General features: G+C 40.8%; 1 protein-coding gene across 1 annotated transcript; it reads right to left on the reverse strand.

Annotated features, from left to right (window-relative positions):
- Positions 1-7,113: 7,113 nt before the first annotated feature.
- Aadat (aminoadipate aminotransferase) lies at positions 7,114-28,301 on the reverse strand. The gene is made up of 13 exons (XM_048330612.1): positions 28,157-28,301; positions 26,843-27,011; positions 23,744-23,876; positions 20,583-20,657; positions 18,581-18,790; positions 16,943-17,008; positions 15,442-15,524; positions 15,024-15,120; positions 13,261-13,322; positions 12,340-12,404; positions 11,171-11,277; positions 8,601-8,702; positions 7,114-7,459 (listed from the first exon to the last, which is right to left on the reverse strand). Exons 1-13 carry the CDS (start codon positions 28,221-28,223, stop codon positions 7,418-7,420), a joined length of 1,278 nt encoding a protein of 425 aa, XP_048186569.1. The 5' UTR covers positions 28,224-28,301; the 3' UTR covers positions 7,114-7,417.
- Between the last annotated feature and the right edge of the window lie 43,788 nt (positions 28,302-72,089).

A 72,089-nucleotide genomic window follows, 5' to 3' on the forward strand; every position in this document is an offset into this window, starting at 1 on the left:
GCAAGAGGAATGCGACCCCGGGCTGGGGTCGGTTAGTTCTGCTCTGCGCGCCCCGGGCCAGACGGTGGTCCCGGCACCCGCAGTGGCGCTTGAGAAGCAGTGGGTGGCCGAGCGCCGGAGCGGTTTGGCTTGCGCGGGCTGAGCTGAGTACACTGGGCTCTGCGCGGCCCGGGTTCGCGAGCTGCGTGCGCTGGGGCCCGCGTGGCACCAGGCGTCTTTTGCGGTATCATTTGGGCAGCCGAGTGTGGCGGGCCGAGCACGGCGTGGCGGAAGCGCGGTTCCGCCATGTGGGAAGCTGTGGCATGGCGGCGGCAGAGCGTTGGGGATGGCTGCTGCTTTGGCCAGGCTTGTATTTACAATGGCTGGGCTGGAGCCAGTGCGGCCCCAGCCCGCGGATGGATTAAAAGGCGTGGCGTGCAGTTTAGACCATGGGACGGTGTCCCAGTTGGGGTGTGTGGGCGGCAGCAGCGGCGGCAGCAGCCCCGGAGTGGCTGGACCTGCTGCAGCCCGGCGAACTGCTTTATGCCCGCCGATGGTCGTTAAGCTCAGAAATTCGGGTGAGTTGGTTGAATCCTGATTTCTCTGACTTAACACACACATGGAGCACAATGGGGCACGCCATATTGGAGGCGGGGCCCCACCCATTCCCCCCAGGTGAGGGGCGTGCCAGACTCGCCTGGGCCGGCCGATTGCGCTGCAGCTGAGAGAGGCAAGCACCCCGCTGTGCTTGCCTGCACGTTTTCTCTCTGTCAGACTTACAGCTGCAGACGGGGTTGGAGCCAGGAAAGTCAAGTTATAAACCAAAATGGAATATTAAAAGGAAAACAAAGAGTTTTGATACAGCAATAGGTAATTTGATTGAACTTCCATGTTTACCAGTTCAAAGATATAAAATCAACTGGAGTTTTTCTAGATGGATAAAAGGGTTTGCTTGTCCACTGTGATTTAAAAATTGTCATGTTGGGAGTGTGTAATTAACAGGTTTCCCTTTTGTTTTTTATTCAACCACGTGGTTCTATTATGGGCAAATTAATATCATTTGCCGCTGGAATTCCAGAAAATTTAAATGGCCAATCAAAGCAATTTTAAAGAGCGCTCAGGTATTTTTGTGTGTGTGTGTGTGCGCGCGCGCGTGTGGATGTTGGTAAGATTTAAAAGCATAACAATAGGTTTCCATCCCGGTGTTCGATGGAGATAAAGGTGCCTATAAAAATTTCCATAAGGTTCAAATATACAACATGTGGTAAAAGTACACCAGTATGTTATTTTATATTCAGTGTGTTTCCATAAGGTTCAAATATGCAGCATGTAGTAAAAGCACAATGGTATAAAATCAGCATGTTATTTTATACTCAGTGTGTTAAAAGTTAAGTGTGCATGTAGCCTTAACAACTCTTTGGCATAAATTAAGATTTTTACCTTCCCATTTTCTCTCCTGTGTTCTCATAAACTCTCAAGATCAAGAAATTGAGATTGCTTCATACAAATGTGACTATTAACCTCAACTTTCCTGACCCAGGATTAATATACTGCTTTATAGGATACAGGTGGACAGATGTTCTAGCCGCATGGACGGTCGCAGCTCCTGGATATAGGAAGATGCCACCACATTCTGTTCCCAAACTGCCTTGTTTCACTACTAATGATTCTTTGCTCTCTCTCCCATTGGAAGCTGCTCGAATGATTTATGAGCCTTGAGTAGGATGTGAATAGTTCCATCTTAACAGTTACTCCAGGTTAAATCACCATAGTTATGTTAGTGGTCACAGCTAGCCAGGTAAAATTTTGGGATTAAGAAAGTCTTTGAATTTTGTGATTAAGAAAGTCTTTTCACCCTGCTTAAACCAGGGCATCGATATACCAGAGCCAGAAGTGCTGAAAAATTTTGAACACCCTAACCAATCTATATAGAAATTTTGCAGGCAACCCAGAGCAAGATGTGAGCAAGAGAAGCCACTACAGCCTTGCCTCGAGTTCCCCATCGCATGGCATGGAACTTGCCAAATGGGGATGAGGGACGCAGCCACTTCCGAGACTGAGGATTCCACAATGCTTTAACCCTTTGCCCTTGGTTGTCATTTATCTGTGTTCTCTTTCACTTGCCAGTGGGATTCAATGGCGTGATTCAAGTTGATGGCATGTAAATCTCATGTTTTCTAAGTGTTATAGCCAAACCTTCACAAGCAGTTTTTGGTCAGTTCTCAACGGGTTACAAATGGATTATCTCTGTTGTGTTTTTTCCTTGTTGCTCAATTGGGAATAAAAAGGGCTTGTAGGACTATGACTCCCTGGATAGTTCAAAGCCAGCCTGGGCAAAAGAAAAAAATCTCTCCAAAATCCCACCTCCCAGTTAACAGCAAAGAGCCAGATTGAGAGCTCAACCACAGAGAGCGAGCAAAAGGCTGAAGCAGCACCGTAACTCAAGTGGTAGAGCACTAGCCTTGAGCGAAAGTGCTCATGGACAGTGCTCGGGCCCCGAGTTCAAACGCGGATGGAAAAATGCAATTCCAGCCACAAACGTTGAAATTCCTGGGACTTAGCCAGTCCAGGAGACGGAAAGGTGGAGTGGAGTGAGAGGAGAATGGTGCCATATTATCCTAAAGGGAGCTGCCTTGTTTCACCCTTTCAAAATGGATCAGAGCCGGGAAATCGAGAGAGATAATTCCTGTCCATTTTCTTCTTTTTTGCCAGTTGTATATAGGTGTATATATATATTTATTTATTTTGCCTCTGACTGGCTATGCCAAACCAGTTTTCTATCATTAACCACTTCTTTCAGTCGTTTCTCCTTACTCGTTCACTTTACAATTGGGTTTATGCTCCAAAAGGGAACTGTTCCTGGCTTATGCCCAGGGTGTGTTCTATGCCATTCATGCCAACCAGCTCTGAGAACTTGTCGATACTTTGCCTGACCTTTTCAAAAGTGTCTTTTGACAGAATAACATCTCTTGCTGAGATCACCAATGGGGAATTTGCCGTTCACAGTCGTCACCCTAACACAGGCCTGAACCCTGGAGGCACCAGCCTTGGAAACTTCTGGGTATGCCCAAAGACTCAGGGGGGGCTGGAGAAAACCATAGCGCTCTCTGGCCCTAGTGACCATACTCATGGTAATGATGGGGACTTTTTGCCAGCCACACCGGACTGCCAGGCTGACCAGGGGCCCTTGATTTACGTCGTCCCCTTGACAGCAGGAAGTAGCTACAGAAGACGAGACCTCCATCCATACTCCCTGCCTGGTGGCCGCCGGTGTCATAATTTTAAAAAACAAAAGGGGGAGGTATTCCCCAGGATTAATTAAGGATTCCCTAGGATTAATTAAGGATTAGTTATGCTTATGTTAATTATCCAGAAATTTTAAATCATCCCGAATCAGTGTGGAATGGAGTACAGTATATGTGTTTTTCCAGATTGGAAAATTAAACCCAGAGCACCCACTCTGGAGAAATGTTTTCTTGTTCTCTCCAGGAAAAGGAGGACCATGTTGGACTTCTGCTCTCCCATGAAAATATGGAAAGTAGGACTGCCTACGGTAGGAGGCAACCAAGCTTCCTTTCCTTGTCTGCTTTCTAGATTCCTTCTTGAGCATCTCATGGCTCATGGAAAGTAGGACTGCCTACGGTAGGAGGCAACCAAGCTTCCTTTCCTTGTTTGCTTTCTAGATTCCTTCTTGAGCATCTCATGGCTCAATGTTTTGCTGTGGCAATACTGCCTACAGCGTCACACAAAGAAACCAAAGGAATTTTGCACCATGCTTCTTCCTTTCCTCTCCCCCTGCTGCTAGACTTGGGGAGTCCCGTTGGAAAGAAAATAGGAGCTGAGGGTATTGACACTCACCCCCAATGTTTTATGATAGAAATGTTTAAAAGGGTAAATGCAAAGGTTTAACACCTTGGCTTCAATGTTTATATAAAAGAATGTTTTACTAATCACTTATGTTTGAGTTATCAGCTACTGTGAACTGCCGGGAATGCCAGAGTTTCAGCTTCTACCTCACCAACAAAAGAGGGCTGCTGTCTGCACCTTCCTGCACTTGGCAGAAACCAGCTGAGGATTCTGACTTCTGGACATAGCCAGATGGATGGACCCTTACCTACCCCTCACCCCAGTTTTGTGGAAGGGGCCCCACAGGTCTTATGTCAGCATTTGCCTTGTGCCCACACATGCCATGTGTTTACAGCATCCCCTGCTTATTGAAAAAAAACAAAAAGGGGGAGATGTTGGGGATTATTATGGCCTGGGAAAGACTGCCCTTCCACCAGCCTTGGGACAATAGAAGTCCCTCCCACCTTCTGACCTCCACCCCTTGGGAGGTGAACACGTGTGTGCCACCATGATGGGGTTGTCCCGCCCACAAAGGGAAGTTTCGTGATGTCACTTGATGAACGTGACCCCTAGCCTATGACTGACCCTTTGGCCAGCCCCCTTTCTTTCCCGCCATTACCTCTATATAAGTGCCCTTCCATATTAAAGTCTTTGAGACGCTTTTCACCACCGCAGCGTGTCCCTGATGCCTTCCTTTTCGCCTCCGCCCTCGGTAACATGTGGGGGGAACTGGGGGGAGGGGAAGCTTCAGCAACCCGTCCTCAACTTAGCGTTTGCCCATGTGAGCACGCCTTTGGCCTTCCGCTGGCGGAGGGCCAGGCTGGGTGCTCTTTCATAGAGTTTGTGGTTACCATTCTCCCCGTGGGGGGAGAAAGGGGGTGTCCAGAACCCCAACAATAGATATTTAGGATGATGATATCCTCTTGTAGGAGAGATCCCTTTATTAGTATGTAATAACCTTCTTGGTCTCTTCTCACTGTTTTTAATTTGAAGTCTATTTTATCTGATTTTATGAAACCTGGATCTTGAAACAGAAAAAATACTCAGTATACAAATGTGCTAAGGGAGGTGGGAAATATGAAATGAGTCTAGGGGGATGTAACCGGCAGAATGGGGTAAATGATGGAAGGGATGACTGGATAAGAAGCAGTGAACACTTAGGAAACACATTAAATTGTAACCTATTTGTACAACCTTTCTTGTTGTTGGTGGTGGTGGTCATGGGGCTTGAACTCAGGGCCTGTGTGCTGTCCCTGAGCTTTTTCACTCAAGGCTAGCACTACCACTTTGAGCCACAGCACCGCTTCCAGTTTTCTGGTGCTTAATTAGAGATAAGAGTCTCATGGACTTGCCTGCCTGGGCTGGGTTTGAATCATGATCCTCAGATCTCAGTCTCTTGAGTAGCTAGGTTTATAGTCACGAGCCACCAGTGCCTGTCTGTACAACTCTTTTTGAGGTTCAGACAAAATGAAATTATATTAAAATAAAATTGGATACATTTCTTGTACTGTTTGTTACCCAAACAGTACAAGAAATGTATCCAATGCCTAACGTATGAAACTGTAACCTCTCTGTACATCAGTTTGATAATAAAAATTTGAAAATAAAATAAAATAAAATTTATTAAAAATGAATATAGGGGGCAGTGAATATGGCCTAGTGGTAAAGTGCTCCTCTCGTATACATGAAGCCTTGGGTTTGATTCCTCAGCACCACATACACAGAAAAAGCTGGAAGTGGCGCTGTGGCTCAAGTGGTAGAGTGCTAGCCTTGAGCAAAAAGAAGCCAGGGACAGTGCTCAGGCCCTGAGTCCAAGCCCCAGGACTGGCAAAAAAAAAAAAAAAACCAACCCAAAACCAAATTAAAAAAATGAATATAGGGCCTGGCACCAGTGGTTCATGCCTGTACTCCTAGATACTCAGGAGGCTGAGACCTGAGGATTGAGGTTCTAAGCCAGCAGAGGCAGAAAAGTCCCTGTGAGACTATTATTTCTAATTAATCACTCAAAAACTGCAAGTGGTGCTGTGGCTCAAAGTGGTACAGTGCTAATAGCCTTAAGCAAAAAAGCTCAGAGACTACCCAGGCCCAGAGTCCAAGCCCGATGGCCGCCCCACCAAAAAAAAAAAAAGAAAAGAGAGAGAGAGAAACAACAATATAGAGTATTTATGACAGACTGCCATCATGAGCTTGTGTTATTTTAGATATGTGTATGAATAGAAAAAAATCTTCAGGGCGAATGGGCAAGTGTTGCTATTAGTTATCATTGGGGTGGGTAGTGAAAATGGCTTTTATTTTATTCCTTATGACTTTTGAATTGGTTAAGAATTTATATATGGGGGCTGGGGATATAGCCTAGTGGCAAGAGTGCCTGCCTCGGATATACGAGGCCCTAGGTTCGATTCCCCAGCTCCACATATACAGAAAAAACGGCCAGAAACGGCGCTGTGTGGCTCACGTGGCAGAGTGCTAGCCTTGAGCGGGAAGAAGCCAGGGACAGTGCTCAGGCCCTGAGTCCAAGGCCCAGGACTGGCCAAAAAAAAAAAAGAATTTATATATGAGTGTGTTACTTTCGTGATGAGAAAATAAAGATTTTTTAAAGTAAGCAAAAAAACATGAGGTTCTAATACTTCAAAGTGTCATCCACAGATTTCAGTTACATCACTGAGAAGAATATGCCTTTGTAAATTATGTAGTATTATGTAACTTGTAATATGTAATATGAAAATGAATGTAATATGTAAATAAAAGTATTTGTCTAAGCCCATAATCTCTCCTCTTTGCTTGGATGAGCAGCTCCAATACCTTTTGGTTGTTCAGAATTTCATTTTAAAGTGATTTCTGTAAAATAAAATAATGTTTCTATGGTATTCTTACTAAAAAGATTTATTTGTAATGGTGAAATGATAAATGTTTTTACAATCAACTCTCATTATGTTTCCTTAAAAATAGAAAAATTGCCAGGTGCTGGTGGCTCACACCTGTAATCCTAGCTACTCAGGAGGCTGAGATTCAAGGATTGTGGTTCAAAGCTAGCCCAGGCATGAAAGTCAATGAGATTCTTACCTCCAATAAACCACCAGAAAATGAGAAGTGTCTCTGTGGCTCAGGTTGTAGAGCACTAGCCTTGAGCAAAAGAGCTCAGGGACAGTGTCTAGGCTGTGAGTTTGAAGTTCATGATTGTTGAAAAAAAGGAAAAATTACATATTATGTACTATTTTGAACTTTTATTTTTGAAAGTAAGGTAAAATGTCAGTTTTAAAGCACATTGAAAGCTTTTCCCTTAAAAAATAAAGAACATTGACATGACATTCTATAGCAATTATATTCTTCACAGTAAAATCCAAGATTAAAATAATTTTTGCAGGTTGAATATCAATCAAAAGGTGTATATGAATTATAAATACATGCTGACAATCTGATGGAGTGGAAGGCACTTTAAAAGTTTCCCAGATAAACTATTATACATATACAGATATGGTAAGTTCAACAAAAATCAATCTGTAACTCCAACATCAATGACCAATTCTTCCAGCTAAGGCACAGATATAATTCGTGTGGAAAATCAACAAGTGCTGTGATTAGTTTGACTTTTTCATAAAGATTCTTTTATAAGTTGGGCTAATTTCTGGAAGACCTGTAATAAAAAAGAGATATGAAGTGATGAAATTAGGATGATGTCTAGGAAAAATTTGGGTCATAACTTTAGAAACTTTAGAAGCAGAGCATTAATCAGGGGTTGAGATAAGGCAATAAGAAGTCACATCTGACATCATATTTGTGGGGGAAGATGCCACCCATGGCTACTAAATATGTGGCTATGGACACATCAGATTTCACATGATGGTAGTTTTCTTTTTTATCCACAGCACAAATAATTCTGTGTTTTCATCTAGTCTCTTACTTGCAAATCTGTTCTATACAATTTTAATGTTCCAAGTCTATCCATATATGAGAGGAGAGAGAAATTTTGAAAATCATATTTAATAACACAAGAACGCAAGTAAAAAATAAAAAGAAACCACTAGAAAAAAAAGTCCATCTCCCAGATTAAGTGTCAGGTTTTCTGAAGGTTAATGGCACTGTTCAAATGATAGTTTTGGAGTTCCTGATGCATAGTCTTTCCTTGTGGGTTTTTTTTGGCCCCTTATTATTTTGGTGAAAACTAGACTGTAATTTATTTTTAAAAATTTGCCTCATTCTGATGCTTTTTCTTCAGAGATAGAGAACGAGGCTATCATGAACTCATACTTCCTGTTCATGTTCACTTCATGAAGAAAAGTATTTTTTCCCTGCAACAGTTTGGTACCCACCAATACTGTTCAATAAGTTTTGCAAAGCTATTTAGAAAGACAACAGACTTTTCATTTTTATTCTTTCTTTATTTTTTGATGGTCTTGGGGCTTGAACTCAGAGCATGAGCTCTGTCCCTGAGCCTCTATGTTCTCAAGACTAGTGCCACTTCTAGACTTTTCTGTTTCTGTGGTATTGAGGAATGGAACCTAGGGCTTTGTGCATGCTAGGCAAGCACTCTACCATTAAGCCACATTTCCAGACTCAACAACAGACTTTGAAAACTCTAGCTTAGTCTCACTTGTCTACAGAAGTCTAGTAGTAAACTGGGGATGTATAATGGGAGTTCTTGACTGCTCCACCAATATCTGGCTTTCAGAAGCCCAAGAAAACATTGAGTAATGTTCTAAAATGCAGAGTGAGCACACAGCACACAACATCAGAATTGAGAGCAAGTGTTGTTCTGAAGAGAACATAATACTCACTATGTCCATCTGTTCTGGAGAAACTAAAGAGAAGCATGCTCGGAAGTAAGGGCTAGGAGCTGAGCTGTCTATATAGAAAGCACTTCCGGTAATCAGTAAGATCTATGAGAGGATGAGGAAAGACAATGGTATTACTGCTAAGGGAAAAACAACAACAAAAAAGAAAACATGGGCAAATTCAAAATCAGAGTGCCTGATATTACAGTGGAGAAGGACATTGAGTTGAAAGGCAGTTAAAGAAATTGCCAAGGAAAAACAAAGTAATTGATATAAAAATACAGAATTAAATGCATAGAAACAGAAAAATGTTTACTATAAATATAGCTGTGCTATTTCTTTTCGATATATAAAACATGCCAGAAGTAGTAGAGCACTTGCCTAGCAAGCACAAGGCCATGGGTTCAATCCATAATACAAGAAAGAAAGAAAGGAAAGGAAGGAAGGAAGGAAGGAAGGAAGGAAGGAAGGAAGGAAGGAAGGAAGGGGAAAGGAAGAAAGAATGAAAGCAATGAATGAAGGAGAAAGAAAGAAGGAAAAAGAGAGCAAGAAAGAAAAAAGGAAAAGAAAAGTAAGTTCAGAAGGAAGTAAGAAAGAGAGAAGGAAGGAAAGGAAAAGAAGAGTAAGGAAGGAAGGAAGAAAGGAAGGAAGGAAAGAAGGAAAGAAAGGAAGGAAACAAGAATAACAGTGAAATTAAATTTTAATTTGAGTTGTAAAAAGGACAGTTTATTAAAAAAGAAATGATAATATACACAGATAAATGCCTAACACATCTAGAATGCAATATAAATTCAGACAATAAGATATACCATTTCAAGCTTATCAAATTTGAAAGTATTAAGCTGAGACCTGAAAGATATTTTAGAGAGAATATAGACAATATAGATGTTCTGAGATGGGAAGAAAATGATACCGAAAGAGGTTAACTTTTTAAAAATACATAAAATGAGGGAATAAATAACTAAGCATGTTAAGAAGGTGTGAGAACACTAGCTGTTCTTCCTGATGACCACCGTGTTAGGTATACTTCAACCACTGGACAGTCCATGTTCTCTTCTCTGCATATACAGACATACTTTATTCCCTAGCTTCATCCTTCTTCCTTCCCTTCTTTCCTTCCTCCCTTTCTCTCCTTCCTTTCTTCCTTCCTTCCTTCCTTCCTTCCTTCCTTCCTTCCTTCCTTCCTTCCTTCCTTCCTTCCATCCTTTCATCTTTCCCTCCCTCCATCCAGTGCCAAAGTAGTGAAAGCTACTTCTGGGCCTGGCCCATGGAATTGTTCCTGTGTATTATCTACCATGTCCTCTCCATTTCATAGGTGCCTTGGCATCTATGGAGAAACTGAGGCACAGTAGGATGGAAGGACCCAATGTCTCTGAGTCACTGGTGGGGCACAGGTGCCTGCAGATCATGGTTTTGATATTTTCCTATTTTTAAAATCAGCAAAAGGTAGTTGTGCCAAGGGACTTCATTGTGCTATTTCCAAACATGCATATGATGGACTTCGATCAAATTCACCCCTTTGATTCCTTTTTCTTATTTTCCCTCCCATGACTGAATTTTATGTGAGTCAGAAATAAACAGTTGTGTCACAAACGAAATCTAAGTAGATTTATGATCAAGTATAGGAGGAGGGGAAAAATCCTACATGAGCTAATTTTCAGTGAAGAAAACCCCAACAAAATACAAACTTTCTATGTGGTTTTAGCCTTGTAAAATAACTGCATAGTCAATACTAGAACATTATACAAACTTATCTAGAAAAACTAACACAGATGGTCCATGAAATCTGGTAGTGAAATGATGGCTATTTAAAAACTTTTCATTATGCTTTTATGCATTTTCCAAATGTCTTCCTGTGAGTATACTTTCATAACGAAGATAAAATCTATTTCAAATGCTAAGCTCTAATGTTTACTGAGTAATTACTACACTCTAGGTATTTGTCTAAGTGATCTATACATGCAACTAATTTGATCAACATAGTGGCCAAACTTTTTCAAATAAAGCACAGGATTGGAGGGCATAAATTACACAAAGCCACATGCCAAACATAAGGTGAAGGTAGACTAAAACTTAAGGAATGTGGCTCCAAGACTTCCTTAGTCACAAATTTCATCATTTGTTGAGATAAATAATAATATTTCCATCAACTTAGACCACCGGAGTAGCTACAAAACTCAAAAATTTCTTACAGTTTTAATGAGAAAGCATAACCAACATTCAAACATTCTGAGTTGTGAGATGGGCAATAAAACGATCTTTTTATTTATTTTAATTTTTGCCAGTCCTAGGAGTTGAACTCAGGGCCTAGGCACTGTCTCTGAGCTGAGTTTCTTTTGCTCCAAGGCTAGCACTCTATCACTTGAGCCACAGTGCCACTTTTGGCTTTTTCTATTTATGTGGTACTAAGGAATTGAACCCAGAGCTTCATGCATGCTAGGCAAGCACTCTTACCACTAAGCCCCATTCCAAGCCCTGATCTTTTTATTTTTATTAAAATAAAAATTACTTTAAGGGAAAAAGAATAACTTTTCCTTAGATCTCCTCTTCCCACCCAGCTCTTGGTTTTTTACCTCTTTCTCCAAGGCTTTTTTGCCAATCAACTGCTTTACATCAGGAATGCCTTTAATTTTAATCCATAAAAACATACCAGCTTTAGGAACATGCCATTCTGCCAAGCCTATGAACAAAATGGATAATAAATATCTTTTGAAGGTAATTCTAGTGCCATTGAACACATTGTTCCAAGATGTAGATGTGGTGATGATAAACTAGCACTTTCCCAAAAGTTCCTTCAGTGACAGCACTTTTTAAAATAAGGTTTTTTTTTTTTTTTTTTTTTTTTTTTGCCAGTCCTGGGGCTTGGACTCTTGGCCTGAGCACTGTCCCTGGCTTCTTTTTGCTCAAGGCTAGCACTCTGCCACTTGAGCCACAGCGCCACTTCTGGCCATTTTCTGTATTTGTGGTGCTGGGGAATCGAACCCAGGGCCTCATGTATATGAGGCAGGCACTCTTGCCACTAGGCCATATCCCCAGCCCCAAAATAAGGTTTTAATATGCCCTGAAAATGGATGCTGGGAAATGGATGCTCTGAGTTTATTTTTGGCATCAGTGTGGGGATAAGAGGGAGAAAAGAACTCCATATTTACAACTATGGCCAATCTGCACAGAGGACAAGAGAGCATGTCTTTTGTTTTTGTTTTCCTTTTCTGGAGAGGATTTTGCTATTTAGCCAGGCTGGTCTGAAATTCCCCATGCTCCGGCCTTCAACTCTTATGGATGGGATGACAGTCCGGCGTCACCATGCTGACAGGGCTCTTCTTTCACATATGTAGACCCAGACCTAAAATGAATGTTTCAATCGGAAGACCATGCTCTTTGGAATCTTCATGGGTTTCCAGGAATAGGATCATTAATGTCACAGTTTAGGACACAAATGGGTTCATTTTTAAAATGAGAATATAATCAGCTACGTAAATCAATCCAAATAGTGGTTGATTGCTAGACTCCCTGTTTCTTGTGAAGTCATGTGCGTATGGCATGGGCTCATATAGATGGTAGAGAGGGGGAACTGTGCCAGGGGTGGTGGGATGTTGCTTATGTGATCATTTGTAGGGCACCTTGGCAAGAGTACTTCTGGGAAACTGTTTCTTTGTTACCAGGGCTGCTAACAATATGTAGTGCTGGTCACCCACTAACACAGACAGATTGTTCATTGTAAAGACAGATGTCTGCCACTCACCACTTAACCACTTGTCTGCAGCTCTCACTATTGCATCCCTCTGGCTCCTGTAAAACTCAATGGTTCTGGAAGAGGGAAACAAGGACAAGCACATGGTTAGAAACCACAAAGTCTCATCGGTCCAGGCAACAAGATGTGGTCCAGGCAACAAGTGTTTGTTTCCTATCTTGATGAAATGTTGAAGGATGGATAAGAGAATAGAGTGTATTTCTGTGACTTGTCTAGTTATATATATATATATATTTTTTTTTGTTTGTTTGTTTTTTGTTGTTCTTTGGGCTTGAAGTCTGGCCTGGGTGCTGTTCCTGAGCTCTAAGCAACAATCTTTGTTGTTTACTTGTCACAAAATGCCATTTCAGAGTATGAGAATATTCAAGGAAAAGAAGATATTGTTGCTATGATAAGTCATGGGTCTGTGAGTGACAGTACATTTTATTTTTCTTTCTCTTAGTTTTAAATGGCTGAGGAATTAACCACACTTAGACAATTAAATGAATTCATAACTCACAACATTCTATGGACTAGGAGAATTGTGTTCTTATCCATCTTCACCTGAGCCAATTCCTATGTCATGTCTTCCTGACAATTATTTGATTCTTAAACAAAATATTTATATGTATGAAGAGTCTATCTACATCAGTGGCTCCTAACATGTTGATAATTTCAGCTTACCATAGCTGTGGGTAGGTATTGCTTTCTGGCCATACCATGACTGCTCCTTTCTTAGGTAAAGAGCTACTAATACAAATAGACTTTTCATTTCTAATAGATTGTTCCTATTGCTTGCTACTAAAACAAATAGACTTTTCATTTCTAATAGACTATTCCTATTGCTATAATAACAATAATAATGCACCATCAATATTCGGGGTTCTCTATACTTTGTTTTGCTAATAGACATTATAACAAATGACTCCATACCTGTGGACATGAGCCCAGAAACCTTCTTCTCCCCATTGATGTAGAAGCTGTGATACCATGAGCTAAAAGAGAAAATAGTTACAATGCCTTGGTTCATTCCTAAAAGTGTGTGCTTGTCAAAAGCAAACCAAAATCTGCAAGCCACTACAAAAAGACATACACTGAACTGTCATTGCAACAGTCAATGATTTATAATTAATGATAATAATCAGGACAACAACAGTACTAAAAAATAACAAATGTTCATATAGTACTTGTTATATGCTAGGCTCTATCTTAATATGTTACTAGATTGGGCTGTTTGACTCTTCATAATAACCTAAATATTAGGCAGGTTATTTCTGTTTTACTGATACACTGGTTAATCTTCCCACTGTAAAATAAAACTTGTCACAGAGCTTGGATTCCATAAAAACAGTCACAACCTCCTCCATGATAGTGGTTATTAGACTCTAGTACCTCTGTATATTAAAAATAAGTCTTTCTGTGTCTTTTTTTGTCTCTTTTTTGGTGATGTTGGAAACTAAGTCCAGGATGAGGTTATTGCTAAGTAGACATTCTACCACAGAACTATATAAAGTCCCTTTGCATATTTAGACGTTTCCTGTTTCAAATGGAAGCTCTAAATGTCACAGATACAGAACTTTTTGTTGATAACCTGTAGAAAGTATGAGAAGAGCCTCGAACTTGCTAAAACTTAGGGCTATCCATGCTATCAACAATATCAAACAAGTATCTGGAAAGATACACGCTTTTCTATTCATTTTGAGTTCATCCATAGACATTCTATCCTGGAAGATCTGATTCTCAAGACTGTAACCCTTTCTCAAAGCATGTGAAGAAATGTATATAGTCTTCCAAATTGATGTTACTTTATTTTAGTTAGAATGCATCCTAGTTAGTGTCTGTTGAAGCAGCTGGCACACATGTGCAATGCTGGGAAGGGACATGCACCACACACGTTTTGGATTCCTTGCTCTCAGGACAGGTTTCAAGTCCATGAAGTTCAATTCAGTTTTGTCCAGTTCCTGGAAAGTATTTTTTTTTTTTGGTGCCAGTCCTGGGGCTTGGACTCAGGGCCTGAGCACTGTCTCTGGCTTCTGTTTGTTCAAGGCTAGCACTCTCTCTCTTAAGCCATAGCACCACTTCCAGCAGTTCCTGTGTATGTGGTGCTGAGGAATCGAACCCAGAGCTTCATGCATGCTAGGCAAGCACTTTACCACTAAGCCATATTCCCAGCCCCATGCAAAGTATTTTTATTATTTATTTTGTTTTAGGGCTTTTCTTAGGAATAGGATATGAATAAGATACTATGGTTCTCAAATAGTTTGTGTTATGCTGTGTGGTAACAGGTTAATTCAATGCTCTTTTTTTGTTTGCCTTTTTTTAATTTAAATTTTTTTTTCAGTTGTGGGGATTGAAGTCAGAGCCAGGGAGCTGTTCCTGAGCTTTTTTTTTTTTTTTTTTTGCTAAAACCAGTGCTCTATTACTTTGAGCCACAGCCCCACTTCTGTTCTTTAGTTGGTTAATTGGAAATAAGAGTTTCATGGACTTTCCTGCCTGGGCTGGTTTCCAACTGTGATCCTTAGATCTCAGTCTCCTGAGTAGCTAGGATTATAGGTATGAGCCACTGGGATGGAGATTCGACATTGTGATGTTTTCCTCTGTGTCACTCTAACTTAATCTTACTTGCCAATCTCTACCTTATATTCTTGCCTGATTAAAAAACAACAACAAAACCCAGTTTCCTAAATGATGCTTACCTGTGCGAAAGTGCAGGTATTCATCACTGAAACTTGAGAGTGCAGAACAATTCTCTCTATCAAGGGTTTTGGGCCAGTTAAAAACCCTATTCTCAACCTAAACAAAAAAGAAAAGGCTTAATACCAATCGATAGTAACATTGAATACATCTCCCTTAATTGATTTCATTAGGAAGAGCAGTGGTAGCTGGGGACAGGTGGATCCTGACAGAGCCTTCTAATATATGTATATTTATAATGTTCCAAATCTCAACTATTCCTACTAGATTAATGGCCAAGCATTTCTGACTGCTGGAGGTAAAGGAAAAAGTCTTAATGTTAGATTATAAGGCAAGCAGATTACAAGCCTGTTAAATGAGCAGAGCTATTTGGAGGGTCCAATTCTGAGGCTAGCTTCAAGTTGGCTATGTGGGCCTTACCCTGAGGAGAGGACTTTGGAAAAAGAGTCAGCTCTGATGACACGCCCATCAACATCCATGGATAGAAACGTTGGTGCCCAGGGCTTGAAATGAGAAGAAAGTTACACTTGCTTGGCAAGCTCTCTGAGTTGTTGTAGTTATTTGTACAAAGTAGAGACAGCATGGGTTTAGAATACAGTGGCACAGACGTGTAGTACCTTTGTCTTGAACCTTTAGCATGTAATAAGAAAGTAGTATGCATGTGCTTTTCTAACCATCTGCTTCTTTGCAGTGTTTTCCTGTCAAAGACGAGAGCTTCCATATTTACTCAAGAAGCTGCTACTCTGAATTTAGAGAAACCTCAAGCCTCCTTGCCAGGGTTTGAAAACCAGGATTAATATACATTTAGAGGAAGGACCCAAGAAGACTAGTTGGGACAAAATCAAAATAAAGAAAACCAACAGCATTCAAGATTGTTTAGACAGAGAATGAAAATCCTTAGAACCACCTAGAAAGATAAAAACAGATGAGAACAAAGATGAGAAACTTAGTCTATAGGAAACACTGACTTCCAGATTTTCTTCAGTAGTGTGTGTGTGGGGTCTGTGTCAAGTTCAAGGTGGGAAAGTAGACATATGATGCTTTGACAAACCATAGAGAAATCCAGAAATATTGTTTCTAATCAGTCATGGTGGTATAGACCATGCTATCCTGGCATTCAGGGGTTCAATGACAGCCTGTCCTATATAGGAACAACATGGCTCAAAAAATTAGAAGTTTTGTTTCTTCATTTAAAAGGAAAGAAAGGAAGTAGATAAATCCATATATACATTTTTTCCCCTGCATCTCTGAGGGCAGGCAAATGGTTGGATTTTGAGGAATCAGGCATTGGTAGTCTGTGATCCAACTATTTCCACCTAGAAAAACAAATTAGGAAAAGCAACATCTCCATACAGCAAGGATAAAAAGAAAAGAAACATCACTCTGTAAGTAAGATTCAGGGCATCAGTGGCAAATATTACCAATACGTAGCCATTACACCTACTTCTGCATCCATTACAGATACCACTAGTTGTACTCAGCCCTGTTTTTCCTTTAGCTTGGATCACAGCTTCCCAATCTTTTTCAGACATTGTTCTGGTCAGCTACTATCATGAGATTGAAGTTAATGGCTAAGATAAAAACACTGCACATTTCTCAGGTGATGCCTGCTTTTTTCTACTTGAATAAAACACATGGTACAGTACAAACAGCTACTATTTTGAAGATAACTGATTTCTAGAAAGAGCATGAGTATACTAAAAGTGAACAGTGCTTTTTGAGGAATATTCAGTGATAGAAGAATTCCATGATAAAAATGGAAAAGACTGAAAAAAATGAAGTGATGGCAAATTAATATAAGTGTATACTACTATAGCACAAAATTAAATAGCTCTATCTTGGTAGTTAGGCTAATCTCAAGAGCAGTGATAACTGAAAACTTGATCTTCTAATGGTGAAATAACTTCATGTCATCCCTTACCTTGTTAAACTGGATAAAATAGTAAGGATCATCTTCTATTATGAGGAAATCGTATTTTCTGGCGAGCTAAAAGGTTCAAGTAAAACTGTTAAGTATCTAAAATTAACACCATTCAGAATAACAACTGTTAGAACTCATTTATTAGTTCATCCAAGAATCTACTGAGAGAGGATGATTTATTCTTGACAAGATTTAGAATGGAAGGGGTAGGTTAAGGCAGGATTGTAGATTGAAGACATTAGTGAAAGCAAATATTACCCTGCAGTGAACAAAATGCCAGTTACGTTTCAGGGCAAAGGATTGACCCTGGTGGTCCTAGCCAGTGGGTTGCACATGGATTAAGTGGGGAGAAGCCTGGAAAACAGAACTGACTGTGTCACACAGTTTTGCAAAGTCTATAAAGGAATTTGCACCAGGTGGGGAGGAGACTGTAAACAGCAGAATGATGAGGCCGGCTTTACTTGTTACATTTACCACATTTACCATGCAGCATGGACCAGGCCTGTCTCCCAGGTAATAAATGGCTAGTGAAAGGCCAAGAGTGGAATACAGCCATGTTGCCACTGTCTGGAAAGGGCAGGCAGTGACTTAGAGGGTTAGACCAGCTAGGAATGGTGGTGGAGAAAAAGGTGTTGGATAAACTTTCAGTGAGCTCTACAGGATGGACTGGCAGGATGGGTAGGGAGCCATATGAGGGTAACTGTTCCTGGACACATTGTAGACATGGAGGGTGTGGGATGGTTTTGCATTAGGAGTTTGGGATGGGCTAGGGAAAAGCAGTTCTGTTTTGCCCAGGTTAAATTAGAAATACTATTAGACATCTATGTGGAGATGTATTACATAGAAAATTGCATATAGAAGTCTGGAGGGAAGAACTGTGGCCCTAGCACATAAGGAATATGACTTATAACTGTGGAACTGGTTGGATACTGGTGGCTCATGCCTATAATCTTAGCTACTCAGGATGCTGAGATCTAAGGATTACAGTCTGAAGCCAGCTCGAGCAGCAAAGTCCATGACACTTTTCTCCAATAAGCTACTTAGAAAAAGCTGGAAGTGGCTGTGTGGCTCAAGTGGTAGAGCACTAGTCTTGAGCAAAATAAACTTAGGAACAGTGCCCAGGGGTTTAAGCTCCAACCAAACCAAATCAAAAAACCCAAAGCTGGAAAAAAAGCAATAACTTATACAGAACTGCATAAACCTGTCTCAGCGGAGCATGTGAAGGAACTAGTTGATATCTTACTTTTGATTATACCACACACAATTAAATTCGACATGGGTGAACATGGACACTGTATTTAACTTACCAAGCTACTAGTGGAAAAAGGCTAGAGAAGATTATCAGGTTCAGAAAAAAGACTTTACAAAAGACACATTTCTCTTAGCTTTCAAAGATTTCTGCATAGTTTGATGTTTATTTGATTACTGATAGCTTGATGTTTCTTTAAAGGTTAACACCAGAGCAAACATTCTAGTTCTTTTGTATGAAAACATCAATTAAAGGAAAAACAAGCATTTATTTTTGTCTCATTTTATTTGGCCATGGCATAGATGAGCATCTCTTATTAAGAGCTTGCATAGCCCTCTTATAAAAAAAAGACACAGGAATATAATCATATAATCCATTCTGATACATACCTCATAGATATCCTTTTTGCGGTCAGCTGTCAAGGAATTGCCAGTTGGGTTGCTTCCATTTGGAATGGTATAAAGGAATTTGGGAGTCTTTTTCTTAGGGTCCTTTGAATCTTCTGGTTTCCATTTGGAAAGTATTTCTCTGAGGGAGCTTGGAATGATCCCATGCTCATCACCGGGAACATTAATAATGTTGGCTCCCAGCGGTGTTATCTGCAGAATATAAGACAAGCTGGAGAGTTTAGTATCAATACAAAGCAAGAACAGCATTGCTAAGTCAATAAATACTAAGGGTGTTTACTCTCCATAGAGTTAGATGACCAACCTTATTTTGGGTATTATGGCAATATATTCCTCATGAACTCACCTCCAAGCTCCAGAGGGTTGACCTTGTGTATTGTGATTCTATCCCTTCCTAGAGGGAAGCATTATACTTCCTTGTCCCATTACTTGGGTCATGTGCCTTGCTTTGGCCAGTACACTTGTGAGCAGAAGTGCCATATATTCCTTCTGCACAGAAGCTTTATAGCTGATGGATTTCTATATCTTTTCCCCCCTCTGCTCTAAGACTGGCAATATTCCAAATAGAAGCTTCTTTGTCAATCTAGGGCTGGGGAAGGCAGAGGCTGTAGCAGTCCCATGGTGCACATAGAGTATGACAGAAATACACCTTTGCAGCTAGCTACAAGCCACTGAAATAGTGGTCATTGATTAAGCAGCCATACCTAGTCTCTTTTGATTAAATGATCTTAATAGTTGGAACATGTTCATGAAGCAGGTAACTGGGTATCTGTGGGGGGAAAAACTCTATCCCCATGTATTAATTAATTTTCTGTCTTTGTGACAAGGTACTTGGGCAAAACAAGCTTCACAAGTTTCAGGCTGAACGTTTTCACAAGTGTCCATCTCTGTCCCTTCCTGACACAACCAGAAATACACTTTACAAATCTAGTAGGTGCCATCTCAAGTCAATCAAGTTCTCAAGAAAGTCAAAGCTAACCCTTAGGCGAGGTACGTTTGGCTCACACCTGCAATCCTAGCTACTTAGGAGGCTGAGATCTGAGGATCTCGGTTCAAAGCCAGCCAGGGCAGGAAAGTCCGTGAGATTCTTATTTCCAATTCACCAGGAGAAAAATTTCCAATTAATCACACCTGAGAGCTGTGGATCAGGCGGTAGAGCACTAGCCTCGAGCTGAAGAGCTCAGGGGCGGAATGCAGGCCCAGATTTCAAGCCCTGTTACTGACAGAAAAAAACAATTATCCATTACACCAGACTGATGGTTAGAGAGTTCTTTTGATTGAGATTCCTTCTTTGTAGTTTCCATCCTTTTCTTCTACTAATCTCAGAACATGTCAAATAAATCAAATTCTACTATATTTGAGGATAATTCTGTGCTTCTGTTGAATCTTCCTTTTTTTTTTTTCCTTAAAAGAAAACCAGAGCAATTCCTATAAAGACTCCCTGAATCTTGTATGGTTTCTAACTCCTTGTTCATTCTGATCACACTTTTCTGTATATGATTAGTTTGTGTGCATAAAAACTTAAAGCAGAGTGTCCCAAACAAACCTAATTCTCAGCAGTGAGTCAAATGATCAGTTTTAGTCTGGATATTATACAGTCTCTTTGATTTAACATGGGAGTGGAAACTCTCTAATTATATTACCTAAGTACATTGATATATAATGTGATTATACCTAGGCATGTGGTAAAAAGATGTTTATAAAAAAAGTCCATGTACATTAAGTCACATTTCAAGTAAAGCATTAAGTAATTGAATATGATTTTGCACAACCTAGTTTTAGCACCTCAGCATTTGCATTTTAAAGAAGAAATATATGAAGTAAGGAGTATATTTTAAAAGATATTTTTATACATCATCAAGATTCTCTTATTTACAGATGGAAGATGCAATTTTATTTTCCAGTGGACAGATAACTGTAAAGGTGAAAAGCTTTCTTCTTTGCACCAGATGAGAGTTTCCATTTTGTCAAAATATGTACTCACAGCTTGAATTGTTCCTGAATAAAGTGGTTCATTGAGCAGGATAGTATCTCCAGGATTAATGATCATTTCAAATACCTAACAAAAGAAGCAAAGGTTAGCTGGGGCCATGTTGTTCCATTTCTCAGAATCCTTTTTTCTAGCTTGAGTTCACAGGACTCTATAGTTCATAGTAGCTAGCGATTTTTCTGTAAAGAGACAGTCACTACTTTGTGATCCACTGTGACCATGTTACAACTAGTCGTCTCTGTCAGTATAGGAAGCAGTCACAGAAAATATATAGAAGTTAGGTGCAGCTGAGTTCCAAAATCTTGAGATTTAGAGACTCATATGATGGTTTAGATTTGGCTCTCAAACCAGTTGCCTTGCCAATTTCTGTTCTAGGATACAATAAAATAGAACATAACAAGTTTGGCTCCTAGAATTCATGTGTTCCATTGATTACTTCAGTGAAAAAGATACTGAAGATGAAATGATGACAGTGTTTAATCCTCCTATGGAGTTATCATTCTTCTGGGAGAGTGAACACTAATAAAGAGTACCCAAACAATTGGTCACTTATTAGCAAGTGGTAGTGAGTGCAGATTTAATATTGTAACAGCTCATTGCAGGACTTGGACATTCAGAGAACACAGAAAAGGCTTCTCTGAGTAAGAGATGAGTTAGCAGGGGGCTTATGATAGGTATATTCTGAGAAATGCAGAGAATTCTGGGCCTTGGTAGGGGACTGGAAATGAGTGTGTGGGCAGAAACCAGTACAGGTGGCAGACACCACCCATGTAGGCATTTGGATACAGAGAAGTCCTTCCTTGGGTGAAGAACAGATAGGGACAATTGTTGCCTCAGTAAGAAAGTATAAGAGAAGAGCAAGAATACATGAAAAAGTTGGCAAATTCTGGGGACTGCTTAGGAAGATGTTGCTGGGAATAGATAAGATGGTGGGGACTGTTGTGGTGGAATGGCAGGGAAGTATAGAGAGGTGTTTAGGAAATGAAATCCAACAGAGAATGACTATGGACTACAGGAGAGTGAAGAAGAGAAGTTGTCAAGAAAGATTTCTAGATTTTAGGCTATTGGACCAGACAGATGGAAGGGCGATGCCATTTATGGAAATACATAGGCACAAAGTCACCCACATCTGGCTAAGATGAACAGTTTTGGTGTGGGGTCCCTTCACAATGGCGTCAAGTGTGTCAATAGACAAATGGGTTGGAAAACAGCTTACAAGTTAACAGCCAGGACTGAAGACATGTGAGTGTCCAAGGAAGCGAGGTAAAGTACACAGGCTGAGGAGAGGGTGGAGTTCTAGGGTTAAAGCTGAAAGAAGTCCAGTAAATAATGGATGAGCAGAGGAGGGCACTGCAAAGGAGGCAGACAAGACAGACAGCAGACAAGAGGACAGCCACGAATGTGGGGCCAGAAGAAAGAGTTACACAAAGCACAGGGAACTCAGTCATGTTACCACGTTTAGAGGTCAAATATGACATGGTTTGCCACAGCTGGAGACATAGTGCGGCTAGTATGATGCCCACGGACATCATTAGTCTCAGGAAATAGTCTTTTTCCAGCCCAGATCCTACCGGACTACTGACTAAACAGGCAGACGTCACACAGGAATCTCACTAATCTAGCACTGCTCACAGCCCCCAGGAGAAGTGGTTCTGCCCAGCATTTTAACAACCCATATCTCATGACTTAAAAAAAAAAAGAGGCCATTTTCCATAAGTCTCTAGTAGTTGGAGTGTAATATCCAATTTTTTTCTTTTTTTTTTGTAATGTCCAATTTATCTTTTTGTTTTGTTTTGTTTTTGCCAGTCCTGGGGCTTGAACTCAGGGCCTGAGCACTGTCCCTGGCTTCCTTTTTTGCTCAAGGCTAGCACTCTGCCACTTGAGCCATAGCGCCACCTCCAGCTCTTTCTATATATGGGATGCTGAGGAATCGAACCCAGGGCTTCCCTGCATGGGCTGACTTTGAAGTAAGATCCTCATTTCTCAGCCTCCTGAGTAGCTAGGATGATAGATGTGAGCCACTGGCCCCCAGCTTATTTCTAAGAATATTTAAAGAAGTGTTTTTTTTTTTTATCATTAGAAGCCATTACTCTGTAATAATACTTACATTAAAATTCATTAAACAGAGCTAGATTATAGTTTACTACAAAAGAACATGACTGTGATTTAAGATAAAGATAGATAAAAGTCAAGTTTCAATTTAGACCTGAAGATTGAATAGAGAAAAATCTTTTTCCAGGATTTTATTCATGAAAAAGAGAAGAAAAAAAAACAATAGAGAAAAATTCACCGGATATTGTGATATCTACCCAGTGGTAGTGATGTGTGTAGAAGTCAAAGAATTCAAGAGAGAAGCAGATAGAATAATTGATGGAGGGTCAGGAGAGGAGAGAGGCAAAGAGAAACCTAACCCTGAAAAGCTATGGTCCCTGACTTATAAGAGATCAACTTAGAAATTTTCTACTTTATGATGGAAAAAAACAATATGCATTTATTGGAAACTGTACTTTGAATCTTGACTATGGCTAGGAGTATGTGGAATGACATTGTCACGGGAAGCTGGTAACTTGGCTGCTGATGTCTAGCAGGCTGGGTAACGGAAAGGCAGTTCGGACTCTTCCCCATTTTAACTTATGATGGGCTTAGCAGGATGGGCCCAGTGCAAAGGTGAGGAGCATAAAGGAATGCCATTCTTCGCTCAGGCCCATGGGGACATGTCCTCTGTGGAAGGCATATTGGAAGAACTCATTGACATGTTGTAACTTCAGGCAGAAAGCTTTGGCCCAGATGAAATGAAGCTGCATGCACAAAGCTTTTGGTAAGAAATCCCTTATTGGGAATTGTGATTTAATAACTTAAAAGTTCCAGGTCACTGAGCATATTCTCTGGCATTTAAGAAAAATCAGGTTGGTGCGTGATGAAGAGGAGATACAGTTTGAAAGTCTTCGTGTTCACGAGTTCAAACTCTAAGTGGGTGCTTGCTAGCCATCCCCTCATTCCTCTCCATACCTTTTAGTTCCCTGTTACAAATTCTAAATGAAGACGAAAGAGTCTGAGTAATCTACAAAACATGAGCTGGCAGTCAAGTGAGAGATGGCTTGATGTAGGAACATACTCGAGCACACATGTGGGCTCCATTTTCCTTTTAGCCTTACCTTACACAGACCATCTTGGCAGCCGGAAGTGATGCATATGTCCATCTGTCCTTGACTGGGTGGGTAGTGGACAGTGGGAGGATTATGCAATTTTATTTGTAACTGTTTTACCCAGGAAAGAAGCTCTGGTATCCTAAAGCATAAAATGTATATTTATTTATTATTATTCTATTAGTTAAGCTCGCTTATTATGTAACGTAGGTTGGTCTCAAAGTCTTGACTTCTTGGCTCTGCTGCCCTGAGTTTTGGGGATTATATTGCATTTAGATAATTTTAAGTTTAGAGTAGTATTCACCACAGTAATTTTAAAGAAGAAATAATACTCAAATCATAAAAAACTCAAGTTTTTCATTATGAAAAAAAGCCTTCAGCCCCACTTTTGGGTATCTATCCAAAAGACCATAAACAAAATCACAATAATGCCACCAGCACAACAATGTTCATCGCAGCACAATTTGTCATAGTGAGAATCTGGAACCAACCCAGATGCCCCTCAGTAGACGAATGGATCAGGAAAATGTGGTACATATACACAATGGAATTTTATGCCTCTATCAGAAAGAATGACATTGCCCCATTTGTAAGAAAATGGAAGGACTTGGAAAAAATTATACTAAGTGAAGTGAGCCAGACCCAAAGAAACATGGACTCTATGGTCTCCCTTATTGGGAATAATTAGTACAGGTTTAGGCAAGTCATAGCAGAGCATCACAGGCCCAATAGCTATACCCTTATGAACACATAAGATGATGCTAAGTGAAATGAACTCCATGTTATAGAGACAATTGTTATATCACAGTTGTAACTACTTTCAACGTCCCATGTATATCTGTAGCTTCTATTATTGATGATGTTCTTGTATCACCTTCCTGTGGTTGTACCTATACTATCTCTGTAATCTTATCTGAGTATATTGGAAACCGGGTATACTGGTATTGGAACTAGGAAATTGAAAGGGAATACCAAAATCGAGAGACACAGGGTAAAAAAAGACAAACAACTACAAAAGCAATACTTGCAAAACTGTTTGGTGTAAGTGAACTGAACACCTCCGTGGGGGGAAAGGGGGAGGGGGAAGGGAGGGGGGTATGAGGGACAAGGTAACAAACAGTAGAAGAAATGTATCCAATGCCTAACTTATGAAACTGTAACCTCTCTACATCAGTTTGATAATAAAAATTTGAAAAAACAACAACAAAATAAAACCTTATAAAAAGGGGACAATTTGAAAAGAAACTTTATTTCAGTGAAGAAGAATGGGTTTCAAATAAACACGTGAAAAATAAAAAAAAGAAAAAAAAGCCTTCAAATGCCTTTTGCCAATACCAGTATTCCCATTTAACAGATGAGGCAGTAGGTTTAGAGATTAGGAAATTCACATAAAGTCAGTCATTTACTTAATGAGTAAATAAGTAAAACTGAGATTTGCTTTCTTTCTCTTTTTTTTGTTGTTGATGGCACTGAGATTTGAACTCAGAGCCTCACATTTACGCATATTATTCACTCCACAGCACATTTAAAGAAAAATCTCTTAAGTAACATTTCTATAAATCAACCTAGAAATCTAGACTCGATAAATTCTCTTCTCCAGGGAAAGAAGAGTTTATCATGTATTATAGAATATATTTCAAAAATATGCTTGAGTCACAGAACAAAGATGTGTGTGTGTGTGTGTGTGTGTGTGTGTGTGTGTGTAATACTGTCTTTCTGCTATGTACCCCAGGCTCACTCAAACTCATGCTCTTGCTTCAGCCTCCCAAGAGTTGGGATTAAAGGAGTATGTCACAAACCTAGCATCTGAGGCATGGCTTAGGTGCTAGGGGAGTAGTCAATGAGCGAAAGCAATCATCAGTTAGTGAGTTAGAATTCTGATCTCAGACCAAAAAAGAACCAAAAGAATTCTTCAAATAAAATACAAATCATGATGCCAAGTGAAATGAACTCCATGTTATTGGAAACAAGTGTTATAGCATCGTTGTAATTATTTTCAACATGCCATGTGAAACCGTGGCTTTTTGTTTGTTTCTCTTATATTCTCTTGCTGTGGTTGTACCCCTGCTATTACTGTATCTGATATTAGTACCCTGTATTCTGTATATGTGTGTATTAGAACTAGGGAAGGGAAAGGAAATATTAAAATTGAGAGACAAAGGATAAAAAGACAAACGATTCCCAAAGCAACACTTACAAAACCATTTGGTATAAACCAAGTGTACAACATATGCGGGGAGGGAAAGGGGGAGGGGGAGGTGGGGGTGGGGGGGATGAGGGAGGAGGTAACAAACAAGTTGAAGAAGAAATGTACTCACTACCTTACATATGGAACGTAACTCCTCTGTACTTCATTTTGACAATAAAGGAAAAAATAAGAAAATAACACAAAATAACCACAATTCAAAAAAAAAATCATAGGGCTGGGAATGTGGCTTAGTGGTAGAGTGCTTGTCTGGCATGCATGAAGCCCTGGGTTTGATTCCTCAGCACCACGTATACAGAAAAAGCCAGAAGTGGCGCTGTGACTCAAGTGGCAGAGTGCTAGCCTTGAGCAAAAAGACACCAGGGACAGTGCTCAGGCCCTGAGTTCAAGCCCCAGTACTGGCAAAAATATCTATTTATCTATCTATTATCATTGGAAGAAGAGCTAATGAAAATTTTAGGATATGCATTTAAGTTTGCTTCTAAGAAATTAAAGACATTTGAATATTTGAATGTAATATATTCACACAGTTGCCTATTTAAAAAGGGCACAGTGATTGGACATCAAAGAGACATAATTATTGGACAATAATTAAGAATATCAAATTTCTGTCTCCTAGGTCATCTATATCTTCTTTTCTCCCAATATGCCTTGTCATCTAGCTAATCTCTTCAGTTTCACACACATATAACTCTTCCTTCCAGAAGCTTCTCTGACTTTCCCATTCCTTTAAGGTTGCAAAGCAGTCATGGAGAAGAGTTAAGCATTTACTATCCCTTTTGCTCTTAATTACTTTTTGAATCTCACTGACCATTAAACATCTATTAAATAAGACACAAGTTACTTGATCAAAGGGACATGAAAATGAACCAAGAAAATTCCATTCCCCACCTATAACCTACCCAGAGCTTTCAGAATACTGAAGTGCTCTATGCATCAGCTTTTCATCAAAGTGGATGTGAGTTCCATTTTCAACAGTGATCGTAGCAGTCTTAAAGGGGAAAGTGTTTGGGTTTGGATATCCAGGAGCCAGGCTGATGAGTGACTTGGACGCCTTGCCCAATAAATCAGCTACGATGAACATGGAAGAGAAAAAGAAATACGTTCACCGAAGATCGTCATAAGCAGTGATAAGTCAGTGTGCAAAATACACTATGGAGTTTAATTCTATCCATCATAGATCATTTTGTTGAGTGTTCCAACGTGGTTGTATTGGAATCTAATAACTACTGAAGTATTATTAGGAGATGGGACCCTTAGGAAGAGAGCGACTCTACCCTCACCAATGGGATTTTATCCCTGAGAAAAGAGGCTGGAGGGAGAAGCTCTTGGCTTACTGTAACACATGAAGACACAAGCGAAGAAGACACAGCAATGCCGGGCCATCTCTACCTAAGCGGTGGCTCTGACTGAGGGAGGGGGGGAGGGAGGAGGGGGCGGAGAGAGACAGAGACAGTGATACAGAGAGAGACAGAGACAGAGAGACAGAGAGAGAGATTCATTGTTGCTAAATCGCCTTTCGGGGCCTTTTGGTATAGCAGCTCAAACAGACTAAGCAAGAGTCAAGAATCCGAGTCAGCATTAAACACAGAGTAACTTTTCCTCAGCCTCCTCACGGGTGGGTGGGGCTGGAGGAGCCCAAGGAGATCCGGAGGATCGCGGGCCACAGAACCCCTTCCCCATCGGTGGGCATCGAGCTGGGCGTTTGGTCCCAGTTCCCAAGGCCCCCGCTCCAGCCCCCCGAGGGCGGCCTCCCCAGCCCCCCCCCCCACACCCCCCCCCGAGGGCGGCCTCCCCAGCCCCCCTCCTCCCACAGCCTCGCCCCCCGAGGGCGGCCTCCCCAGCCCCCCCCCCCACAGCCTCGCCCCCCGAGGGCGGCCTCCCCAGCCCCCCCCCACAGCCTCGCCCCCCGAGGGCGGCCTCCCCAGACCCCCCTCCCACAACCTCGCCCCCCCCCCCCAGGGCTTTCTAGCCAGGCAGCCCGATCGCTCGGCCGGTGGCTCCACCAAAATCCACCCCCCCCTCACCCCCACCCCGCGCTCTCCCGTTCCAGCCAGCGAACAGGGCTGCGCCTCCTTCGTGGCTGCTGGCTCCAGCGTCGAATGAATGAATGAATGAACGAACGAATGAATGAATGAACGCGCCCTAGCCACGGCCTGCCCGGCTTCGTCCCCGCGGCTCAGCGAGGACCCGGGGCGCCTCGGCCCGATTCTCACCCGTGGCCCGGATGGGAGAGCTTTGTCTGGACCTGCTCCTGGCAGTGAGGAACCGTGTGTAGTTCATGTCTTCAGAGGTTCGGGGCTGCGTCCTCGTCGTCCGAGTCCCGCCGGGAGTGGCCCGGGGCCTCGGGCTCGGCCTTCTAGATAGACCCGGGCCGGGCCCGGGGGGGGGGGGGGTGGGGTGGGAGGGGGCGGGGGCCGGAGTCCACCGGGGCCGAGCCCGCACCGAGCCCCGGGCTGCTTCGGCTCCGCCCCCGCTCCCACCCCAGCCCTGGCCTATGGGTGCGGGCCCGCCCGCATTCGGCACTTCGTCCCGGGTCAAGGCTTGCGGCGCCCGCGCCTGGCAGGGCTTGGCAGGGCGGAGTGCCATCTGCGGTCCCGGATAGGGCCCGAGCCACGCGCTCGGAACGACTCCTGACCTGGCAGTAGGAGTCTCCGCCACGCCGAGTCCGGGTTGGCTAAAGGCCTGGGGGGCGTAGCGGCTGCCGCAGGTGGCCAGAAGTTCACCAGCATCTTTATCCTTGACTGCCATCTGGTGGTTCATTTCGTTCGTTGCAACCGGCTTCCCTGGCGATGCCCAGCCTGGCGCTGCACTGAGGCAGTGTGTGTGTGTGTGTGTGTGTGTGTGTGTGTGTGTGTGTGTGTGTGTGTGTGTGTGTACTCAGAGCTTCTCGCTCTCACTTGACTTCTTCCACTCCAGGTTGGCATTCTACCACTTGAACCATGCCTCTTCTTCCTTTTTTCTTGCTGGTTAACTGGAGATAAGATATCTCATGGATTTTTCTACCCATGCTGGTTTGGAACCACTATCCACAGATTTTACGTGTGAATAGACCGATTTACAGGTGTGAGCCTCTAGCGCCTTGCTTACTCTAGCTTTAGAGAGCTCCCAAATCCGAGATTCAGGTTCCTCTGCACTTTAAACTGCTTGCCTGCTCTCCATGGGTTGATTGGTTTGCAAACTGGGTGAGGATTCAGGCCAGGTAAAGGGGGGGGGGGGGGCTAGGATGGGGGAGAGGGTTGTGGTTAGAGAATACAAGGCGGATATCACTACAAGATGGGAAAGGGGCTGGAGGAATTTATCAATCAAGCTGCAACTTTCCTTTTTGGTTCTGTAAAAACAAATAGCATTTGCAAAAGAATATTGGTATATCTTCTATCATGAAGCATTGAATATTTTTCTTCAAACCATCCTAACCTACCTTGTGTTGTTCTCCAAATAAAACATGGTCTTTAGACCTTGGCCCTGTTTAAAAAACCTTTATTGCTCAAGAGGCCAGACTTGGGCTTTTTCTGGAGCAGTCCAGAGTTGTCCTTTCCCTGGTAGCAAGATGAATAGCAAGGCTCTGAGCTGCCTCTTTAAAGTCTTCCTTTAGGACTGCCTGAGGACAGGACCGGAGGGGCCAGACGGCTTCTCTAAACATTTATTGAATCCTTATTCTGTGCAAGCAATGGCACCAGATTTTAAAAGATAACTGGGACAGCTCCTTTCCCTTGAAGAGCAAGAGGGTCAGTGACTTCACATAATGAAATGTCTGTAGCCAGCTGCGAAGGAAAGCAGGTGGGAGGCAGAGTGTTTTTAATAGGGAGAAGTTTTCATTTGGGTTAGAAACCTATGCTCTGTCACTCTCAACTTTCTTTTGTGATCTTGGTCATGGTGACATTCTAAAAATCAAAGAAGTAGAAATGGAGCTATGGCTCAAGTGATAAAGCTCAGCTTTGACCAAATAAAGCTAAGAGACAGTGTCCAGGACCTGAGCTCAAGCCCTAGTACAGGCGTGCACACACACACACACACACACACACACACACACACACACACACACATCATACAAGGTCATCTATTATTTTCCTTGAAGCTTAGAAGTCAGTCAGGGAAAGAATTCTCCATAATTTGTGAGAGAATCAAGCTCCTGAATATCAAGTTTATCCTGAGAAAGTTTGCTCACATATCTTATTTGTGTATTTCAGGGCTAAACTGTTGAGATAGTTGTGGGTAGTGAAAGGAGTGGGAAGTTTTGTATGTGTTTAGGTTGAGATGGAGCAAGAAAGTACGTGATGTGTTGTTATGTGACAGGTTATCTCCACACTTAGCAGTGGACGTTGTCCCGTAGGCCATCACAAAATACTACTCAGTGCTCCACCAGGGAGATTCATTTTCTAATAAGGGTAAAGCCTTTGTTTCCAAGATCAAGACCATGAAAGGCCCACTTTCTCCAACCCTTGTCCTTCTTGGCTTGCTGAAGGCTGTCTTCTCTGTGCGAGTTCACGTAATAGCCTTTGGAAACCTACATTGAGAGTGTCAGAAAAGAGCAGAAAGACAAACTCTACAGTCCAGGAAATTTCATTTGGGCTGAACACCGAGGAAGGGCAACCAAATGTCTTTCAACCTGACTGAGGAGGAAATGGTGTAATTTACCCCTCCCCCCAACTATAGTTCCTTTAAATATTAGGGATACCCGTTATATTGAGTCAGTTTAACACCCACATGCCCTAATGGAACCTCAATTAGCTCTTTAAAGTCCCTATTTGTGACTGATGGTTAGGCTTGATACCAAGATGCAAGTTTGGGCTGGATGCCCGTGTGTTACATCTGTCATCCTAGTTGGTGGGCTGAGATTGAGAGGATTGCAGTTCCAATCCAACCTAGGGTGGAAGTCTATTAGACTCTGTGCCCACACAAGAACCTGGGTATGCTGTTGGTTTGTGCCTGTCAACCCAGCTATTATAGGAAGTGAAGAAAATAGGAAGATCACAGTCCAGTTTCCCATCCAGATTCCAGCTCAGAAAGTACCAGTGTCAGAAGTGCTGGAGTTATAAAGTGCTGGAGGTGTAAATGAGTCGTAGAGTGGCTGGCTAGAAAGTGTGAGGCCCAGGATGACTACATACACACGAAATGATGTGCCTATCGTTACACGAAAGTCAGAGGCAGAAGGCTATGGAGGAGGCACTCATACCCACCTCTCTCTAACTCTGCAGCCATTCAGAAGTGGTGCCCAGCATGGAGCACGCCAGCCCAGCAATGCCTACGTCACCCGCGAGCCTACGTCACCCGTGAGCCGGCATCAGCTCTTATCTCAGGTCTCTAGACCAGTTTTGTGTTCAAGAAGTTTATGTAAATATCTTCTTTTTGTGAATAAATCTTCCTTTCTTTGTTGCATCTATGACCAAGATACACCATCTTGATGTATCTTGACCATAATCTGTTTTAGTCCCAAATGAAAAATGTCACGCTTGGAGATATTAATCGCTGGTTGGCTCTTTTTGTTTTGAAAGCTTTGGCAGGTTTTAAAATAGGAAGTTGTTTTGAGGAGAATGGGATGCAATTCAGTTCATAAAGGAAGCTGAAATATAAACGAATTCTCATATATATATATATATATATATATATATATATGTTTTTGAGAAAGGAATGTAGAAACTGTTCAGCTGGTGACTCCTGCTTTGGGGTCCCAGGAAGTTCATTTGCGATGGTGATAGCTTGATTGAGATAGGAGGAACTGTGGAAGGGGATAAGTTCACTGTTTCCATTTTGCTCAAGAGTAGCACTCTACCACTTGGGCCACAGTGCCATTTTCAGATTTTTTGAGTAGTTTATTGGAGGTAAGAGTCTCATGGACTTTCTTGCCCTGGCAGGCTTCAAAATGCAACCCTCAAGTCTAGGAGCTCCTCAGTAGCTAGGATCCCAGGTGTGAGCCATTGGCTCCTGGCTTACACCTACTTTCTAATGTAATACGTGCTTCATAACTGTTAGCTTTTCAGATACTTATTTTTATCAGCAATAGTAATGGTGAATAAAGGACACCTGACAGTATTCTGGGGATACTAGTCTAGAAGCATCTCTCTTAAGCTTGAGGGGATTAATTGTGAGCTGAATTTACTAATGCAAGTAAACATTGCCTGTTCTTGACAAATGATTATTTGTGTTCATGTGTGTATTCAGTGGATACAAAAAAGTGAAAAAAATTGGAAAAGAGCAATGAGAAAAGCACAAAGCAAATGAGCATGGTACTTACACAATGCAGAGATGCTAATGATTAATTTTAAAGAAAACATGTGCTTCTCACTCATTATATGAATCCTTCCATCATCTGAGAGAGGTTTAAGTTTCAGAGAACCAAATTGGCTGGGACTAAAATTTCTTGTAATGAGAAGTGCAAAGATACATATATATATATGAAACTTAACAGAAACTCAGTAAACAAAGGGGGATTTATGGCCTTTAACATTTTTTAACTCTGTGGGAGAAGGAAGAACTATTCATATGGCTCTTTGAAATAAGGTTAAAACTGGGAAGAAGGCATTGTTCCTTTTGGTAAGTCAAATTTCACAGGGCGAGAATTGACATGGCAAATATTGATTTGATATTTCCAGTAAGTCAGCATCTTAGCAGGCACTGATAAAGAATGATAAGAATTGCATCCAAGTGCTTAATGTTTAGTGGAATAATAATGTCATCTTGAGGGTTGAAGGAAGGTAGTCCTCAGAGATGGGATGTTTTCACTGTAATCGAGACATAGACTGGAAGAATGGAGGGGATAGAGGTCATTTCAGTAGCACAAAGAGGATGGATAGAGCATTGCAAATTCAAAAAAGTGAAAAAAGAGTAAAGATTGGAGGGGCAAGGAGTGCAGAGGTGAAATTAGGAAGACAGACAGAATCTAATTGTGTTGCTCTTGCTAGGCTAAGGCCAACATTTTGGTCTTTGTTCCAAGAGTAAGAGAAAGAAGTCAAGAGCTCAAGTGGGGATAAAGGTAAAGGTGGTATGTTGGGTCTGCTTTCTCTGCTCCGGCTCAAATGCTTATTTTCTCTCTTATTACCCTCGTATCGTCCTCTCCCCTAACCCTCGGCCTGCAGGTCTGTCAGGGTGAGACGTAGGGGCGACTCCGGCCTGGCGTGCGCGCGACCCGCGTGGCAATGTGACCGCTATCCTACCCTGGGAGCTACGGACATAGACCACGGAGTCAGCTTCTGAGAGCGAACTAACTTTATTGAGAGAAGGTCAAGGGGAGATGATCCCGAAGGAGGGGGTTGGCCAGGATTCCCATAGGCCAAAAGGCTGTCACTTGACCTCCAAGGGGCTGGTCACTTGACCTCCAAGGGGCTGGTCACTTGACCTCCAAGGGGCTACGTCACTCTGAGCGCGCCAAACCAGGGCAGGGCTGGTAGGCGCCAGGCTGGCTGCCAGCTAAGTCGGGGGTCTATTTGCCCAACCGGTTTCTCCGGATTCCAATGTAGAGAGGATGGAAGGGCCGCATTCCCCAGCTGGGGGAGGTGCATCAGGCCCCTTCCATCTAGGGGAGAAAGATGGACCCCAACAGTGGTAATACGAGGATTTGCATTTTTCCTCTAATGAGCAGGATGGATTAGAGGAGGAAATTGGAAACAGGAGGTCAGGAAATTAGGATAACAATAAAGATGAGAGTTAATTCTGTTTTGGTTGAGACTGGCCTGTGATAGTGAACACTGAGATAAATGATCATATTAGGAAGTACAATGCATACTATTTGATGGATGATGGTAAATGAAGGGAGAAGGAAGTGACAAAAGCCAATATCTAGGTTTCTGGTTGGCAAACTGGGGGGAGAGTGGTACTCTTGACTGATTGAGGATGATGGGAAAAGTCTTAGATTTGAGTGGTTGTATTGTGAATATATGAATAAGCCTGTTAGTCTTATAATAAAACTCAATACCAGAGAAAGAACAGTGAGCACTGATGTGAGGTGAAGCTACTGTATGGAACGGATAAGAATGCAGAACAAGATTGTCATTATGCTTTTTTACTGGTTTTGGTGAGTTATTGGACACTGGTAAAGAAGGAGAAAGAAAATGTGATCATCTGTATTTACAGAGCGAGCTTCTTTTCCTAACTATAGGCAAATAAAGATTCTGTGAAACAATTGCTGGAATGGAAGAAGAGTGAAATGGAGTACTGGGATTTTGGTCAGGTCTTTGTTTCCCTTTGTCCTTCTTTCCTGCTTTTTTTGGAATGTTCTAGCTGACGATATCTTCTCTAGAATGAATCAAGACAAGGTTACATAGAATGACCAGGGCATAAATGTAAGTATAAATGTTTGGCCTGGAGACTTTGTTTGAGTGATGTAAGGAATAATGAACACACTTTGAGCAGAGCTTTTACTTTTCAGATTGTGAGTTAAGGTGTTCATTTGTTGAAGGAAACAATATTTTATTTTTCATTAAAAATGTTTGCAAGGGATGATTGGAGTTTACATATTGTATCTCTGTTAAAATGTATTTCCAGGTGAAACTTAGATTCCTGGCTTGTTGGATCTAGTGAACTCAAGAAAATATGGTTGTATTCTATGTCATTATTTCAAAAGATATATATGGAGGACTTTGTATTTTCTAGATACATTAGACGCTGGTGAGGTGCTGGTGAACACGATTGCTATAATTTGGACATATTTGTCCCCCAAAAGTTAATATGTTGGAAGCCTGGACCCTAGTGTGGCAGTTCTGGGGTTATTGAACCTTTAAGTGATTAAGCCCAGTAGAAGTTAATTAGGTCATAGCATCAACATCCTCAGGAATAGATTAGTTCTGTCTTTCCAAAGTAGTGCAGGTCTCCCCTGATGGAGACTGGTATATTATGAAGAGATGTCATCTAATTAATGCCTTGGTCCTTTTTTAATGCTGATCATTTTCTTTCCCCTTTTCAATGATGTTGTAATATAGCCAAGGGATCCATTATCAGGGACACTGTTGATATTGGGAATCAAATAAATCTCTTGGACAAGCTATCCAGCTTCAGAGGTGCTGTAGTAACACAAAATGGATTTTGACAAATGCAGTTTATGGCCTTTTGGAGCCATAATTTGAATCCATAATTGTGGTTGAGGAAGTGAGTATAGAATTCCTGAGAAACATAGAAAGGCCGAGGAACCAGAAGAAGCCCAGTGTCCATGCAGCTGGAAGGTCAGGGAAGAGGGTTCTGACATTCTACAGGCTTAAGAACCACAATGGAGTTCATTTCACTTAACATCATCTTATATGTTCATATGTACATAGTCATTGAGTTATTGTGATCCTCTGCTAGGACATGTACTAATTAATACCAAAGAGGGAAAACATAGAGTCTATGTTTCTTTGGGTCTGACTCACGTCACTTAGTATGATTTTTTCCCAAGTCTTTCCATTTCCTTATGAATGGGGCAGTGCCATTCTTTCTAATAGATGTATAGAATTCCATTGTGAATATATACCACATATTATTGATCCATTCATCTACTGAGGCTAAGTGAAATGAACTCCCAGATATGGGAACAAGTGGTTTTTCATTGTTATTTTTAGTGTATTATGTGAACTTATTTCTTTTTTCTTGCGTTTTTCTTCCCTATGGTTTAGCCCCTGTTGTCACTGCATTTGATTTTGGCACCCTGGGTATTGTATATACACTGAATTAGGGAAGGGAAGGGAAATATCAAAATGGTGAGACAAAGGATAAAAGGTGAACCAATGTAACAGCCATATTTACAAGACAATATGTTGTAAACTAACTGTACAACGGGGGGAGGGGGATTGAGGAGGTGGGAAGGTGGTAGAAAAATGAGGGAGGAGGTAGTAAGTTTGACAGGAAATGTACTCACTACCTTACATATGTAACCATAATCCCTGTGTACATCACCTTGACAATTAAAAAACCAAAAAGAACCACAATGTTCATATCTGATCATAGCAACAAAGCCAATTCTCTTGTATCAATTTTTTCTGCTAGTTAGACTTGGCATGATATATCCAAAACACCTTATGTATAGAAAATAAGAGACAAATGACTTCTTTTTCTCAAAATTTCAAGGCAAGGAAGATAAGACAGTTCATATTATGGTGGCTAGGAATAAGAGAAAGGGAGACCAAAACACACCTTTAAAAGACATGCTCCTCAGTAACTTACTTGTAGTTATGCTCTCTCTTCTAAAGTTTCTGGAACTTTCCAAAATGCCATCATCAGCTGGGGATGAAGGCCCTAACACATGCACATTTTATCTTTCCTTCCTTCCTTCCTTCCTTCCTTCCTTCCTTCCTTCCTTCCTTCCTTCCTTCCTTCCTTCCTTTTTTCCTCCCTTTCTTCCTTCCTTTCCTTTCTTCCTTCCCTATTTCATTTTTAAGGTAGAGTTCTTGATATATTTCCTAGGCTGTTGTTAAACTTCTGGGCTCAAATGATTCTCCTGTCTCATCCTCCCAAGTGCATCCCAGTACACCTAGTCAAAACTAACATTTTAGTGGCAAATATTTTTCTGACTCTATCCCTGTATCTGAATTATAGTAATAATAAAACCAATTTAATTTTTTTTTGCCAGTCCTGAGGCTTGAACTCAGCACCTGAGCAGTGTCCCTGGCTTCTTTTTGCTCGAGGCTAGCACTCTACCACTTGAGCCGCACCATCACTTCTGGCTTTTTCTGAGTAGTTATTATCGATAAGAATCTCATGGACTTTATTGTTGGTTTGGCTTCAAACTGTAGTCCTTAGACCTCAGCCTCCTGAGTAGCTAGGATTTCACCACCTTTTAAAAAGATGTAATTTTTGAATGGCCAAAGTCAACATGCTTTTGATTCTGTTCAAATTCTAATGGATGCAAGGTGAGATTAAGAGAGGAATTGGAAGTTTTGTGACTCCAAGTCAGAAATGATCTCTCTCTCTCTCTCAATTTTGAGAGAACATAAATGAACTTCAATACTCGCCAATATTTTAATTTGGGAGCATTATTTAAACTCAAGGGATAACAGGAAGTGTCACTGGACAGCTTGTTTCTTCCTGTTTGGAATTTTCTCTTTCTGTTGTTCTTTCTCTCAATTTGTATTATTGTATTATTTTGATAAAATAAAGTTGAAATGCAAGTGAGTCCACAACAATATATTTAAGATCTATGCATTTTAACACATGAAAATTTAAAAAAGTACAGTTCATGTATCTTCAGATATAGGCATTTCAAATTTTTCCATGGTTGGTTACCTTCTTTAGTCTTTGATCCTTCCCCATTACATCTTGAGAGGATATTAAAAATAAGCCATTTAATTACTAAGTTAGGAAACATCTTAGGTAATTAGTGGGAAGAGCTTTTGTACATTCATGATATGTAATTTGAAATACTTAAGAAATAAGTTTATCCTATCAATTATTTTAGTTTGCTTTAGCTTTTATTAAAATCACTACACCTTGATAATTTAAATATAATAGAAGTTTATTGTCCCTAGGTAGTTGGGGATTTCAAATAAATAGATACACTCCCAGAAATGTATATAGAAATACAACCACAAGGATAACCATCACCTATGACAATGCAAGATTGAGTCAGTTGGTGGAAACAAACTGCTTCTCAAATTAAATATGGAACTGTCTCAGATTATCTCTTGTGATTTCACAACAGATGCACACAGAGTGGCTTAAAAGAGTTTCTTGTTACCTGTCATGTTTTGCTGGGTAGATTGATCTTTGTGGGTAGGCTGTTCCTGAGGGTATTTGAGTGACAGCTGGATGAAGGCTAATCAGATCATTTCAAGATATGTATGGCAATCAGGCTGTGACCTGCTCCAAGTTATCCCATACTGCAAACAGTAGCCTTCAGGCTGAGCCTTGCCCCAGTGAATCCATTTTAAAAAGCAGCAATCCACTTTGCTTTGATTGCAAGTATAGAGGCAGAACTGGTCTATATTTTGTTCATGCAAGTAAACCAGCATCATTTGTCTAACACAAACCATATGACGCAAACTGATAAGTAAACCTGTATAAGGTGGATTGCCTTCTGTGAATGCATCAAATTAAATCAGGAACTTGTGAATATTGTAAACCTGTATCAGAAAAACCAGACTTATGAGGTTATGGAATCTATGACCCCAAACAATGCAGCCCCTTAACTTGCTGGGTACCTCAAACTGGAGTGTAGTGGACACCCACCAAATCTGCCTTCAGACCATCTGTTGGATGTGTCTTAGACTGACAGGAGATAGACACCCAACTCCATGTTTAGGGCTTCAGCTCAGTACAACCTGCCTGCTTGACTCATCCCATTTAGAAGTGCCTTCGTCCTAACTCAGTCGACAGAGAACCAGCTCTGTGCCTGAGACCAGCCTTGACCTTCCGCAATTCTGTTATCCACCTACCGGAAGAGGCTCTCAGAACATCGGTGTCTGCTCTCTGCTCTAGAACATCTGTATCTAGAATATCTCTGCCTTCACTGAGGTCTTTTGAACCCTATAGTTGCTTAAACCCTTTCTTAAACATTCTATAGCTTGTATATCATTATGTGACGTGTAATTATTGGCCTGTTAACATTAATTATGATTAATTATGATCTGATAAAATAACTTAGCAGTGCCCATGGTCTTTGCTTTCCAGTGAAATCAGTAGTACTTGGCAAATTCAAGCCAATGAAATTGACGTAGCATGTGAATGGATTGTTATTCAATACATTCTGACATTGTGGAAAGACACAAGCGTGCCCATCTATTTTTCTCACCTAGTTTGCCCATGACAGCTTGATGGGGCTGGCTGTCCAGGATGGCTGTCAAGTGGCTGGCAGCTGCTGAGGCGGTGGGCAGGGAGGCCCACGGGACTATGGGATGGAGGGCTAACACATGGCTTCTCCATTTGGCTTAGTCTTTTTTTTTTGGTTTAAATGCATGACATCTGCCAGGCCACTTAATGATTACATCTGAAATTGGCACAGAATTACTTTTCCTGCATTCAGTTAATCAAAACAATCACGGGGCACATTGAAATTCAGTAGGGTGGAAAATTAAACATCTCTTAATGGGGAAAAGTAACATAGCAGAAGAGTATAGAGGATGGGAGATATCACTGAGTCAGTCTTTGGAAAATACAATGTGCTACGTGACTTTTTACTTTTCAGTATGCTGTCAAACTCTCGCATGAGTTTTCCATTTGAAGGTAAGTTTAACAGGAAGGATAAAGTCCTTTTTACCCATCGTTTTCATTCTTTTATAGCGAGTGCAGTTTGAACTTTTTATTGTTTCAAACGAATGGTTAAAATAAAATTCCTTGCTGAGAATATTACTACTTCTATGAGTCCTGGCTTTTTCCTTTATTTTATTATATCCATTATCTGTCTTGTCCAATGTAATCAGCACAAATACTCAATTGTAGTACATAAGGTGAACTTCACTGTCTTGCTTAGAGAATTTTGTGGTAGTATCTATATAAAACTGGTCTTATGATTCTCACTTATCCTGGAGAGGTTTAAAGTAGGTAATTATTCCTTCCAGGTACTTCTTGCTATTGGCTGCATTCATAATGTGAAAATCACTCTTTTAGGCCTGATCTATGGGCTTTGTAGTTCTTGCTGGATATTATAATGTAATGACATAATAGCTGATATTTATGGAGCCCTTACTGTTTGACAGGTACTATGCTAAGTGCTTTAAATGAATATTAATTCATGGTATAGATACTCTTCAGAAGAGGACATTAAGACTTAGGTGAAATGAAATACTTTGATGAAAGATAGACAGCTAGTGATAACAGAGTCTAAACATGTAAGTGTATTGGCACAGCTAAGTGTACCGGATACGAGCACCTGAATAACTGCATGTTCACGCATGTTCTATACATCTTGGAGATTGACCAGGCCAAAAATCTGATCTGGTTTTGACTGGACAGTCATTTCCTCAGTACTGCATACTGTCACTTTGATTTAGCATAAAACAGAAAGCAGTTGAAAGAACAGATATCAGAGAGCATGAAATGAAGCCCCCCCACCCCCCAGAAATCAGTGGCCAGTGTAGACCATGTGGAAGAACCCAGAGATACAGTTTTGTTATAATGTGACATTACCCTTGAAGACTCCATCACATTGATATTGTACAAAGTGATTATATTCCATGGATAGTTACTTCTGTGCTGTAGAAGCCAATTTCTTTTTTCTTTTATTTATCTTCCCTAAGGGTTACCCCTGATGTTACTGTATTTGATTTTGGTACCCTGGCTATTGTATATATGTTTGTCTGAATTAGGGAAGGGAAGAGGAACATCAAAATGGTGAGACAAAGGATAAAAGGTGAACCAATAAAACAGCAATACTTACAAGACAATACATTGTAAACCAACTGTACACCGGGGGTGGGGGGTTGGGAAAGAGGGAAGGTGGGAGAAAATGAGGGAGGGGTAACAAGTTAGACAAGAAATGTGCTCACTACCTAACGTATGTAACTGTAACCCCTCTGTACATCACCTTGACAATAAAAAAAGAGAAAGTCTGGCCATGGGTTGTCATAGATCTGCTTTATTCTCTAAAGAGGTTACACCTTTATTATTTGGGATGTGAATCCATTTTTTTGATTGCTGGTAATAACTTCAAAAGAGAGTGACATACCAGCACATGTGGGAATAAAACCACATAATCACCACTAAGTGCAAGTGACTATTGTGTTACAGTTTCTGTCAAAATGCTTGGCACACATCCACATACTTTCACACTTCTTAGGATTTGGCAGCTGCTCTCAGTGAGTATGTTGGCCACATACCTTCCGACTTCATAACAGAGAATCAGTTCAGGTACTTGACTTCCAAAGATGTCAAGAAAACATAAGAATGTTAGATTAAAAAATCATTTTGAAAATTAGATTTCTTTTTGTTATCTGTCACATCAACTCCTGGGCAATCATACTTGCTCGTAATATTAATCAATGTTGTATAAAATAAAAAGAAAAAAGACAACCAGAATATATTCTATGCTTTTCATTGTAGAGAATCCATCACCAAATGCCTATTTATAAAACGAATCAGTGTTACATAGGGCAGTAACCAGCAAGAGGCTTTCTTGGTTGTTGAAGTTTAGCCAAAAGCTGACTTCAAAACAAGAAGAGAATTCTATCACTACTTGGGGCACAGTGTCACTAAGTGACCAGTGGCTAATACGGGTCAAGAAAAAAGGAGCTGAGACCTACCTCTAAAACTGAGCCAAAAGATAGCTATCTTTAGTATTTGTTATAGTAACAGAAAACTGATTAACATCTATAAATCAAGATTTTTCAATCAAAGATTTCAATCCAACTCAAACTTGGGGCTTGTATTTTTTTTTATTGGAATTATGTGAAAATAAAAGTGTGAAATTAAACTCTTCCAGGGTTAATTCCCAGGATGATGTCCTTGAATAGTTTTGCTTCTGATGCTACGTGGTTCTTGTCCTCTATCTGACTTGCTTTTTAGTGATTCTTCAGATAATTCTGTAACAAATTCTCTTTATTATTATTATTATTATTATTATTATTATTATTATTATTATTATTTTTGGCCAGTCCTGGGCCTTGGACTCAGGGCCTGAGCACTGTCCCTGGCTTCTTCCCGCTCAAGGCTAGCACTCTGCCACTTGAGCCACAGTGCCGCTTCTGGCCGTTTTCTGTATATGTGGAGCTGGGGAATCGAACCTAGGGCCTCGTGTATCCGAGGCAGGCACTCTTGCCACTAGGCTATATCCCCAGCCCTCTTTATTATTAATTGCTGTTCCTTGTACAATTTATATCCGTTTATGCCCCTCTCCTATAAACATTTTTAAAAAATGTCTTCTGGTGATGGAGAAGTGCTGTTCCTCACTGGTACATCCCAAATTAAAGTAAAAGCCCAATTCCACTTAGACAAGAAGCATTCAACTTTCCCCAACCTGACAGGATCACAATGGGAGTACAGAGTCCCGTTGTGTGCTTTCCATTTTCCCTGCTGGTCTGCTGACCCTTTGCTTCTCTACTCTTGTGCCCAAGACTTGGGGAGCTTATCTCCGAGGACTCCTCAACACCCTCCTTTACATTGTGGCCTTCAGGGAGCCTCAGCCAATGATGAACCCCAGGAAAAACAGTCGGGTTGAGGTGCTTCATCCTTGCTTCTCCCACTCAAGTGGGCACCAGGCTGACAAGGCAAGGATTCAGCCCCTGCCAGGAAATCCTTTCTTTACAACCTGCCTCTCTTCTCCTCTGTGGACCTGGCTGGTGTAGACATGGAGTATCGAGCTATTTTAGAGATTTCACCATACTCAAACCAGGCCATTAAAAATATGACTTATAGTAAAGATGGGCTCCAATTTGAAACATTGGCATTATTTTCTACCTGTAAGAACTTCTAAGGTGGTCATTTTACCTAGCTGTCAGTGTCTTGTGAAGGATTAAAAAAAAGACTTTCACAATAGAGATCTAACTTTCTTTGATGGCGAACTGAGCTTCTGTTACCACAATAAATATTTGACATAATTGCCTTATAAAGACTAAAGGTTCATTTGGTTCCGTTTTTGAGGTTTCAGTCCAAGATCCCTAGGCACCTTTGCTTTGCAAAAGTCAGCACCTCATGGCAGGAGTGTGAGATGAAGAAACAATTAAAGTAAAAACATACACAGTTGAAACTGTCCTGGTTGGAATATGTCTTAGAAAGTTGTCATCACTTTACCATGGAAATGGGACAGAAGCATGTTGTCAGGCAGGTGTCTCCTGGGGTTTTAGAAGTTTGTTCTATTGTTTGGGGGGCAGTTTGCCTTCCATTATAAGTAATTTACTTGTGAACCCACTTCTCCCTGGAGTCCAAGGTGATTGTAAAGTGGTTGCAGTTAAGAATAGCTCAGATCAAAAGGACACAGAGGCAACATGCAAGGCGGAATGCCCAGATTTTAGTTAATTCACAAGGCCCAGGAAAAGCATCTTTTAGCTTGCCTCCTTACAGACTCTGCTTTGAGAACTAGCTTGTTTAGTTAACATGAGGAAAATGCTAAATTACAGTGTAAGGTGTTTAAAAAGTATGGTTTCACAACTTTTGGAAGACAAAACACATATTCTTACTTTTTTTAAGTTACAGAATTAAAATAAAAACAAACCCCAGGAGAGGTGATTTGTCTTTTTTTTTTTTTCAAGTCTCCTCAGGGAGTTTTCACGGAGATAACTAGGAACATGGGATTAATCCATGTGAACAGCTTGCATCCCAACAACAGTAGGATTTACTGAACCATAGGAAAATATTCTTACACAGCAGGCTTTCAGGTTTTGTTGTGGTGCTCGCTGGATGTGTGGGTGCTGGCAGGAGTCATTATATCAATGTATTACATGAATTTCCAGGTTTGGCTTGGTAGACTTGGCTGGCAGCTGTTTTGTGCTATTTTATGCTATATGCTTATAAAAAAGAGCAACCTAGACTCTGTTCTTGTTTCATTCAGAAAAGCATATGGAGCCTTGTAAGACAGGCTGCACCCTGCTTGGATGGATCAGAGGCCGATGATGATGGTGATGATGATGGTGATGATGATGGTGGTGATGATGGTGATGGTGATGATGAAGTGGTACGTCAGCATCCCCCTTGCAGGATGGCTCTGTTTGTGACTTGCCTTGTGATAGACGACTTTCAAGTTGGGTTTTGTTGGCTTCTCTGCTGTTTTTGTGAAACCCGTGGGGTGTGCTTGCACGTACTCACAGCAGCTGTACACTCTGAATGGCTTGGGGTGGAACACTGAGATGAAGGCTGGTAGAAGGTATGTTTGAGACTATGGAGTGTAACCTATCTGAGCCAATTTGTTGTATGTGAATAGCTCATACAAAAATGGGTAAGGTGATTAAATGAGAAGATGACATATAAGGAAATGATCCAGGGAAATGATTTACAGAAGCAAAGAAGATATGCAACATAAAGGAGCTTAGAATTCCCCTACGTTTATTAGGCTTATCCTAAATGTCTTTTCAGGTTTTCATTCACCGCTTTCCATCCAATCCATTACCCTGAGAAAATCTATCACAGCGTCTAGAACATACATATAGGGTGCCTCATACCAATAACTAGCAATTTCCACCTGTTTCTCTGTCTCTGTCTCTATCTCTGTCTCTGTGTCTCTGTGTCTCTGTCTCTGTCTCTGTCTGTCTGTCTGTCTGTCTGTCTGTCTGTCTGTCTGTCTCTCTCTCTTACTCTGTCATTGTGGGGCTTGAACTCTAGGCCTGGGCAATGTCCCTGAGCTCTTCAGCTCAAGGTTAATGCTCTACCACTTGGAGCCATGGTTTTCTGGTGCTTAATTGGAGATAAGAGTCTCATGAACTTTCCTTCCTGGGCTGGCTTTGAACTTTGATCCTTAGATTTCAGCCTTGTGAGTACCTAGGATTACAGGTGAGCCACCAGCACCTGGCTCTTCTTTCTTATAGATCACTTTTGGTATTCTCATTTGGGGAATAGTGTGGTAAAGAGGAAGAGCACAGGATGAATGAAGACAGATATTCAGTGTTCTAGTATTGTGTGTTTTCTTGTCTGGAAAACACCTGTTTTTTCCTTTGAATTCAGTTGCACTTTATCTAAAAAATGGTGTGAGGGCCATGAAGTGGAATGGGTTGAAGTAGTAGCTGAAGGCTTTAACTGCAAACATAGTGATGTGTGTCCCTTTTGTAAGAATTTCCCATACCGTGGAGAGACACTTTTCTCAACTTCCTGGACTTCGGGAGTGAACGCTGAATGAGCCTTTGACTGAGCAGCACTCACACACTTGGACACTAGGGGGCTCTCCCACACTAGTTTTAGCCTTAGGATGAGGAATGGAATGTTTTGGCTGAGATTGTTCCTTGATTCATGGTTCTAAGTGCTTGCAACATTTCTGTGTCTTTCTCCGGATATTCATGCTAGTCTCCCGGTAAAGCTTGCTCTCTACCTTATCATCCAGCTCCAATTTACTTAAGAACTGACTCCTTGATTTCATTGCTCTGACTCACTTTGTAGTTTTCATTGTCTCATTGCTTTACTTTTCTGAGAAGTATCCCTTGGTGTATTGGGTCTAGAATTCCATCCCTAATTTTCTCAACTCACTAGATCTCACAATACCTTCAGTCAAGTGTGATGTCACTGAGCCATCCACTGAGCTTGTTTTGTGTGTATAATAGACTTGTGTTCTGATTTGAAAGCTTGTGGTTTTGCTCCTGAGGCTTTTAGAAGAATCCTTGGGGTTAATTGGAAACTTGCCAAGACATACATCACAAAGGGCTCTCCTTTATACACTGGCCAATTTTTTTCCCTAAAATAATGTGTTCTGTACCTTAGGATAGGATAAATATGCCATGTTGCTAATACTTTGGGCAGGTGAACCAGTATTGAATTCTGTTGTGAGAAAAAAAGGAAGCAGGCAAAATGAGGACTTTTGTGCGGGAGGGTACTGAAAATATTGGCAGGGCAGAAAGTATCCACTGAAGAGGAGAGATGTGGGCAAAAGGATGGTCTTACCTGGTCAGAACCTGGATTCACACCCCCAGAGAGACTGGTAGATAGGAATGATCACCTGGAATGCACTGTTCATTCACGTGTTCAAACCCTGTGGCTGAGCCCGCTTACTTAGACAAGCAGTCATTCCTGTATTTAATGGAGACACTGTTGGACTTCAAGTCTTAACAATTAATATTAGCAGCTGAGATGTTGACTGAATATTAGTGGTGACATCACTGCTTATCCTAGGAGATATTATGAGCTAATTAATTCTGTATTCAATAGGGACTCACTGGTCCAAACCAAGCCTGACTATGACAAATATTTCAGCTTGCCCATACATATACTTGAGTGACCACTGGATTTCAAATGGGAGAAAATGTTTTGGCAGGAGTAGGCTGATCTAAGAAAGGGAATGAGTAAATCCCACAGTATGATTGCTGAAGCAGTAGGCAAATCATAACAGAAGAAACAGAGTTGATTAAGACTTGCTCCCTTGAATCTCTTGCTATGGAACAGAACAAATATGATGGCTCATGGTAAAGTTTCAGGTCAGGAGGTAAATACATTAGGGGAAATGTTTGCCTATTTAAAACATGTAGATTAAGTTGTAACATCTTTTAGTCTTAAAGTAGAGCTCAATTTCATTTTAATGAGTTTTATACCACTGATTTCCTTAGTATATGTGTAAACAAAAAAAGCATATACTATCACAGATGGAAAATTAAAGGCTGAATCATAATTCTACTAACTTGATGAGCTTCTTACTGAACATTTAAATCCAGAAGTTGTTAATCTGGTAAGTATTCTGGCTTTATGGTTGTCCATGTTCTGTTCCAAACACTCACTGGGAATTTGGATTAAGATAGAGAGGACACAATCATCAAATTTGTGATACAGAGTTAAGAGAGTCAATAAAAAATTTGAAATGTCAGAAACAGGTGAAACGAGTCATAGGGATAAATATCAAGTACTATATATGTGTAGCATGTATTATTATATAAGTATAATATCATATATTATAAAGAATATGTATATATCAAGATGATAAGAGTAAACACCAAGCACTATATAGATAATATATGTATTACCAAACACAAATCGAGTATATGTGATTTGTATTATACTTCAAATGTTGAGACTCAACAAAAATGTATATATTATATATACATGTAAATACCATTGTGTATAGATACACACATTATATATACATATACATATATTTTTGTATTTAATTCTTAACATTTGAACTGTATTAAAACAAAATAGTGAACATATAAAAAATAATAGTCCATTGTACACTGTTTAGAATTACAGAGGAAAGTTAGTAGGTAAGATGTAGCCTCCCTTTTGTTTGTTTTTAGATCATCTCATTTAGTCTTAGAGAACAGTTACATTTTGTCTTCTTTGGGAACTATATTTTTGACAACACTGGTCTCACAGCCTTGTTTACTCTGGAAATAGCTGGTTAGAGAAATTTCCAAGGGAAAGAGTCAACTACTATTGTAGCCAAGCATAGTCTACAGTGTGCTTCATTGCTTGCACCTGTCAACCTTGCCGTCTATAAGGACGATTAAACAATTTTAACATTGCCACATGACTTACTTGTGAGTAGATAGCTTCCACACTGAAGCTACGTTCACTAAAGTAATGCCTTTGGAGCCCCCTGTACCAGGGACACAGACCTTCCACTCTGCAAGGCTCTCTCTCTCTTTTTTTTTTTTTTTGGCCAGTCCTGGGCCTTGGACTCAGGGCCTGAGCACTGTCCCTGGCTTCTTCCCGCTCAAGGCTAGCACTCTGCCACTTGAGCCACAGCACCACTTCTGGCCGTTTTCTGTGTATGTGGTGCTGGGGAATTGAACCTAGGGCCTCGTGTATCCGAGGCAGGCACTCTTGCCACTAGGCTATATCCCCAGCCCTGCAAGGCTCTCTTGAATCCATGAGGTGTTTAGACTTATCCACGAGAACATTTTGGACAAATCTTTGTATCCGAGAGACTTAAAAACTTGATTTGAGAGTCATATGATCAACATGCCACGGATTCATAAACTCAGTTGTTAAATAGCAACTCCTTTGTACAACTCTAACTTAAAGCTAGTAAAGAAATGTATGGGAAACAAACTTGATTTGATACTTGAAAGATTTTTATGGAAAGCATGTCCATGTAATGATGTAATGCCACCCAGCATCTGAAAGCATACTGGCTATGTTTTGTGGAATTGGGGTCTGCTTCCTGCCCTTTTAATCTTTCATTTTTTTTAGGGGGAGGGAGAGGTGTAAGAAAGCATCTCTCCAGAGGATAATGCAGTTTTGCAAGTGTGGATCTTGATGAGTCCCATCATTAGTCCCATCATTGCCCTTAATTTCTCCATAACCACTTTGTATGATGAATAGCTTTTCCTCTTATACTTGGAGCATTCTCTAGTCTTGAATTCTGAAGGCTGAACTTCTTTCCTTAGCTCAGGTCCAGGCTCACTTGTTCAGTGAAGGGGGCAGGGGCTCAGTGGGGCTGGGATAGTAAGGAGGGTTTGTGAAGTAGGAGTAATTCAGCCATGTCTTGTAAGAACAGAGGTTTTATTTTTCCTTTTTCTTTCTGTTTAAAAATTTGATTTATTTATTTGATTGTTTATCTAATTTCACAAGAGTTTATTTTAGTATAGCTAGGTTAAAATAGGGACAAAGAGAATGAACCATGTTCATTCTTTTCCCATGCAGGAAATGAGAGTTGGACTCCAAGCACAATTTCTTAATGAATTACAGCAAGCAAAACAGAAAAAGAACCAGTGATTTAGTGTTCTCTAGCCAGAATATTTGTAAAATATCTTAGGGAAAATAAAGAATTATGCTCTTGGTTATGGTTTTAGACCTTAATGTCTCCCAAAGGCAGTCTGTGGAGCTGTTGCAACTTTTAGGCCCTAGTAGAAGGTCACTGGGGGTGTGTCCTTGAAGGGGCTATTGGGACTAGGGAAATCCTTCTTCCTCTTCTTGCCCTAAATGAACAGAGCCCCCTTTCATCACATGTACCTAGCCACAATGTTCTGTCTGGTTACAGGCCCAAAGACAAAAGGGAGAGTGATTAGGAGCTGAAGCCTCTGAAACCATAAGGCAAAAACAAGCCTTTTGTCCTTTACACTGATCTTTTCTGGGATTTTGACCCTGTGACCAAAGGCTGACTATCACACTCTTGAAATGAATCATTCATGTAATGTGTCTGGGAAAACAATGTATTCTACTCTATTAGTGAAAGAGGCAGTGACCAATACTCTTTTTGTGAATTAATCAAGTTACACTTGGGAATTGCTTTCAGTTTTTACCAATACATTTACCTTTCAAAAGTAATGTGTGCCATTTCTTTTTATTATTAAGTGACACATTGTAACTATAGAAAATCTGGAAAGGATACAAAGGTTTACAAGTCAAAAGGATTCAATACCATTGATCTAAGAGAGCCACTTTTAGTATTTTTTATATTTCTCCAAATGTATGCTTATAAATACCCAGATGTCAATATGAAAATGACATGAAGGCTTTAAGTAGATCCAAATCCACCCAAGCAAAGCACATTCCTCCTTGTTGTCACCCTGAGGTGAAGGATGAGAGACCAAGGGCAATTCAGATGATAGGATGCTCTCTTGTGGTTTTAGATTATCCTCTCTAAGATGCCCGTGGTTGTTATATGGGAACTGAATGAATATTATTAACCCAGCACCAGAGTCAGCATAATCTATTACATGAAGGCCTGTGCTATCAGCCCTTGGATATAGGTATAGAAGCTGGGTATCGAAGCTGGACTGCAGGTTTTATATTGGGACAGGGAAAGCAGTTTAAGTTCCTCAGTTTTAGGGATGTAGTTGTCTCTAAAGAAAGATACAGTAGAGGCAATTTTGATGAAGAAGCATTGTGCACATAAATTAACTTGTTAAATTGAATCCCCCTTGTGCAACTGTTGGATGAAAAAGAAAGCACTGGAAGCTAATGAAAGGTAGAGATTCATAGACCATTTATTTCAGTGTTTACAGCATGGGCCAATGACAGGCCCATTGTGGTCGGTATTTACTGAATAAATGAGTACTATATTCCTTGCTAACGTGACTGTCAATTAACTAGAAATATAAAAATGTGGTCAGATGTGAATATACCAAAAAAACACCCATTACATTTTCATTCTGAATCCAGTATTCTTTCCAATGCTGTCATTATGGGCAGCCTTCCCATCCACAATTTTGCTAATACCATTACCATGACTAGTGAGTAGATGACAATACTTATCTTTCAAACCAATTTCTGTCAGTTTGTGAAAGCCAAAATTGGATGGAGCAAGGATCAATAAAGTATCCAACTAATACACTACAGTACAAATGAAATGAATTATAGGAAATGAAATGACTTCTGACAAATGCTGAGATGAATGCTGTAGCACAAAACTTCAGGATGTCATTTGAAATTGATATTGTAGGGAAACTAGTTGCAGCATGAACTTTAATATATAAATCTTCCATGGCACAGGTGTTCATTAATTTGATTTCTAAAGATGCTGGGCATTATGAAATCAAGCATATTTCTGAGCATTTCTCACTCATTTATGGATTCAGATATCCATTTCTTTTTCCCCCTGTAAGTCACACAAAGTGACAAAGAAGGATGCTCGTTTTAGAGTTATAGAATCCTCATTTTTACTTAAATGACTAGGCATAGTTCATTATTTTAATTTTTTGCCATTTTTTCTACTTATAGAAAAATGGGAGTGTTTGAAAATTCAAGATCGAATTTGAAGGAACCACCCACTGAAAGATATTATACAACATGAAGGCTTTTTAGCAAAATAAGTGTATTCAGATGCTCCCTGGGCTTAAGAGAGGGCTGCTTCAATAAACTCATCTTAAGGTTGAACTCGTGTAAGCCCAGAATGTATTCAATACATTTTATCTAGAACCAGCTCAGCTGAGAAGCCTGGTGTACTGTGGAGCCATCATTATTAAAGTTCATGAACATGTGACTGCCCCGGATGGTAAACTATTATTAAATTGCATGTTTCTAGTATTGGGACAAAGTTGAAATATGAAGTACAGTTTTGACTGCAATACATATAGTTTTTGCTCCATCATAAAGTTGAACCATCCCAAGGCAAAGCATCCTAAATTAAGGCGGCTCCGTGTTTGTGCTGCCTGTGATCCAGATGTTGATAGACAGCAACAGCTAGCTGGCTTAAACGTCCCCTCTATGAGTGTGTGTAGATGGGACACTGGTGACTCACACCTGAAATCCCAGCTTCTCTGCAGGCAGCGATTGGGACGATCTCAGTTTGAAGTCAGTCCGGGCAAAATGTTCAGCATGCCCCCAACTCAGCAGTGCAGTTTTATGTTTTCTTGTCATCCCAGTTATGATGAAACATGTAGATTGGAGAGTTGGGGCCTAGGTTGGCCAGGGCAAAAAGTGAGGCCTTATTTTAAAAAATAACCAGAGCAAAAAGAGCTGGACCTGGGGCTCAAGAGGAAGAATGCCTGCCTAGCAAGCACAAAACCCTGTGTTCAAATTCCAGTACCTCCAAAATAAAATAGAGATATGTATAGTTGTAATAGTGGACAGCAGTTCTTAGGGAAGATAAAGGTAAAAGGAACATTTCTTGAAGATTGGAATTTAACAGGAGTGTTTATTTATTTATTTATTTATTTATTTATTTATTTATTGTCAGTCCTGGGGCTTGGACTCAGGGCCTGAGCACTGTCCCTGGCTTCTTTTTGCTCAAGGCAAGCACTCTACCACTTGAGCCACAGCAGCACTTCTGGCCATTTTCTATATATGTGGTGCTGAGGAATTGAACCCAGGGCTTCATGTATAGGAGACGAGCACTTTTACCACTAGGCCATATTCCCAGCCCCAACAGGAGTGTTTATGAAGCAGGAGATTAAATACATATGTATACCACACATTTTCCTTGAAGCTCTGCAGACTGAGGTCAGCTTTGGTGCTCTCGAATGGGTTTTTAGCACCTAAAATGGTAGGCGTCCAACACAGCAGTGGGAGCTGTTGGGAGTTTGAGTGATATGATCTGCCACAGTTCTCAAGATCTTTTCTGCCACCTGGGTATCATGGTTTAGGGACTCTGGGTATTTGTGGACATGTTGGTTGCAGGGGCAGCCAATAGTGTTTGTACATTAGTCCTAGTGCGCTAATGTAACAGCCCTGGAACTGCAGCTAGAACCATAGACATACGTGAGGTGACTGGAGCTCTGAAGACAAAGGCATGGACTGCTCACTGTGGTGATAGAGCCATCGTTTGGCCACTGCTCCCATTTGCTCATTTGCTCCAATGTCTAAAGAGTAGACAAGCACCAGGAAGTCACAAAGCTGGGGTCTGCTGTGTGACAGTGGTGTGGGGATGGACTAACTCACAGTGGAAATAATGCTATTGTGTCTATTTAATATGTCTGGATGTAAATATAATAATGTTATTATTATAATATGACATAATTTAAATATCATTATTATGCAGTAATGTTAACATTATCATGTCTGATGAGCAGGTACTCAAGGAAGACTATTGAAGACTTTCTTTATTCGGATCAACTCAGTTGAATAAGAAACCAGACTTACAGCTTAGAAATGAACAAAGACAGCTGTGATTTTTATATATCTGCCTAATGAAGCTGCGTGATTTTTGAACATAACACAACTGTAGTGTAGTGAGCCAAGCACTGTAAGGTAAGGAGGAGCTGTGATTTGGTGGGGAACGTATGAAGATTTTTTTAGAAAGATTATGGTTCTAAAGCCCACACTCCTTTTGAAGCCATTCTTGGCCATTAAACCTTTGGAAAAAATTGCTGAGCTTGCATGTTCAAAGGCCAGGGAAACATTTGTGATGAAGTTGTTTTTTTATATACTTTAAATTCAAGAATAAGTCTGGCAGTTTAGAAATTATTCAGATTGTCTGAGAGGCAGGGCAGAGGCAAGCATGCATATTGAACCATCCTTTTGTGCTGCCCTCTCTGGTTACATGACAATCAGTCATGCCCGTTTGCCCACTTGCCTGGTCTGGTTCCATCTGACATACTTATGAATAGAAATGAAGATGGAAGACAGAGACTTTGGATTGGGAATTTAAAAAATTATGCAAAGCCCACCTTGTTCTTTATGGCAGTTTGCTAACTCTCTTACTAATGTTGCTTCCTTTAAAAAGTACATGCCAAATTGTTCTGCTTTTACCTCTAGACATCTAGAAGTAGAGCTACCTGGTTGTATAATGCATGTGTATCACACGTCTGTTTTGCATGACTATTTAGTCATTTATTTCTTCTTATAATTCTTTTTATGATTACAGCTGTGTCCATCTTTTTCACAGATGCCACAAATGTGTATTGAGGTGATTTGACCAGGCCAGAGAAGGGCAGATCTCACTGAGTCCTGGGCTCCTGACCCCAAAATACAAGCAGGGCTTCAAGCCAGCAGGTGAGTAGCTGCCAGCCCAGTCAGTTGAGTGATAATGAGCTTCTGCTTTCCACAGGGAAGACCTTAACAGTTGAACTGTGACCCTCCCACCCCCACATCCTCTAAATAGTCTTGTATTCCCTGAGCACAATTGGCTTCTATTTTGCTTTAAAAATGCTTGAATCATATTGATTATTTTCATGACTAGAAATAAGTCACTTTCATAGTAGAGGTGTTAAAAAGTGAGGCAAATTAGAATAAAAATGACTCACACCTACTGCTACTATTGTTAATATCTTGATACACTTATTTCTAACTTTTTAAATGGAAAAGTCCTTCCTCAAATTAGATCATATGATATATATACATATATATATGTTCAAAGTTTAAATAAACATTTCCCATTTAATGTTGTAATTTTGTCAAGTAACATTGGGAAACATGAATTCTTACCAGTTGCACAATTCTTGGATATATAGATAAACTATAATCTATAAGATGAATTTACTGCAGTTGGGTATTTTGTCATTACCAATATCGACTATTTTGCGCATCTATGCAATTCTCAGCCCTGCACACAAATCTTTATGTGCATCTCTAATGAATTTTCAGACTTTCTTTTAAAAATAGAAGACACCAAATCAATGCAAAAGAAAGAGAGAAGTTAGTACAATGAATGCCCATAGCTTAGCTTCAACCCAGTTTAAAAACTCATGTCTAACCTTGCTGTATCCACAGACTCCATTTTTCATTGTTTGGAAGTAAATTCCACACATTACTTACATACCAGAATTCATCTCTAAAAATTAAAGATCATTTTAAAATCACAGAAACCATTATTTTCACTCTTAAATAAATGAGCCATAAAAATTCAATTTCCTGCTCTTATAGAGAGTGGTATTTTCAAAGTGATGTTTATTTATTGAACAATATAGCTCTTGATAAAGATTCCTCTCTAGAAGACTTTTAAATTAATACTGCAATAGTTGTATAGGTGTATTTTTAAATTTTTTATATGTGTATTTTTGTTATTATTATTTTTTAAATCTTTATTGTAAAGGTGATGAATAGGAGGGTTATAGTTATATGAGTAAGATAATGAGTACATTTCTTATTAAACACTGTACCCCTTCCTTCATTTTCTCCCACTTACCCTTCCCTACTCCCCTATCCCCCAAGTTGTAAATTTCATTTTCAACATAGTGACAAGTGAGTATCATTGTTGCATTAATTCATTCTTCATCCTGCTGTTTCTGTGATTCTCTTTTCCTTCCATGGATCAGAAAAACTTATATACAAGACAAAGTGTACAGAAAACTGAAACAGCAAAAAGAAATAACTGCATATAGGCCATAACAAGAACCTCTTCTTTCCAATTCTTGGAGTTCATGTTGATATGCTTTATTATATATGGTTCTATGCACTTAGCAATAGGGCTATTGCTATCCCCTGTTAAGAATATCATAGATATACTCTAATTACACATGGGGGAAACCTGAAACCTACCTAAGACCTGCCTTACATCACTTAATATAATTTTTGGAAAAAGATTTTTCTAAATAACTCTGTAGTGGCACTTCATATTCATTATTGACACAGTGGAATATTTTTTAAAAATCACATATCTATTCATTTATTCATCATCTTCTGGGAAGGAATAAATGAAAAGTAAAAAGAAATCTAGAATGGAGATCCAATGAGAGAAAAAATAAATGGGAATTTTGAGAATGCTGAGTTGTGCTTTGAGTAGTAGTACTGGAATATAAAGATAATGAATTAAGCAGGTACACTATAACAGAAATTACAAGATCTGTGACAGGAAACATGGGCCTCCCACGGTGGTAGAATTCATTCAGAGAATCCTGGAGACAGGAGCACTTCAGGGAGGAGGGGAACTGAGCACAGTAGCATTGTTAAGATGCAGAGGGCGAGTTCAGACATCTTAGTCTTTATCTCCTCTGCTTCAGATGGGGTTCTCAGATAGGGTCTTTTCTGGGCCTTGTAGAAGCCTGCAATGCCTCCTTTGTTTTTATCTCTTTACACACAATCTACTTTCTCTAAGCTGCTAGTAGTCACTACTTTCTAGCTGCTAAGCACTAGCTAAATTGTGCTAAAGACTACTTCTATAACACAAATGTGTATATTTGATCTGTCTGCCCATTTAGGGTTTGGAATCTTGTCAACCACATGTGATGAAGAAATTTGTGAACCAACACAGGACTTCTAAAATTTATGTGGAAACACGTCTAGAGATCAATGGTTGGCAATAAACCATCTCTTAGAATTTATGGCTTATGGGAGATCTTGGGGTCAAGACCACCTAGTTATTTTCTGAAATGACAGTTTATTGTCTAGACAGATATATTAACAACTATCTTAGTCTCCTCCATTGAGAGGGAATCTCATAGACTTTCAGGTAGACCTGGAATTGCAAAACCCTATTAATCTCAACCTTCCACTGCTGGGATGATAGGTGCATGCCACTGTACCCAGCTATTGGTTGAGCAAGAGTCACTGTATACCGGGGCTGGCTTTGCACTCCTGATCTCAGCCTTTCCACATAGCTATGGTTATACATATAAACCATCAGCCTCCAGGTGAGTGTCTAGTTTTTAAAGGATACTGATACTCTTTGTCAGAACAGAATGTCATCACGAAATGAAAATAGAGTGGGGCCAGGGGCCAATGCTTAGGAAACTCATTTACTTGCTCATGGTTCAGGAGGATGGAAGATCAAAGTGTTCAGAATGGGCAGTTTCTGATGAAGACTCTTCCTAGACTGCTGATGGCTGGTGTCCTAACCTGAGTGAGGAGAGACAGACATAGAAGACAGACAGAGAGAGAGAGAGAGAGAGAGAGAGAGAGGAGAGAGAGAGAGAGAGAGAGAGAGAGAGAGAGAGAGGTAGAGAGAGATATAGGGAGAAAGAGGCAGAGAGAGATATAGGTAGAGAGAGAGAGAAGAGGCAGAGAAAAGGGAAGAACAGTTTCTTCTTAAAAGGGCACTAATCCCATGATAAGACCCCATCCTCATGATTTCATCCAAACCTAGTTTATTATTTTTCCCCCCAAAAGAGCTTGTCTTCAAATATCATCACCCACAGGGATAAGGGTTTTGTTTTGCTATACAAGCATTTAGTCTGTAGCACTCACTTTTCTCTAAGAGATATTAGAATATTGTGGGGTTATTTTTGCTAGCCCTGAGAATAGTTGCTCTTACTCCTATTACCGTGATAGAACATGCTTCTCTATTAGGTTGCAATCATTTCTTTGTGAGATTCAATTTGTTCCTCTCCTCTCAACTCCACTGTGAACAATAAGGGTAGAGAGTGGCCTTATTTATAGCTCTTTCCATAAAAGCAGGGTAACCCCTAAATGGTATTAATAAAAGAACAAATCAGTGATCTTAAACAAACATATGCTGCACCCTGTCACTCATGGTCTTTGTGATAACTATTGTCTTGGCTGGGCACTGATTTCCTGGTCCTTCTCTTGCACATTCCCATGGTACTGGCTGATTCTCCTGCTCTTTACCTAACAGGTGATGCAGGAAAATGGGCATTAGGCTGCTTAGCACAGCTATGTCCCTAGGTACTCTGTTGCATTAGCATTACAGATTATTAGTATATTTCATCTTCATTTAAATTTCCTCTCTATTATTTATTTTTGTGGGCATATATGTCACGTGAAGCATAGATGGAAGGTTAAGACCCCATTGGTCATTTGTACTTATCAAAGCTTTACTTGGCTATTTTCATCCAACTATCTGAAAAGTAGATGTCTTTCATTTCGAAAATAACAAGATCTATGATTGTGAATCTGAGCTTCTTTCTTTTTCTTTTTTGCTAGTCTCAGTTATACAAAACACATTTCATAGAAAACTCTCAAAGAGTACAATGTTTTCTGAACAATACTCACCAAAATTCAGTTTTGCATGGAACTAGAACTCTCCCCCCTCCCGCCCACAAACAGGTTGGCATTAATTTTATGCTTTGAAATAATGGGAATTTTCATAGTTGGTAAGCTTTTGAGGTTAAGGAGATTGAAGTCCTGGCCTCTGAATCAAGACCAAAGGAAATAAAATATGAAGCAAAGTAATGAATGATGTTAAAATGAAAGGGCTGTGAATCCAGACATCAAACAGGCCAAGTGTGAGCAATTTTATTTCCTTGAGTGTTGCACATGCATGAAGCATTTCTGATTCCTCAAGATTCAATATGAAAAATCAGTCAAGTAGCGGGAGTTCTATTTCTTTGATGAGAAATTAGGCAAGGCTCGAGAGTACAGCAGAGCAAGCTTTTTTTCTTCTTCATATTTTTGAGGTAGCAATGGAAAGGGCACGTCTCTCATTAGTATTAGTCATGAACAGCTCAACAAGCCTAAACTAGGACAGAACATGGGGTGTTGAATCACATTTAATTCTTCACCAAGACAGCACCTTGACTGCACAGGCACAAAGGAAGTTCCAGAGCCACGTGTCTGCACTTTCTATAGTTAAGAAGCCTGGCGGTTTTGTTGGGCTTTGTTTTCTGTGCCTTTTGCCTGTCATCTGAATAGCCACTCTTCTTGTGCTTAATACACTGTTGTATTTAAGGCTTCTGCAGTGATGTTTCTTTGGACTTCTTAATCTCTCTTTAGATATGTTGGAGGGCATAATTCACAATTTCCCATCAAAATACTGCACCCAAGTTCATTTTTAGGGTCCTGTTTTGTGAAGCACATTGAATCTACCCTTCACCCCCCTCAACCGATTTAAAACATGACAAAGAGTTTGGAGGGCAGCGATACCTGTCAAGGTGTCACGAGGAAGCAATTGATTCTGTGGAGAGGATGATGACATTGACGGTGCCCTTCAGTCCATGAGCAGCATTCTAATGGCAACTTGACGTTTTATCAAAAGATTTCAGCTTTGCACTTGGCTTTGTTTGTGCTCAGCCATCTTAAAGTTTGGCATGGAGAGAAGAATTCAATCGCAGTAGTTCTTACAAATGTGACACTCACTATAGAACCTGGGAAACTTATGGGTACTGGTGATGTAACATTGTACAGCACTTTGTTCTCTTAGATGCAAGACAGATAATACTAGAAATTCTTATAGGATCACACACAAGAAATCCAGAGGTTAGACTTTCACAATTACCAGTGAGGTATATACCACTATGTTTAAAAGCTCAGATGAAAAGGATATCTATCTATCTATGTATCCATCCATCCATCCATCCATCCATCCATCCATCCATCCATGTATCTATCTATGTATCTATCTATCATGTATCTATGTATCTATCTATGTATGTATCTATCAGTAGTGAGTTCACAGCATGGTGATTTATTTTTTAACTTTTCTGGTGAAAGAATTTCTAAAGAAAAGACTTTGCTTTGATTCTGACATCAACATACTTTTGCATGACTACACGACACAAAATGCACTTTACAGAGAGTTGAATTACCTTCAGCAATGGGCTAGAAATGCAAGACAAACAAGGTAGTGTACAGTCTGAGGGAAACTCACATACTAGTGAGAAAGACAGACTTATAAGAAAATAAATGTGAAATTCAGTGTAGGTGGAGAGACACTTACCTTACTGGGGAAGCAAAGGATGTTTTCCCAGAGAAGGAGACATCTGATAGAGACCTTTCAAGACACATAAATGTTCACCAAAGAAAATTCTTAGTAGGATAGACTATGATACGCTAAGGTCTCTGGGGAAAGTGTAATAAAGGCCATTCCTTGGATGGTGGAAATCCTTTTTTGTATCAATTATGTTTGATGGTTATAAGTAATATTCATAGAGAACTTTTTAAAACTGGACAATGTAGTAAGATTATTATTTTTTATAAAGAGATTTAAAAATAAGTATTACAAAGGTGATGTGCATAGAGGTTACAGTTATATGTCAAGTAATGAGTACATTTCTTTTTGGACAATGTCACCCCTTCCCTTGTTCGCTCTCAGTAAGATTACTTTGATAGGAGTCAGTCTTGCTCTTCAGCTCAAGATGGTATTGAACTCAAGATCTTCTTGCCTTACTTCCCAAGTGCTGAAATCACAGATATGCACAATATGCCTGGCTAGCCATTACATATTTTGGTGCCAAACTCTAGTGTGTGTGTGTGTGTGTGTGTGTGTGTGTGTGTGTGTGTGATTAGAGAAAAATCAAAGTAGCAATGTAATGGATAAATTGCACTTGGCTAGGGATTGGATGATCTGGAAACAAAGATTTTCAAATAGTAAGACTTTCAAACACACACACACACACAAATACATAAATACCTATTAACTTTTTTCCTTTTCTTCCCTCCCCCTTTATTGTCAAAGTGAAGTACATAGGGGTTACAGTTTCATATGTAAGGCAGTGAGTACATTTCTTGTTCAACTTGTTATAAATACCTATTAACCTTTAAAAACAGATCTAACGATGTTTAGTTATTGATACATGAAACTAGTTTTGTAGACATCTTGCCACGATGTTGTAGAATGTGAGTTGTACTGGTCTATAAGTCTATTAACATATTTGAGACTCTGTGTGACATGGGTCCGCTTATCATGCTGATGTCCAGGAGTATGCCCCCAGGATTAAAAGTGGCTCAAAAATTTTATTTGTATTCAGCACCCCTTTGCCCCTAGCTGTCATTTCACTAGAACAAAAAAAGAAAAAGGAAAGAAATTAAGAATTTCTATACTGTAAACTCAGAATAGAAATATAAAAAGAATTTTTTTTCTGAGTGGATTTCTAAGTGGATCCAACATTTTAGTATTTTCACAAATTTCACTTTATTTTTATTGACCTCATAGCCCCTCAGTTCATGTGCTCCAGAACTAGTGATTTTCTTGAACTTTGAGTAACACCGACTTCACTTCTTTTACTCCTGTCCCTTAAGTATCAGTGGAGTCCTATTATCTTTTGAATTTTTAAACCACCACAGCTGATTCATTAATTTCTTATTCTTATCAAAATTCCTTTGTTTGACTGAATCCTAGTCAGTTACATCTAGCTGACATTTTCCTGAATGACATTTTCACACATTTTCAACATGTGGAGTTTCACATGGTTAAAAAAATTAAAATGTCATGCCTGTTTTTACAAAAAGGTTAAACATAAAGATACTTTATTGGGCCATATCAAGCAATGGATAAAAATGCCTAATGAGTCATGAGGAGAATTGCAGATGTTAGCAATAGGCAGTAAGAATCCATGACAAAGCTCCTTGTAATTCTAGCTTTAATAATATTGTGGGTCAAATTATTTTTACGTATTGACTACATCTCCTTAATGCAGCTCACATGCTTATTTGTCATCATTCACCAGAAACTATTTGAGTATTTATTCTACATATAGTATACCAATATTATGATTTCCCTTGTTTTTGAGGTTTTAAACATGCTTCTCTTAAGACTAAGAAGTAACTTTTTGTAGCTTCATAGTGATCTTTAATAACAAAGGAAAATATAAGAACTTTTTGGCCATCCAAGAAACAATTATGAAGCACATATTCTGTATCTATTCCAGTAGCAGATACTATTGCTAAGTAGGGAAAGAGCAAACTAGTTCCTACCATTAGCAACTTATTTACTATGGAGGAAATTGGGAAGAGAGAAGAGATGAATATTTATTGAGAAATGGTAAAAATTATTCTTGAATGTTCCATTTAATCTTAATAATCTTCTGGTGAACTTAGTAGTGTTTGTTTTTTGCCAGTCCTGGGGCTTGAACTCAGGGCCTGAGCACTGTCCCTGGCTTCTTTTTGCTTAATGCTAGCACTCTACCACTTGATCTACAGCATCAATTCCAGCATGTTCTATATATGTGGTACTGAGAAATTGAATCCAGGGCTCCATGCATATGAGCAAAGCACTAGGCCATGTTCCTAGCCTGAACTTAGTGTTATCACTTGGATATAGTTTGAGTATATTCAGGTACTGGAAACTTGGACCTACTGTCTGGGTGTGGAGATGATTGGACTTTTAAGAGATTGAGCCTAGTGGAAGGTATTTGGGTCACTGAAAGTGTTTTCCCAGAAGGGATTAAAATAGTTCTCTCAAGACTCTCTCAGTTATTTCACACATGGCAAATAATTGTAAAAGGAGCACACCCAATCCTCTGTGCTTCTACCACAAAGCCATCTACCCTGTTATGAAGAAGCCTTATGGCTCTCACCAGAGACCCAGAAAATGGAGAGAATTGTCCCTTTGAACCTCTAAAACTGTGAGTGAACTGTGCCTCCTTCCTGAATAATCAGCTTCAAATATTTAGTTGTAGTAACAGAAAACAGACTGACATATACTGTGTTACTCACACTCATTGTCATGGCAAAAATACCTGGGTGAAACACCTGAAGGAGGTATGGATTTATTTTGTGTGGTTTTGGTGGCTTCGGTCTGCTGTCATCTGGCTCCATTGCCCCCCAAAAAGGCTGAGACATCACGGCAGAAAGAACTGTTAAAGGAAGATCACTCAGGTCATGGTAGCCAGGGAAGGGAGAGAAAGAGAGAGAAGAGGCCAGGGACAAGATACACATTTCAAAGACATGCTCTCAATGGCCAACTAATAATAAGGGGTCAAATTATTCACTGTCTGAGAAAATGTAAGTATTCCTGCAAATATTTTAAGTTGGCAAATGGTAGATACATTAAAAAATAGCAATTATGCCCATGACTCCTATAGTAAGTTTTTAGTCTGTGCATACGTGGGTAGCTGTTGATATATAGAGTTTATATCCTGACAATCATATATCTAGGGCAAGATCAAGATGATTTTTTTCTTATCCAGTTTTATTAAGGTATAATTAACAAATAAACATTGCATATACATATAGTATGCAACATGATATCCTGTGATATGTATATTATGAAACAAATTAGAGCAAGATATTTGATGTATTCATTATCCCATAAATTGTTATTGGTGAGGAATGAGAATTTACTATCTTTTTTTATGTTTACAGATGGCATACGTTATCATTAACTGTAGTGACAGTGCTGTAGAACACATCTTCAGAACTTACTCACCCTTCTAGCTGAGTACTTTTGCCCTTTGACTAGCATCTCTCCATCCCCCCCACCATATGCAACTCCTAGCACTCACCACTGTTTTCTGTGCTTCTATAAATTCAATATTTTTAGCCTCCACATATTGTTTTTATTATGTAGCACAGGCTGGCTTCAAACTCACAAACCTGTTTCTGTCTCCCCAGTTCTGGGATTACAGGTGTGACCTACTGTCGCCAATGCAGGTCATTTGGAATGCAGGCTTGCTATTTGTCAGTTTTCATGCGACACTAGCAGGTCAGTAGTTAGGGCCAAATTGCTCAGAGAGTTAAGAGGGGGTAATTATGCGCAATTTTAAGAACAAGTTTGCTGCCCCCCTATCAAAAGCAGCTAGACTTCTAAATTTACCTGGACTCAAGCCTAATAACTAGTAAGCATATACTAGAACATTTCACAGCTGATGTTATTTTAGTTTCCATAGGATTGTATTTTAAAGTAGGTTAAAGTCTCTGGATGAGAAGTCTAGTAGTAGAACATTAGTTATGTTATTGATTTCCTCTGGCCACAGATTTGTTTCCATAGCTTCCAACTACTCAGTTTCTCTCATCTTCTTTCACATTAGCCTGTTTCTTTTGTGGGAGGCTGTGGTGAAGGGGTGGAAAACTGAAGGTTGAACTTAGGGTCTCATAGGTCTTAAGTTTTTGCCTAAGGTCTCCCATGCCTGGCATCCTAGGCATGTATCACCAGCTCATTGATTGATTGAGATAGCGTCTCCTTAACTCTTTAACTAGGAGCCTCTCTATTTCTGCTTATTGAGATTCCAGGTGTGAGCCACCATTCCTGTACTGTTCTTAAACTCCCAAATCTTGATAGTATGTACAATGCATAATAGCATGATACCTAGTGACTTGGAATGGGATTAAAATTTAGTCCATGGTTTTCAAATCATCTTCCAGGACAATTTCTTATCCTTTGTTCATTTTCCTCAATGTCAACCTTATGACATTACTCTTTCTGTGTATCCATTGAATTATAGTTCATTCTGTCATGGTTTACGTATCCCAGTTTCCTGACTTTAATACGCTCATCACCATTGTTTGGGAACTGTGACAGACAAAAATCCTGTTGGGGAAATGCTCAGGAACTTCAATTAAGCTCATGTTTTGGCTCATTGGCCTTTGACGAACACATAGATGATTCTGAGGGTAAATGTGAAAGTCTACACCAATTCTTTTAGGTGTTTCCATGGTAAACCAGAAGGAAATCAATGTAGCTAATGGATAGAAATAGAGGAAACGTCATAGTGATATTCTGAAAGAAAGGATCTGAATTCTCTATGCATTCAGAATTTTTGAAGCTGCTCTATAGCATAACTTGGTGGGAGAGCATTTTGCAAAGCTAGTGAAGTTTCTTGCCTAGTGATATCCATATTAATGTAATAAGAACTGCACAGAGAGCTTCAGAAATCTGTCTTAAGATGAAACCTCATAAAGTGGGAAGAAATAAACCTCAAACAATCTGCAGAATTTAATGGAAACAACTATTTGGTTTTAATCATGGCATTGCAAATATATAGATATAATAACAGCATTCGCTTGAAGTATACTTTCATGAGGAATCCATAAAATAAATCGAATGGCAAGCAGATTGCTATCACTAACAGTCTCATTTCTCCTTAGAAACATAAGTGCTACAAACTGTTTTGTGAGAACCAGATTAATAGCACTACACAGCACCACATGTAAGTGTTTTCTCCATTTCTTGTTTAAAATGTCTTTCTTTTTGTCAAAGGCTTAGAGAAGAAAATAAAGCCAGGAAGATGCTTGCTTAGCTTGGTTAAGTTTGGTATATCTCGTCTTTAGATGGCAGTCAAACAACAGGGATTTAAAAATGGTGCTTGCTGAAAGCCACATTAAGGATGCTCCAGTGTTTCCACACTGGGCTTTTTGCTTGTCACAGTCCTCAAATAATGACGATGGGAACGTTAAACTCAGGCAAGTGACTTAAGTGTGATAAAACAGGACGAATACAGAGAAGGATGCTCATCTTATGGCTACGTTGTGACAGAATTGCAAGGGACTTGAGCAGGCTATAGAGAATGAAAAGGAATGCGACCCATAGACTAAAACCCAACCTCATCTCCTGTTGTCACATTCCTGTGTGTTATGTCCTCTTCAAAGACTTCAGATTTTAAAACCAAGGCCAGTTGTGTTTAGGTAACTGGGCATGAATATTTGGAAGTATACCTATGATAATTTGGGGTAGGAAAAATGACAGTGTGAATATGGTTGAATTAATAGTAAACTTAGATGAGGTTTGTACTTAATATACCTTAAGGGCAAAAGATCAGATTTTAACTTGTTCAGCAAGAGGTTTTATGTTATTTTGCCTTCCCCCCTCCTTTGTTGCTGTTTTTTTTTTTTTTTTGCCAGTCTTGGGGCTAGGATTCAGGGCCTGAGCACTGTCCCTGGCTTCTTTTTGCTCAAGGCCAGCACTCTACCACTTGAGCCACAGCACCACTTCCAGGTTTTTCTGTTTATGTGGTGCTGAGGAATCAAATCCCAGGCTTCATGCATGCAAGGCAAGCACTCCACCACCAAGTCACATTCCCACCCCTGTTGCTGTTTTTGATTTCTGTACCTTCTGTCTTATATGTAAGTTTATTTGTGTTGGGAAAGGGAAGAGGAAGCACAAAGGGTAAACAAATACATCAGTGATACCCACTAGATACTATGTTGAAAGTGAATGATACAACTTGTGGGGGAGAGGGATCAGGAGGGAAAAAGTGGAAAAAATGAGGGAAGAGGTGACACTGTTCAAAAAGAAATGGACCCATTACCTGACTTATGTAACTGTAACCCCTCTGTACATTACCTTTACAATCACAGTATTTTGGACTGTGAATCCTGAGGGAAGCTGATCTAGAGTATATGTTTGACATGTAGCAAATAGGTTTTAGTTTTTTTTCTATGAACAAATGCTGTACTGAGGGGCTGGGGATATGGCCTAGTGGCAAGAGTGCCTGCCTCATATACATGAGGCCCTGGGTTCCATTCCCCAGCACCACATATACAGAAAATGGCCAGAAGTGGCGCTGTGGCTCAAGTGACAGAGTGCTAGCCTTGAGCAAAAAGAAGCCAGGAACAGTGCTCAGTCCCTGAGTCCAAGCCCCAGGACTGGCAAACAAAAACAAAAACAAAAACAAAAAAAATGCTGTACTGTGGATTTAGACAGGCATTGGTCTATGTCCTGCTGGCCTCACAAATTCTGAGTTCTGCAGGGACAGATGAATCCAGGGCCAACGAGGGTGCCTGTGTGCTGTTTCATAATTCCCATGTAGAACAGAGAAGAACCGAGTAGACAAGTTTATTTTTCAACTTAGATCTCTATCAAGACTGACATTTAGTAAGAAGTAATGATAATACCAACAAAGCACACTAAATAACTTATTATAATAAATGGGGTTCATGATTTAAATACACTGTAGTCTTATTCTGTGACTACAGGACTTTTTCCCCCTAGTAATGCAGTATTATGGAATAATAATGGGAGTAATTGAGTAAAAAGTGTTTAAAAGCTTCTTTGGCTGAAGAATACAGAGTACTTCCTTGGGCGAATGCAGGAGAAGAGCTTAACACCTCTGCCTCCATGCTGTACATGTGTTTGCTTTCAACCATTCTTTCTTTCAGCAGTCACTGCCATCAGCCTGGAGTCTGGGAAGGACAAGACTGATGACAGATTGCTAGGGAACCACAGTTACCTGCAAGGAACAGAGAGCTTCTTCAGCACAAGCCATCCACCAGGCAATGATGACTTGTTTATCTTGATCCCTAATGGCAGTGAAATAACTTCTCTGGATTCCTTCCCTTAAAATGACTAAAGTCATGATCAACTAGACTAGTGTTTGAATATGACTGCTTAATAATTCTGTGTATCTCTCTGTTTCTGCCCTAGTTGTTTATAGCTCATGTCTGTAACCCAAGAAAGATTGAAAATGTACTGAAGTGCTGTCGTTCCATGACTGCATGTAATAGATCTCCTTTCTCTACTTGTTATTATGTCTCTTTCTTTGGCATACGGGGACAAGTGGCTGGATCTGACATGTGGAACTTCTAAAGACTGAGGACTGGAACCTAAAATTCTGGTTGCAGTTTTCTTATCGAGAATATTTTTCTTTTCATTTAAATGAAGTATGAGAGTGGCCCTTAATCTACTGGCCCTGTTGTAGCGTAAAATGTAGCACAAAGGGAACAACAAAAAATAACTCTCATTGCTATAAACATGTGCCCACCATGAGGCTAGGTCTTTAAGCCTCTGGCACCAGGAGGGAACTTGTGCAGATTCTTGGATGGCTCATGCCACCTTAGAACTGAGCTTCATAGACTGAACTTCAGGCCAGATCACTCCTCAATGGTTCAACTTCAAGAATAGTTCACGGGGCCTCAGGTATCAGCCTCATACCAAGGAGCCAGAACCCAGGTCTACCCCTATGGACTCAGAATCCAGGCCTCCTTTTGCACATCCATGCTGATTGTCCACCAGACTGCCAGGCCAACTTTATAACCCACTGGCCCTTATGGTTTCAAATGTTAGGCTGCTTCCACAGACCTACTAAGTTTCTCTCCTATGGATCCAGGCTTTGAGATACCTCTAATACACCCATAATCCAGTTTCACTATATGGACTCAAGTTTCCACTACTCACCTATATTAACTTGAGCCATCAATCCAGCCCAGCCAAGAATTTCTTCAGCAAGCCAGCCAGTGAATGTCACTGGATAGCCAACAGAATATCTCAACAGGCTGACTAGAGAAGCCTGTTGTAAACTGTCAAAGCCAGTTTACAATGTTCAAAGTAGGTAGCTACTTCTTTAAATGCATAAACATTAATTCAAGGCCGAAAAGGCCACAAATAATCAGAGAAACATGGTACTACAAGAGGAACAAACAAAACAAAACAAAGATCAAGAATTCCAAGTCATCATCTTAGAAAAGGTTCAGGAAACTACAATAGAATACAGACAGGCAAGAAAAATGAAATATAGAAAAGAGTATATGAATAAAATACAAACTCCAGCCAGCCACTGGTAGCTTATACTTATAATCTTAGCTACTCAGAAAGTTGAGATCTGAGGATTATGGTTCAAAGCCAGCCTGGGTAGAAAAGTCTGTGAGACTCTTATCTCCAATACACTAACCAAAAGCAAGAAATGGAGCTGTGGCTCAAGTGGTAGAGTGCTAGCCTTGAACGAAAGAAGCTCAGGAATAGTGCCAGGATTGGCACAAAAACAAAAAACAAAGTTCAACAGAGATGGTAACTACACAAAAACCTAAATAAGAAGTTCTGGAGCTGAAGAATAGAATGACTGAAATGAAAATTTCCATGGAGAATTTAAATAGAAGAGTTGAAAAAGTAGGAACCCTCCCTACTTCCCATCCCTAGCAAACATAAGGAATGGTCATTTGAAATTACCTAACCAGAAGAACAACAATGAAAAAAAAGTGAAGAGTGAAGATGATTTTTGGAACTTATGGGATAGTGTTGGGGATTATTAGGGCCTGGGAAAGACTGCCCTTCCACCAGCCTTGGGACAATAGAAGCCCCTCCCACCTTTTGACCTCCACCCCTTGGGAGGTGAACACGTGCGTGCCACCATGATGGGGTTGTCCCGCCCACAAAGGGAAGTTTCGTGATGTCACTTGATGAGCGTGACCCCTAGCCTATGACTGACCCTTTGGCCAGCCCCCTTTCTTTCCCGCCATCACTTCTATATAAGTGCCCTTCCATATTAAAGTCTTTGAGACGCATTCCACCACCGCAGCGTGTCCCTGATGCCTTCCTTTCGCCTCCGCCCTCGGTAACATGTGGGGGGAACTGGGGGGAGGGGAAGCTTCAGCAACCCGTCCTCTACTTAGCGTTTGCCCATGTGAGCACGCCTTTGGCCTTCCGCTGGCGGAGGGCCAGGCTGGGTGCTCTTTCATAGAGTTTGTGGTTACCATTCTCCCCGTGGGGGGAGAAAGGGGGTCCAGAACCCCAACATAAATGGCGCCCAACGTGGGGCCGAATTGTACGGCCGAGAAGTTCGGGGTACAGTATCCCCACAGATTTTGCTAAGTAGGGTTTTAGAGGAGGGTCCTGCCCATCCAGATGGGGCAGAAGCATGGAGACAAGACAGGCTCGCGGGACGCGGCGCCAGAGAGTTGCCCCGCCGTGGCGATTTGGCGCCGGGCGGCGGAGGGAGCGGGGCGCGCTTCCCGCGGAAGCATGTCAGTGGAGCAGTGGGGCCGGAGCAAGAGGAATGCGACCCCGGGCTGGGGTCGGTTAGTTCTGCTCTGTGCGCCCCGGGCCAGACGGCGGTCCCGGCACCCGCAGCGGCGCTTGAGAAGCAGTGGGTGGCCGAGCGCCGGAGCGATTTGGCTTGCGCGGGCTGAGCTGAGTACACTGGGCTCTGCGCGGCCCGGGTTCGCGAGCTGCGTGCGCTGGGGCCCGCGTGGCACCAGGCGTCTTTTGCGGTAACATTTCGGCGGCCGAGCACGGCGTGGCGGAAGCGCGGTTCCGCCATGTGGGAAGCTGTGGCATGGCGGCGGCAGAGCGTTGGGGATGGCTGCTGCTTTGGCCAGACTTGTATTTACAATGGCTGGGCTGGAGCCAGTGCGGCCCCAGCCCGCGGATGGAAAAAAAAAAAAAAAAAAAAAAAAAAAAAAAAAAAAAAAGGCGTGGCGTGCAGTTTAGACCATGGGACGGTGTCCCGCTGGGGTGCGCGGGCAGCAGCGGCGGCTGCAGCCCGGCAAACTGCTTTATGCCCGCCGATGGTCGTTAAGCTCAGAAATTCGGGTGAGTTGGTTGAATCCTGATTTCTCTGACTTAACACACACGTGGAGCATAATGGGGCGCGCCATATTGGAGGCGGGGCCCCACCCATTCCCCCCAGGTGAGGGGCGTGCCAGGCTCGCCTGGGCTGGCCGATCTCTCTGCAGGTGAGAGAGGCAAGCACCCCGCTGTGCTTGCCTGCACTTTTCTCTCTGTGTCAGCTGCAGACGGGGTTGGAGACAGGAAAGCCTCAAATTATAAACTAAAATGGAATATTAAAAGGAAAACAAAGAGTTTTGATACAGCAATAGGTAATTTGATTGAACTTCCATGTTTACCAGTTCAAAGATATAAAATCAACTGGAGTTTTTCTAGATGGATAAAAGGGTTTGCTTGTCCACTGTGATTTAAAAATTGTCATGTTGGGAGTGTGTAATTAACAGGTTTCCCTTTTGTTTTTTATTCAACCACGTGGTTCTATTATGGGCAAATTAATATCATTTGCCGCTGGAATTCCAGAAAATTTAAATGGCCAATCAAAGCAATTTTAAAGAGCGCTCAGGTATTTGTGTGTGTGTGTGTGTGTGTGCGCGCGCACGCGTGTGGTTGTTGGTAAGATTTAAAGGCATAACAATAGGTTTCCATCCCGGTGTTCGATGGAGATAAAGGTGCCTATAAAAATTTCCATAAGGTTCAAATATGCAACATGTGGTAAAAGTTCACCAGTATGTTATTTTATATTCAGTGTGTTTCCATAAGGTTCAAATATGCAACATGTAGTAAAAGCACAATGGTATGAAATCAGCATGTTATTTTATACTCAGTGTGTTAAAAGTTAAGTGTGCATGTAGCCTTAACAACTCTTTGGCATAAATTAAGATTTTACCTTCCCATTTTCTCTCCTGTGTTCTCATAAACTCTCAAGATCAAGAAATTGAGATTGCTTCATACAAATGTGACTATTAACCTCAATTTTCCTGACCCAGGATTAATATACTGCTTTATAGGATACAGGTGGACAGATGTTCTAGCCGCATGGACGGTCGCAGCTCCTGGATAGGAAGATGCCACCACATTCTGTTCCCAAGCTGCCTTGTTTCACCCTTTCAAAATGGATCAGAGCCGGGAAATCGAGAGAGATAATTCCTGTCCATTTTCTTCTTTTTTGCCAGTTGTATATAGGTGTATATATATATTTATTTATTTTGCCTCTGACTGGCTATGCCAAACCAGTTTTCTATCATTAACCACTTCTTTCAGTCGTTTCTCCTTACTCGTTCACTTTACAATTGGGTTTATGCTCCAAAAAGGGAACTGTTCCTGGCTTATGCCCAGGGTGTGTTCTATGCCATTCATGCCAACCAGCTCTGAGAACTTGTCGATACTTTGCCTGACCTTTTCACAAGTGTCTTTTGACAGAATAACATCTCTTGCTGAGATCACCAATGGGGAATTTGCCGTTCACAGTCGTCACCCTAACACAGGCCTGAACCCTGGAGGCACCAGCCTTGGAAATTTCTGGGTATGCCCAAAGACTCAGGGGGGGCTGGAGAAAACCATAGCGCTCTCTGGCCCTAGTGACCATACTCATGGTAATGATGGGGACTTTTTGCCAGCTACACCGGACTGCCAGGCTGACCAGGGGCCCTTGATTTACGTCGCCCCCTTGACAGCAGGAAGTAGCTACAGAAGACGAGACCTCCATCCATACTCCCTGCCTGGTGGCCGCCGGTGTCATAATTTTAAAAAACAAAAGGGGGAGGTATTCCCCAGGATTAATTAAGGATTCCCTAGGATTAATTAAGGATTAGTTATGCTTATGTTAATTATCCAGAAAATTTAAATCATCCCGAATCAGTGTGGGATGGAGTACAGTATATGTGTTGTTCCAGATTGGAAAATTAAACCCAGAGCACCCACTCTGGAGAAATGTTTTCTTGTTTTCTCCAGGAAAAGGAGGACCATGTTGGACTTCTGCTCTCCCATGAAAATATGGAAAGTAGGACTGCCTACGGTAGGAGGCAACCAAGCTTCCTTTCCTTGTCTGCTTTCTAGATTCCTTCTTGAGCATCTCATGGCTCATGGAAAGTAGGACTGCCTACGGTAGGAAGCAACCAAGCTTCCTTTCCTTGTTTGCTTTCTAGATTCCTTCTTGAGCATCTCATGGCTCAATGTTTTGCTGTGGCAATACTGCCTACAGCGTCACACAAAGAAACCAAAGGAATTTTGCACCGTGCTTCTCCTTTCCTCTCCCCCTGCTGCTAGACTTGGGGAGTCCCGTTGGAAAGAAAATAGAAGCTGAGGGTATTGACACTCAACCCCAATGTTTTATGATAGAAATGTTTAAAAGGGTAAATGCAAAGGTTTAACACCTTGGCTTCAATGTTTATATAAAAGAATGTTTTACTAATCACTTATGTTTGAGTTATCAGCTACTGTGAACTGCCGGGAATGCCAGAGTTTCAGCTTCTACCTCACCAACAAAAGAGGGCGGCTGTCTGCACCTTCCTGCACTTGGCAGAAACCAGCTGAGGATTCTGACTTCTGGACATAGCCAGATGGATGGACCCTTACCTACCCCTCACCCCAGTTTTGTGGAAGGGGCCCCACAGATCTTATGTCAGCATTTGCCTTATGCCCACACATGCCATGTGTTTACAGCATCCCCTGCTTATTGAAAAAAACAAAAAGGGGGAGATGTTGGGGATTATTAGGGCCTGGGAAAGACTGCCCTTCCACCAGCCTTGGGACAATAGAAGCCCCTCCCACCTTTTGACCTCCACCCCTTGGGAGGTGAACACGTGCGTGCCACCATGATGGGGTTGTCCCGCCCACAAAGGGAAGTTTCGTGATGTCACTTGATGAGCGTGACCCCTAGCCTATGACTGACCCTTTGGCCAGCCCCCTTTCTTTCCCGCCATCACTTCTATATAAGTGCCCTTCCATATTAAAGTCTTTGAGACGCATTCCACCACCGCAGCGTGTCCCTGATGCCTTCCTTTCGCCTCCGCCCTCGGTAACATGTGGGGGGAACTGGGGGGAGGGGAAGCTTCAGCAACCCGTCCTCTACTTAGCGTTTGCCCATGTGAGCACGCCTTTGGCCTTCCGCTGGCGGAGGGCCAGGCTGGGTGCTCTTTCATAGAGTTTGTGGTTACCATTCTCCCCGTGGGGGGAGAAAGGGGGTCCAGAACCCCAACAGGATAGCATCAAGTAAAGTAATGTATACATTATGAAAATACCAAATAGGGCAAATAAAGATTAGGGCCTCAATTGTAGCAATAATGTTAGAAAACTCCTACATCTGGAAAAGGAAATGACAATCTTGTTTTTGAGTCCAAAGAACCCCAAATAGATTAAATATAAGTTGATCCTCCTAGAGTCATATTATAATCAAATGTTCAGAACTCAAAGAGAGATTTTTGAAATCATTATATTCAAGAGAAATTTTACCTTTTGTCTTAAAATTCTCAGAAGTGACATTATTAATTATTGAGATGACTGTATTTTCTTAACACACATTGCCATATTATATT

This window comes from Perognathus longimembris, chromosome 21 (genome assembly GCF_023159225.1).
Source record: "Perognathus longimembris pacificus isolate PPM17 chromosome 21, ASM2315922v1, whole genome shotgun sequence".
NCBI classification, from domain to species: Eukaryota; Metazoa; Chordata; class Mammalia; order Rodentia; family Heteromyidae; genus Perognathus; species Perognathus longimembris.

Bases quoted from the DNA above. Each gene is read 5' to 3' on its own strand.
- Aadat (XM_048330612.1), bottom strand. From the start codon at position 28,223: ATGAACTACACACGGTTCCTCACTGCCAGGAGCAGGTCCAGACAAAGC. The intron at 15,525-16,942 runs GTAAGGGATGAC...TCTCATTTCAAG, and splicing joins ATTTTATCCAGTTTAACAAG to CCCTGGGCACCAACGTTTCT. The intron at 12,405-13,260 runs GTATGGAGTCAT...TCCCTCTTCCAG, and splicing joins TTCTGGGCTCATGTCCACAG to AACCATTGAGTTTTACAGGA.